Source organism: Parus major, chromosome 4 (assembly GCF_001522545.3).
Source record: "Parus major isolate Abel chromosome 4, Parus_major1.1, whole genome shotgun sequence".
NCBI lineage: Eukaryota > Metazoa > Chordata > Aves > Passeriformes > Paridae > Parus > Parus major.
In genome coordinates, this window is record NC_031771.1 from 46,141,719 (window position 1) to 46,192,595 (window position 50,877).

The 50,877-nt window shown below is 42.3% G+C and overlaps 3 protein-coding genes and 1 long non-coding RNA gene across 5 annotated transcripts; 2 read left to right on the top strand and 2 right to left on the bottom strand.

Moving 5' to 3' along the window:
- Positions 1-5,584: 5,584 nt before the first annotated feature.
- Positions 5,585-7,949, bottom strand: LOC107202702. The gene is made up of 2 exons (XM_033513910.1): positions 7,364-7,949; positions 5,585-6,879 (listed from the first exon to the last, which is right to left on the bottom strand). Exons 1-2 carry the CDS (start codon positions 7,710-7,712, stop codon positions 5,963-5,965), a joined length of 1,266 nt encoding a protein of 421 aa, XP_033369801.1. The 5' UTR covers positions 7,713-7,949; the 3' UTR covers positions 5,585-5,962.
- Positions 7,950-8,481: 532 nt separating this feature from the next.
- Positions 8,482-11,032, top strand: LOC117244316. Its single transcript, XM_033513911.1, has 2 exons — positions 8,482-8,700; positions 9,146-11,032. Exons 1-2 carry the CDS (start codon positions 8,547-8,549, stop codon positions 9,994-9,996), a joined length of 1,005 nt encoding a protein of 334 aa, XP_033369802.1. The 5' UTR covers positions 8,482-8,546; the 3' UTR covers positions 9,997-11,032.
- Positions 11,033-26,881: 15,849 nt separating this feature from the next.
- RHOH (ras homolog family member H) lies at positions 26,882-44,563 on the bottom strand. Of its 2 annotated transcripts, none has more exons than XM_015625853.2 (2): positions 43,243-44,563; positions 26,882-29,336 (listed from the first exon to the last, which is right to left on the bottom strand). In XM_015625853.2, exon 2 carries the CDS (start codon positions 29,115-29,117, stop codon positions 28,542-28,544), a length of 576 nt encoding a protein of 191 aa, XP_015481339.1. In that variant the 5' UTR covers positions 29,118-29,336; positions 43,243-44,563; the 3' UTR covers positions 26,882-28,541. The 2 variants fall into 2 exon arrangements, with proteins under 2 accessions (XP_015481339.1, XP_015481341.1); XM_015625855.2 differs by lacking the exon at positions 43,243-44,563 and adding an exon at positions 30,635-32,125.
- On the top strand, positions 32,137-44,646 carry LOC107203588. Its single transcript, XR_001521252.2, has 3 exons — positions 32,137-32,243; positions 32,362-32,475; positions 44,562-44,646. It is a non-coding gene; the product is annotated as an uncharacterized LOC107203588 (long non-coding RNA).
- Positions 44,647-50,877: the final 6,231 nt, after the last annotated feature.

A 50,877-nucleotide genomic window follows, 5' to 3' on the forward strand; every position in this document is an offset into this window, starting at 1 on the left:
ACATAAAAAACATTAAGAGTTTTCAAGCCTTCAACTGGAAAAGCTGCAGATACTGTACTGTCACAGGCCTTAGGGCCGTCTGTACCATTTATAATCCATCCCTTCATCAAAGAACAATAAAGAAGAACAGATTGGTTTCTAAGCACAGTTTGTAAGAAATGTCTCACAGTCTGCTTCTACTTGCCTTCCTGCCAATTTTTCCCCACAGAAGCTGTTGCATTCACTTTCTTCACAGCATTTGCTACTGAATATTGTCTTGTGATAGGGTCAAGCAGCACACTAACTGTTCAGAGTCAGACTTCTCTCCTTAGACTAACTGGTCGTAACAGCACGGGTAAGGACAGCTCTTGCTGCCAGCAGAACAGCCTCACTGAGCCTGCTCTAGAGAACACAGCACTTGATTTAGATGCAACATGTTTCTCTCCACCTCATTTTTTCTCACCCACCTACTGCCTCCTCCTTCCTTCTCTCTAAAAATCCCCTACCACCCAAAACCAACATACTCATTCATATTTTCTTCCACCCTGCTGTGCACACGGAAGATAGGAAATACATTAGGAAGCGTTCACAATTCTAGGTCATGAGATAATGTAGATAACGTCGTATTAGCCACGTTTTCCAGAGGTGAGAAATCCTCATTTGCATGTTACAGTTGTGAGGTTTTCTCAGTATAAATTATTTGGGTACACTTACACAGGCAGCTCTGCCAACCATCTCCTAGCCCCAAAGAGAAACTTTCTGAACCTAGAAGTCTGCTAGTACTTAATGTGGTCTAACATTAGACCACAGCAGGTTACTCCTTTTCCACCACAATGCTTACAAGCTCACTAGTATTTTGTCCATCAGTATCTGGCAGGGTTAAGGACAAAGCTAGTTTATAACTGTAGGTATCAGAAAGCTATTTTACATACAGCTCTTTCTCACTGGGATAATTTCCAGCTTTGTAGCATGCCTTTGAATGGCCAATTGCAGAAGCTGTGCTCTAGGCAAAGACAGAGGCAACCTCTTGGCCTAGACACAAATCACAAATTTGCTCTGATCAGGCAGCCTGATGCTCCAAACCAAGCTGAATTAGAGAAAAATTCCTACACTGTTACAAATGTGCTGACAGACTCAAACATCTTCCTCTTGATGATCACTCTTGAGCCATGGAAGGCAGCATACCACCTCAGCTTTTGGAGTAGAGGGAAGTCTTCCAGCTACCATTGCAGGCTGAAGACAGCTCTAGGTGTCCCAACCTGTACACATATCACAGAAAACCCCAGACATTAAACCAGTGTCTGAAGAGGCAAGATTGAAAGGCAACAGTTTAGACACTAACTCAAAACTAAATTTCACTCTCTCCAAAATGTAGAGGTAAATAGGAACATCCCTTTAAAACACTACCAAAACTCATCACAACCACAGGAGTACCAGCATAGAGGGCTTAGCATTTCCCAAAAACCTATGTTTCCTGGTAAGCTCACATCCACCCTGCAACACAAAGTACGGCACAGCTACGTGGGGGGAAGAACACAACTCTAAATTACCACAATGCATTTAGGCCCAAACAAACCTCCCTGTGGGATAAAGCAAGCAGCAACTACTCATCCCTGAAGGAAAAGAACTTTTGATAAATCATGAGTTTAGCTACTGAAACATCTTATGGTACATGAGTACTGACATTCTTTAAAATGTCTTAGCAGTGGACATTATGCTATTGTTTAAGAAAAAATATTTCCTCTTCAGCAAAACATTTTAGTAAACCTGCTGATTTATTCAAAGTCTGCAGCTACACTCATTCTGGCACAAGAGAGTTATCTTATCTTGGGAACATATCTTGGGAACAAAGCGCCACCATTTCAGCTGAATACAGCATCCCTTTTCTTAAGTATCTCTAAGCACAATGGCTCAGTTAAGATAGGCTATATTCACACTGTCAGTTTTCATCAGCAAAATTCCAAGCAATTGTCTCAAGACTTGATATTGTTTTCTTCTTTTCAACCCATAACAAATGTGTTGAAATGAAGTACTTCCAAGGGGAAAAAATAAGTTAATACAGGGAGTCAGCACCAAGGAACATCTTTTCTTTGGCTGAGTGGGCTGAAAAAGTTGTTTTTTTGCCAATAAAGACATAGGATTTGCCATCTAAAAGTGTTAGCCTATAACACTGACCTGAATCTTACACGCTTAAGTAGCTGCTATTTTTCAAGTACTGTGGAAGGTGATATGAGGTATAAAAGCTGTTAAGGGGAAAAAAAAAATTTAAAAAATAGTGCTTTAACATTAAATTATTACTATAACCACATATCATATCTGATTGGTTTGTGTGCTTTGGAAAACATTTGCTCCTTGCTTGCCAATAATTGGCAGGGGGCTGTGAAGTATCTTCGCCAATTGCTCAGCTGCCTTTAGCTTAAGGAAGTGTATTTTTATTCTGAAACAGAACAAATGCTGGATAAAATGCAAGAGGGATTAGTGTGGTTTATAGCTATAGCAGAGGTATGAGAAGTCAGACTATCCTACAATCATCCTGCAGTTATTGTAGCTTTTGAGAAATGTGTATAAAAGTACAAGAACCAGTTCCTTTAACTAGTAGCAAAGACTTAATATAAGAATATTCCTAGAACAAGGAACAATTTTAACAATCAATTCCATATTTGCTTTAATCCTGGGCTCTAATAAAAGGAGCATATTACATTGCCATATGAGACAGCTACTTCTTATCCAATGCTTTTAATAATTGAGGTACAGTCTCTGCTGGACTCTGATAGATAATTGATTTGTTCTTGGTGGAAAGATATACATAAGGAAAAAAACCATAGGATTTGTGATACACATTGTTCTGTCATTCTCTTCTGCCAGTATTTCAAGGCAGTATAGGTATCTGGTGTGGTTAAGCAAGACATGACACTGAATACACAGCCAGCCTCAGAGAGCAAGACAGCAACACATTATGAGATCTCACTGGAAGAGATGGTTCAGTGAGCAATTGGTGCATTTGGCACAATGCTAATACTTCTAGCCAAGCTTGCATCACAGCACACAAAACATCCTTTTTCACCTACTTTGACTGAAAAACACTGGCTTTCCTTTTGATATCTTAAAATACACGTAGTTTCAAATTCTATACAGTTTCTAAGTCTGCAACATTAGTAATTACAAACCTCCTGAGGAGGAATGACTTGAGAATATGAAATGAAGCATCTCCAACAGCAAGAGCACGAGCAGGGTAAGCAGAGCACTGGTATGTGGTGCCCAGCACGCTGCTACTACAGCTGCTGCAGCATGGCAGTGTTCTCCTTGCTAGAGGAATACAGGGAGGAATGACCAAGTCTCCTCAATGTGCAGCTAACCTCACAACTGATGAAATATCACATGTCTGAAAGCAAGTAGAAGGAAGAAGTCAAGGCAACAAGATTTGTAGGTAGGTATGTAAAAGGCACTTAGTCCACAACATCCTTCTCTCTAAATTGGAGAGAGATGGATTTGATGGTGGACTGTTAGATGGATAAGAAATTGATAGAAAGGCCACATCCAGAGGGTAGTGGTCAATGGCTCAGAGTCCTGATGGACATCAGTGTGCCCTTCAGGGGTGCCCCTCAGGGATCCTTATTGGGGTCAGTGTTATCTAATATCTTCATTAATGACATAGATGAAGGGATTGAGTGCACCCTCAGCAAATTTACAGACGACACCAAGCTGACTGGTGCTGTTGAGACTCCCAAGGGACCCAAGCTCATCCAGAGAGGCCTGGACAAGCACAAGAAGTGGACCTCATGGTTTAACGAGTACTGGATGCAGCACCTCAGTCAGGACAAACCCTGGTCTCAACACAGGCTGGGGGATGAATAGACCCAGAGCAGCCCTGCTGAGGAAGACTTGGTGATGTTGCTGGCTGAGAGGTTGGACATGACCCAGCCATGGGCACTCCCAGCCCAGAGAGCCAAACGTGTCCTGGGCTGCATCCAGAGCACCATGGGCAGCAGGGCCAGGGAGGGGATTCTGTCCCTCTGCTCTGCTCTGCTGAGACCCCACCTGCAGGGCTGCATCAGCTCTGGGGTCCCAGCACAGGAAGGACACAGACCTGTTAGAGGAGAGCCACCAAGTTGGTTAGAGGGATGGAGCACCTCTCCTATGAGGAAAGGCTAAAGAATTGGGTTGTTCAGCCTGAAAAAGAGAAGGCTTAGGTGTGACCTAATTGTGTCCTTCCAGTACCTGGATGGAGCCTAAAATAAAGATTGAGAGGGATTTTTTACAGGAACGTGTAGTGGCAGAACAATCAGAAATGTATCCAACTAAAAGACAGTCGGTTTAGATCAGATATTAGGATTTTTTTTTTACTTTGAGAGTGGTAAGATACTCCCAGAGTTTCCCCAGAGAAGTTGTGGATGCCCCATTCTAGGAGGTATTCAAGGCTGGATGGAGCTCTGAGTAACCTGGTCAAGTTACCAAAGGTGTCCCTGCCTATGGCAGGGAGGTTGGAACTGGGTGGTCTTTAAGGTCTAAACACAAGCAAGTCTGTGATTCTATTATTTTATTACTTCCCCTATGTTCTTGGAGTGTCTAACAGCTTAAATTAACAATTATAAATTCTAGAAATTTTAGGAGTTTGAGTTCCACATGAATGATTTACCAGTATCTGCACATAATACAGTGAATTCCCACAGTAGTGTGTAGAAGTAGTAGAGTAGTAGAGTCATCAGTAGTGCAAGAGTTTTCCAGCTTTTTCTAGAGACAGTATGCTTAGCCTTTCACCATTAACATGATAAAAATGCTTGAAACCGTTAATTAACATGGTAGGGAAAAATGGGGGTTGAAATAGTTCCCCATTTTACACCTTGAAGTAAATACCCTTCTTATTACCTATTCCTTTTTTATTCTTTAGAACAGCAAAATGAAAAGAACTAGTGTATTGGGTGTGCATGGCCAGATTTTATGGCAAGGGGCTACAGGGGTGGCTTCTGTGAGAAGCTGCCAGAAGCTTCCCCCATGTCCAGGAGAGCCAGTGCCAAATGGCTCCAGGACAGCCGTGCTGCTGGCCAAGCCTGGGCCAATTAGAAATGGTGGTAACAACTCTGTGATAACATATTTAAGAGGGAAAAAAAATTATTGTGCAGGTGTAATTGCAGCCAGAAAAAAGTGGGGTGAAAATATGTGAGAGGAACAACTCTGCAGACACCCAGGTTAGTGGAGGAGGAGCAGGAGGTACTACTTCTGAGGTTTTACTTCCACTTAGGAGGGGTACAAGATCAAAACTCTGGCTATAGATATAGAGTGTAGGCAGAAATTAGAAATAATTAGAAATTATTCTAAAAATAGAATTAAATTAGAAATAATTATCTTTTCTGCGTCATGTGTCAGAGACATAGAAATTACAGATAAGACAGGCATCCATTTTCCAAGTATTCTTGAGCAATCATCATGGCTACTTCCTCTTTACAACTATTACTTTAAAAGCTATGGGTTTTTTTGAGAGCAAAAAATGACAAACTAACTTTTCTCAGTTCGTCATTCTTTGCTCTCAAAGCCAAGATTATGATTTCTGAGTAAAGAGCAACAATAGTACTAGTAGGCAGAAATTGTTTTTTAAAAGGCAGTATTTATTACCTCAAGATAATAAAGATAAAAATATAAATATACAAGATAAAAATACTAATATTAAAAGATAAAATGTGTCTGTGCACAAAGGTTAAACATTCCCCCTCCCTTCAAATACAGACAGAACAAACAAGTTCTGAGTGAACTTAGGATCACCCCACTGTGAGGTAGAAAATTAATTTCAAGTGTTAATACTAAATTCTTGTCAAAGGCTAAAGTTGACTCTACATAAAGAGGATGATTGATTAGCTTCTAAACTATACAGCTGAAGTTGACTCTACATAAAGAGAATGATTGATTAGCTTCTAAACTATACAGCTAAAGTTGACTCTACATAAAGAAGATGATTCGCTAGCTTCTATTTTCCTGCTGGTGCCCGTGGTTAGAATCTTCCTGGGATCATACAGGGCCATCTTGCCAGGCGAGTGACATCTTCCCCAGGATACCCGCAGCGCGCAGCGGTGACGGCAGTCCCCATCCAGAAGGAATGCACGCCGAACTGCTCCGGACACAGCCCCAGCAGGCTCAGGGCACATCGGAGAACGGCCAGGAACTCCCTCTTCGTTACAGACCTCAAGTCCGAGTGCACGAACAATGGCCCTTCCTGCTGTGAGCGAGCTGTCAAATAGCTCCGGAGGGCCAGGACGGGGCACACCCACGGCTCTCCGGACAGCGCCAGGCTGATGACATGCCTCTCCTGATCCACAGGAGAGTAAGGCAGAAAAAGCAGCACTTTCCTCGCCATCAGCTGGATATCACTCAGATACAGCAGCTCCGGCTGCAGTACATTACGGTGCTTTGCCACCATCTCTCCTATTCGAAGTGCCCCAAAAAAAGCTACAGTAAATAATGCACGAAACAGTAAGCATTCATAATGAGTTATGCACACAGACTCCAGAGCTCCTAAGAGAGATCGCAATATCTCAATTGTTACAGGCAAGTATATATCCCTCGGGATACCCACTCGACGTTTCAACCCCGTCACCATGCAACAGGTTATAGGATCTTGCAGAGGATCAGAGCTACAAGTCAATTTTGATAAATAAGAAAGTGCTGCCATGTATATGAGTGTCTTCGAGGCAGAAAAATTAGATTCCACAGCCAAAAATCCTCTAATTTGCTCCACTGGAATTGGCCAGGCTGCAGGCATTCCCATGATTTCCCTAAAGACAAGGAATTTCCTCAATCCTTCGAGGTAGGCTTGCCAAAGCCTACTGTCTCCTGAGCGCTCCAGCAACGACAAAGTCTTCAGAGGCCAAGGTCCCAAGGAATGCTGCTGATGATAAGTCATCTCTCTTCCTGCAAGAGAAGATCCGCATTAGCACACGGTGACGAGAGGCATAAGCATACTACTTAAGCAGCAATAAAAACAGTACTCCCGAGTGCATTACTCCTCCAGATAATGCTATGAGTTTATCTGACAGACAGCTCACACACAGATGCATATTTTTTCAAATGAAAAGCAAGCAACATATCAAGCCCATTTCAGGCGCTGGATGTGGCAACACTCCGTGAATTTACAAGGTTGCAGAGTAGTACTGGAGAAGACAAAAATAAAGCAATATTTAAACCAAGGGGTAGTTTACAGAAGTTGCAACAACATAGGTTACACAGCGCACTCTCTCCAGGCGGTAACGTTATTTCCCAGCCCAGGAGGGAGAGCTCTCTCGACACATCCCTCCATCCTCACACAAGAAGCCGAGCAAAACCAAGGAGCCTCCCGGGAGGAGGCACGGCCGCGGGCGATGCGGTGCCCCGCGGCAGCTCCCGGCCCGGAACTTACCGCTCCTCGGTGCTTCCCGGCTGCGAGGAGGGGAGGTGACAGCCTGCCCAGCAAGGCTCAGCTCCAGCCACTCCATACCCGGCTCCCGGGCCAGCAGCGACAGCATCTCCCAGAAGTGAGAGTGGGCAGGCGCGGCCGGGGCGCTGGCAGTGCAGGCCATGGCAGGAGGACGAGCAGCCGCAGCACCGAGCTGAGACTCCCCGAGATGAGCTCTGGGGACCCTTTTTATGGCCGGAGGGCCACTCGCAGAGCCCGCCTCGGAACAGCCCCAGAGGTCCGGAGGAGGATGAGGAGGCGGGCGCGGCCCGAGAGCTGGAATGTGTGAAACATCCAGGCGTTTATTACGCATTCTGCCAGAGTTTGGAATGTAATTGGATTTACTGATAAGGTTCAAAAGGAGATAAAAGTACTTATGTTACCTCCCAATATTCTCCTGGGCTCCGCAAGACGTGGTTTCCAGGTTTGGTAAAGAATAGCTTGGGGTAGCTGGCTCGGTTCTGAATTACTGATCAGCCCTCCTTCGCTATTAAGTACAGGCAACGCACTGAGATGCTTTTGCACAGTTTAACGACACAGCTGCCTTTCCCCAGTAGCTATCCCAGAAAAAATCCTAAGAAAAAAAAGCAAAGCTAGCAGGTTCCTCAGCCGACAACTTGAGCTTTTGGTCTCCCTTTGAAGAAAGCCGTACAGGGACCCGGGCGGGCTCCTTCCCTGGGAGCTTCCTCTCGCCCAAGGTTTGGCCATTACTCCTGGCCGTCGTAGAGACCCGTAGCGCGTTTGTTCCTCCCCCTGCTGCCAGCTCTCTCCTTTTAGCAACAAAATAGCACAGGTTTGTGGCAGGGGAGAGGAACAGGACCAGGGACGAACAGGTTAAGTCACCGGGAAACGCCATCTCCTTCTCTCGCCCTGTGATGCAGCACAATGGAGGCGATAATGGGCCATTTAGGCAGTTTACAGGCCCTGGAAGTGCCGGTGCAGGTAACTCCCCCGCAGAGCCGTGAGGAGCGGAGGAGGCAGGGTGGGAGCACCCCCCGCACGGACCCTCAGGCTCCGATAGGGTCGCAGAAGGGCACGTAAAGGGGGCGTTCCAATTCGGAAAAGAGGGGCCAGGGTATAAAAGGGCAGCACGGTCGAGGAGTTGGCTGTTCGTGGTTCTCACTGCGTGGCTGCTGTTTTGTTGGTGATGCAGAGAAGGGTTGAGCAGCCCTCTGCCCCTTCACCCTTCTGGGCTCTGCTGGCACGGCTGCGGGGGGAGCCCGGCATGGGGTGGCTGCCGTGCGGTCCGGATGGTCCATGTGGGACCAGTGGACGGGAGGCTGGCAGCGGGGAAGGAGCTGGTGAGTGTGCCCTTGGGGGGGCGGCTGACTGGCGGGGGGGAGGTGAGTAGAGTCCTGCCAGGTTCTTCCATGTGGTCTGACCACACTGTTGGAAGGCTTCTGAGACCTCTGTGCACTCCTGGATATACTGTTACTTTGCGGTGCCTTTGTCACTCCCAGCCCCTCCTGCCCACCGATGGAGGCCTGAGGTCACAGAAACCTTGCAATAGGGAGTCAGATCTGTCACCAGGCTTGAGATGTTGCTTTAAAAACACTAAAAGATGGGGATTTATGGGTTTTGAGAATGTAATCCTTCTCCAGTGTTCTAGCTGCTGGAAACTCTGCAGTCATAAGAATGCATAGGACAGGCTTTTATTCAGAGAAGTTCAAGTAAAGGCTGTGTTGAAAGGGAGGGAACTTCTATCTGCTTTTGCTTGCCATTACTAACACGGTTTTCTTTCAGCAGATAAGCCCAGCCAGGTTCCTGAAAAGCATTCCTTGGGCCCTTGTCCCCTGAAGGCTCTGCTGTTACTGGAGGACTCGAGAGAGAGGCACTTATGGCAAGTCTACCATGAAGGCCTGGAAAACTTCCTTTCCTTTAGAGAAGGCAAGGCTCTGTCTGCAGTCTGGCCAATTCCAATTGAACAAATTAGAGAGTTTCTGGTCACCATGGAGTCCCAGGATCTGCCTCCCGCAAAAATAATAATGTATATGGAAGGACTGTCTTTCATCTCCAGAATGGTAGATCATCCTGATCCTCTTCCAGATCCTCTTATCTGTTTCAGGATGTCAAGGCTGAAACACAGGACTCGGACTCGCCACTCAAATGATGAATTCTCTCCTGTAACAATTGAAGTGTTAAGATCTCTCCTGGGAACTCTGGAGTCTGTGTGTAGCTGTCCTTATGAGTGTATGCTGTTCCGTGCCATTTTTACTGTGGCTTATTTTGGTGTACTCCATTTAGAAGAGATAGTGGTAAATCACCAAAATATAGTACAGCCAGAGCTCCTGTACTTGAGTGACCTCCGGCTGACAGAAGGAAGCGCAACCCTTTTTCTGCATCCGTCTCATGTGGGCCAACAGAGGTGTTTGATCCAACTGAGACTTTGTCAAGAGACGTGGGTATGCCCTGTTGAAGCTCTTCGTATCTACATGGCAGTGCGGCCACGAGGAGAGGGCCCTCTCTTTGTGCATTTAAATGGTATGGCTGTGACAAAGAGGGAGTTCCTCACTGTTTTCTGCTCTGGTCTAAGATTTTCTGGACTTCCTCCAAACCAGTATGGGGTGCATTCCTTCTGGCTGGGGAACACTAATTAGGAGTATTAATAGAATGGCAAGGTGGTGGTGAAAATTCTGAAAAAGACATACTTCTGTCTATCTGTTGCACTTTCATAGTAGAGGGTATCTTCTGCAATGCACACATTTTATACTTTATAAAAACTAAATTTTCAGGACTCTGTAAAGTTAGAGAGAATGGGTGGAACAAGTAAAGGGTGACTTCACATCTGTGGTGGTTTTGAGAATGAAGTGGGGCTTGTGGGGCAGTGCACATGGTGTTAAGCATGTTTGTTCTAATTGCATTTTGACCTTGTATAATCTTATATTAAATGGTGATTTATTTCAAAAACTTCTCTAGGTTGGTTTTTTTTTACTCCCTGGTCAAAGATCATTCGTTGCAGTGGTGGCACTGTAACTTGATTCAAGCTTACATTTTTTTTTGCTGTCTAGTGTGATGAGAGGTAAAGCTGACAGCTGGTGATAATGTGACACCAGCAGTGTAGTTACTCTGTTGTCCAAATTGCAGTTCCATTGCAGCTGCATGCAACCTCACCTATTGCTGCTGCAGTCTCACTCTCATTACAAACCTTCCCCTTGATTCATAGTTCATAGTATCCTTCACTGATTCCTCTTGAAAGGATGTATCAAACCTAGATACTGACCAAAAGTAGTCTTTAATTGAAGCCTGAACACACCAAAGTTGACCCTACTCAGTTCAAAAGTGGCAGAGGACATAAAGAGATAGCTAACATAAATAACACTCACTCTGTAATTGATGCACTTGTTAGACTTTTAACACAGGTTAAATGACTAGTGCCTGAGAAGCATCATTATAACAGGGTTGAGTGTCACCTTTCATACATAAGGATGCTTGAAGAAATAGCATCCTCTGTAGTGCTTTGCAGCTGTGTGTTGAGGACACTACTGGACAAGCTGACTAGATGTTCAGAAAACAGCCAGCATCATACTGCATTGTTCAGTCCTCTAGCTAGTTTCCAAGAGGATCTTTAGTTAGAAGAAGCTCCCTCTGCAGAAACAGCTGTGATAGTAGACAACAATCTGTTGATTCCCTGGCATTCCCTGGTAGCTCCCTTTCTACAGCTTTACTACAAGCTGTTGCAGCATTAGCACGCTGTGATGCTGAGGCCTAGTCCCAGTCATCTTGCTCATATTCATGAATATGAATCTGGATCCACTGGCATGGTCATCAGGGAGCCTTGGTCAGTGATGCATTGATGCATTACTTGGGGACCAGCAGCTTTTTGGACACTTTCAGTCAGCCGATCCACAGAAGTTAGTACAGCAACTGGATTGCCTGTCTCCAGGGGAACTCAACCCCACAGCCCAATAGGTGGCTCTTTGGGTGAAGGACCAGGCAGATCTTACTTCCTGAGGTTAAGAAAGCCCCAGGTCCTCAGTTGCCCTCAGCTTCTGTTTCTGTTTTCATAAATCACTCTCCCCATGTAAGAGAGACTCTCCACAAGTATTTAGTTTCAGACTCTGAGTGCAATCATATTCTTCTTGTAATTTAGCCAATTTAGTAAGAGTGAAAGGTATTTCTTTGGTAATTATGCATCATTAGTTCCTTTATATTGATATTCTCTTTTAATTAAGAGCCATAATTTTTTTCATATCCAGTTGGCACAGTGAGATGCTTTGAATTCAAACCAGTGTATTGAGTATCACCTCACTTGGTATGCTATAAGGCTGGAAGTTCCATTTGGGGCTTTTCTTTATACAGCCCAAGTGAACACAGCCTTTTTGGCAGGTGCTTCCGGCAGAGAAAGAAAACAGGTCCCTGTGGTTAAGCCACATAGTATATTTGAGTTTATTCACCAATCAGCACCGATCACAAGAAACTCCCCCACCTTATCTGAGCCCCTGTAAAAAAGCTCCAGAACCAGGAGAGTATTTTAACACCCACTACTAACCCCTGTACTTAATGTCACCCAAAGAAGGTAGCTTAAAAAAAACCCCAAACCCACAATTAATTTTCTTAGTTTTCTGTGACAGTGGCTGCAAAAGCTGGACTAGGCCAGTGGTGCATCAGGTGCTGCCAGCGGCTCTCATGAACCAGGAAAATCTTCCCAGCCTTTCCTGGCCCCTTGAACACATCCCCATTGCTGGATTTGCTCATCCTAACCTGAGTGGAAGTGTCACTAGCTATCTCCTTTCCATCAGGGAGACAGGAAAAATAAAGACCTCTGAAGACTCCTGGAGGAAAACTAAGCAGCAAAATTAACCTGAAAAACCTAGTGATGCAACACATGGTAATACTCTCACAGGCAGAGTGCAGTCAAGCCCAGTGTGAGTGTAGAAAAGAAAGGAAGGCTTCCTGGGCCAAAGCTTCAGTAACATGCCTGCCACTACACCTCTAACCATACAGTAAGCACTGATGCAAGATCAGATTTTTTCTTTTTTCACAAAATTTCCCCACCTTGTCCTGCAGAAGACAGTAATAATATTTTTTTATTATTATTCTTTTTGTGACTACAAACCCTGAAGAAGGGATCTGGGTTTCCATCAATTTTAACTGGGGTGTTGGCACCTGAATTGAAGGTACCATCTTTAAGACTGTATCTCCCATTTCTGCCAGCAAGATTCTCTTCCCTTTGCAGTTCTCCAGGGTTGACTCTGTCCTGAAGGGAATGGAAATCATTAAACTCAGTGCAGGTTTAGTGAGCTGCAGCATGGAAAGAGAGAGGCTCTGACTCATCTGCTCTGCAAACAACCGCATGAGACTGCAGTTCCACTTTTTGATGTGGTCTCATTACAGAAGAGTATGCCAATTGAATTATCAAAATGAAATACTATTTCTTTTACCTGGCTAAGCACTTGGTAACTTTACTTGAGGGAAGGAGAACTGAAACTGCTGCAGTGGGCATCGTACACACAGCTCAAGCAATAATTTAGTCCACAGTACCTTCATGGAGGAGCTGAGGTCTCACACCCGGTATCCTCAACCCCTTCATGGAGGAGAAAAGGGGGACAAGACCTAGATCTAGAAAGCACTAGGTCTTGTCCTCTGAGGCCCACACACATAAGAATCTGCAGTGAAATAGAGAGGCCTCTGCTGTCTGTGTGCCAGATAATGTTATATAAAATAAAATATAAATATAATATAAAATAATGTTATATAATGTTATATAAAATCTTTGGTGAGATTAGCGTGTGCTCCTGTGCTTTTATCAGAAGGCTGTAATGAGAGAAGGAGGGGCAGCTCTCAGATGCAGAGTGCCTCCTTGGATAGCAAATGAACTTCCCTCTCCCTTACTGCATGCATCTGTAGATCACTGTGCTGAGCTGCTGCTAGGATGGGGGAATGATTTTTATTATAAGTATGCCTAGTATGCACTTATATTAATTTTGGTAATTTTCTTATCTATACCAGAAGTTACCAACAGCAGTCACAGGGCTCTGGCTACTGAACACCTTCCCTGTTCTGTGGTCTCCAGCATATTCTCCTACTGCAAATAGTATTCTCCCACTTTAACACTCACTAGTCCTTACTTTAAACTTCTCCTGGATGATGATTTCAAAACAAAAAGTATTTCACTGAAAAGTTTGTCACTGGAATTCTCAGCATTTGCCACCCCTCCTTCAGAGATAAATGCCATTGGGAAGGTGGTGAGATGCCTCTGGGTTCAAAGTGATGAAAAATCGTCTGTTTGACATGAATTAAATTGACGTGGAAATTTCTGACTTAGCCTGATCAATTGCAAGTGTACATCTCCAAGTCTGAAGATAAGACTCTTGGCTCAAGATAAGAGCTCTTGACTGTGTAATCTTACTCCGCTTTTGAATTTTAAGTGCTGGTTCTTACCTAGGTTGAGAAGACAGTGACCATATAAATGAAACCACTGGACAGCTCTGTGAAAGTCTGAGTTCTGCACTAACAAATACTTGGCTACTGGGCCCTTTTATCTCCCATGTAACAGGAGATAATAGATCCTATTCAGTGGGAGCTTGACCATTTAAAAAGGAGTTAAGGTCTTTTTTTATCCTATACCACAGAACAGAAATATGGCATCCCAAAATAGAGACAGATAATTCTATTAGAGGATGTGTGAAAGCTTTAGCTTTGCCAGGGAGCTAATTGCTTCAAAGGACACAATCTGGACTGGATTAAAGGCAAAGCTTACTGTGGAGTAAACTGCTTGGTTACAAACCTCTGGGTGAATGCTCTTGCTCTTTGATGAAGTGTGAAGTCATTTACACCTTTTTGCCATATGTTTTGCTGAGTAGGAGTGTGTATGCATGGGTAGTTACCATGGAATAAATTACATGCTGTAAAATAACACTGTCAATTAAATTTATTTATGTGCCCATGCTTTTAGCCAGAGGAACACCCTGTTTCTGGATGGTGGGTGAGTAGCGGTGTGAGGAAGATGCAATGTCAAAACAAAGCTGCCTCTGTGCACATGTAGTTGGAAAATCAAGTGGTTTTGAAACATTATGGTCACAAATGGTGTGCCTACAGCCTTCCCCGTAGTCTTGGCTCAGTCTGACTCAAAGGTAGCACACGGTGCCCAAACACTCTGCACCATGTCGTGAAAGTTTTTAAGATCTTAACCTTAATGAGTAATTAATGAACAGTTCTTCATTTAAATGGTTAGACTTACAACACATCTGCTTTGGCAGAAAAATATCACAACTAAACATCCAAGGGCCAATAAATTTCACTGTTAATTCAATGTTAAAATGAACTCTGGATTTCTCTCTGGATGTAATTCCAGCTGTAAAGTTAACAGAGACTCTTTTATGAGGGAAGATAGCTAAAGAGGGAGGGCTCTACACATTTATCAGCATCAGGCTGTGCCTTCACACTGCACATCCCTCACCCCCTATCCACATCCAGCCCTGCCTCAACAAATCCTAAATCTGACATCAAGTCATCACAACTGACTTTATGTCCCGTGCAACGGGAAAGCTCTGAAGTGGCTGCTGTGAGATTAAATTCTTGAAATCTACAGGGCAGAATATCCCTGTCTTGATCTTGATGCAGAAGTTGAACTCCAAAGATTTAGGCCCATATACTTATGTTTGTCTCTAATTCCTCTGAATTTCATTTAATCCTACATCAAATGATGTATGATCATACTTTTATGCTGCTTTCTTGCACAGTCATTCCTGGCAGTTTATGGGTCTTCTTCTAGTGGGGAAAAAAAGAACGTTTAAAGTGCAATTAACTTCAAAAAGACAAACAATAGCTGTGACAAGTGCCTCCATCCCTTTTGATGTCATTATAATATAAAATAAGGTGTAAATGCAAGTAGAAATCTGTTATATGTGTGCCCACAGTTTCAATAGCAGTGTCTCAATTGTGTATTGTGTTGTGGAATATGGTTTGGAAAGATTTTTCCCTAGGGATCACACTAAGGACAAAAATAAGGTGATCACTCTACTCCTCTCAATTCTTAAGACAACAAGGCTGATAAGGTTGATTTCTGCTTGTTTTCTCTGCAATAACCTGTTCATGTGTTGACAAATTTCAATTAAATTCAATGGAGGAGCAAAAACCTCATACTCAGGTATTAAAAATGTCATGAAACTGTGAACATCTGAGCTGGACTCATCCACCTTTGAGACACAGATCCCTGGGAAACACAGCTTTGCCCATTCTGCTGTGACATAGAGGCACTACAGGAGCAGCAGCTGTGTCAGGATTCACCAGACCCATGTCAGAAAAGGCAGGAAGGTCCCTGCCCAGAAGCTGTGCTCTGGTCTGTGACAGTGCCTGAGGACAAGAGTGGAATGAATCTCATCTTCAGATGTCACAGTATGGACACCTGTGGCTGAGCAAGTTGTTTAGACTTCTTTTACAGCTGAGACTGAGCAACACATTTTTCTCAGGCATGGTTCACCTTACCAATGTCTGGAGCAGGCCAAAGTAATCAGGTGTCAGAAGTACTCTGCTACACTTCTGGGTTTGTTTTTTGGGAGCGTGGGAAGGAGGCAGAAGCAGACTCCTGCCCATACTGCTGCACATCTGCAAACAGCTGGCACTGATGGAGCCCATGAGAACACTTCTGTGAGCAGAGGATAGAGCACAGCCTGTGACCACATTGCCAACAGCTGTTGATTGCTAACCTTATCTTTCTTCAATTCTGCAAATGCTTCTTTCCTGAAAATACTTCTGCAGTGTTACACAGATGGATATGTGGATCTGAAGCACATTGCAATATCACCTGTTGGACCAGCAGCTCAGCTCTACGCTGTGCTCAGCCTGATGTTGTGCCAAAAGCAAACCCTGCAAAACCCATTGGTATGTAGAGCTCATATTCCAAGGGGACCCTGTGCCACCAGAAGCCACTCAGTCGCTGTAAGATCTGCAGTACTCCATAGGAAAATTCCAGGCCCTCAGCACATGCTCTGAAGGCTTGCTTTCTGTGTTTCTTTATCTTGGGCACAAGATGATTTTTACTCCAATCACTCACCTGAAAAATGAGACCACTGCATGCTTGTCAGGCTGCTCCTCAGCAAACCTAGGCAACAAACCCTTAGCTCCAGTCCCAGCAGAGTGAAAAGCTTCTAAGACGCAAAACTTGCTTTGGGAGAGGTTGTATGTTGGAACCCTTTTCTTCAGCAACACAAGGCCACTAAGCCTTGTGTTTTCCTACCAGTTCTATAATGTTTGTAATAAATATGCAGGCTCCAAAGCACCAAGGGAAATATCAGCAATTTCACTGCCACAAGCACAACTGCACCCTGGCTGCTACCACTGGGTGCCACTGGCTGTTATAGTTCTGGTGCAGCCCCACGCCTCAGGGCATTCACAGATGCTCTTCTGTCCTCCCTCCACAGCCCTCCTGACCCAACACCACTGAAACAGCCACCCCACATGATCCTGAGCTCAGACTTCTTCTTGTGAGCACAGGTCCAAACTCCTGGCCCTGAGCTGCACAGGCTAAGGAGCAGCTTCCCCATCCTCCGTGCCACAGTCCCTGGAGCCAAGGACACGTGCCCTGAGCCCTATCAAGGTCTGGGGGAAGAGCAGGTAGGGAGGTGAGCACAGGGCCACACATGAGTGTCTCAGCCCACTACAGTGCAGGTACAAAGCAAATTTGCTTTTTTAAGGGTGCCTGAAAGTGCTGGGCTGGGGGTGGCCTTTGATGTCCTTCTGCACTCTCCTGCATGGCACACAGACCTCACTGGAGAGTCCTTCAAATTGACCAGCAAATGCAGCTCATTCCTCATGTTACCTTTTTTTTTTCCCCAAGGAATTCCTAATTGGGATATCACATTGGTCTTCTCATAGCAGGAACATCAGAATAAATTATTCAAATATATTCTTGTGCTGCAAACCACACCATGAACAGCTTTTGAAAACAAGAGTGCAGAGCTGACAAAAAGATCCCTTCAGCCACATGGTCTCTTCTCTGTTTTCTTCAGTTCTCAGCAACTTTTTTCACTTCTTACAGCCTCAGCTATTTCCTTTTGCTATGCTTTAGCTCCTACTGCTCTGCTTACAGCAGCCTACCTCTCTCCTCTCCTTCCCCCTCCTACCTTCTTTGAAAACCTTCTTGAGAGCAAACCACATCCTTACATTCCTCTCATTGTTAGAGCCTCCACCACTGCCACTGTTATGGTTTTTCACTGCTTTTTGACAAAGTGGTCTTGGCACAGCTATGAACCTAAGTGCTCTTCAGGTGTTCCCATCTGCAGGTGTGCAGCTTATTTTACATGTTTGAACTAAATTCCCCTTAACTACACCATATACATCTCAAAACTGCAAATTATTCATTGCAATAGGTGCAAGCTGTCCACGAATTTGAAACTCAGTGCAGGTTTGTGGCCCAGTAAAAACAGTTTCTTAAAGAAACTGCTGGACACTTCAGCAAAAGAAAAAAAATGTTATTCATGTTTGTGCCATTTACTCTGGGCTTAATTTTGTGGCCATTGATGCTAAATCTGTGCATTGTTGGATCATCCAGGGACTACTCAGATTTGAGCTCCCTAAAGCACAGGTACGTGACTGAATTCTCATTACACCACCCGCAGCATTTGCTCTTTTCCTGCAAAGGGCATGGACAAGTGATCACAAAATCCAGCTTGTGTCAGCTTTTGCAGACTGCATCATCTCTATCCTTCAGCTTGATGATATTTTTCATTCTGTGACCCTGACACTCTTTGCACTGTAGAAATGTGTGAGTTTTTATTTGTCTTAAGGGAGTTGCCTTGCTGTGTCCAAGCAGCACTTCTGACAGAATTAACTGGTTTTGCAATTTGATCAATATTTTCTACATCAAGAGGGAGATTTCTCATTGACCTGGAGCACACTGGAGGCACAAGATGCAGGCCTGCCTCTTAGTGATGTGTTTCACACATGCATTCAGCCTGTGAAGGGAAAACGTTTTTGCAAGGGCTGTACTGCACATGTTTGAAGATCAACAGTGGAGGCCTCTGGACTGAAATAGATGGGAATCTGCTGTATTAAACTGGCCAGACAGGGAGCAAGAAGAAAGGCATATTGCCCTTTCAACATCATGTTGCTAATGAGTTCAAGCCCAAGAATGTGGTCACCATATCAGCAGAATGTGGTTCAATCCTGTACATCTTGCCCCAGACAACCTTCAGTAGTTGAATGCAGACCAATTCACAAGAGAGGTTTGCTCTCCAAGCATTTAGTGTGGTCAATGTAATGTGAAGCATGGTACTACAAGCTGGCTCCCTAGGCCAAGTTCTGTTCCTCATAGAGAAGCAGAAAATATGACTGACTGCATTGTCCAGCACAATGGATGCTTTACAACTCCAGCTGGTGAGATGGGGCATATGACAGCTGTACTTTACACATCTCCTGCCTCTTAGTTGAGTACAAATACGTCTGGGACCAGCCTTGTGCCCTGATCCTCAATCCACTGAGAAAAATTGAGTCCCTATACTACCTTCCATAAGTGACAACCCAACCATCTAGCTGATATTCTGAAGCTGTTACCAGATCCTCTCAGTTACATGGCCAGTGAATAAGATGTAGTGACAGAAAACCTACTTTTGCAGACTTGAGTCTGACGCTGTTGGTCTCTGATTCTGCCTCCTGTTTTCTCTCTGTCCTGCACAATATCTGTGAGGTCAAGGATGAGAAGATTTCAGCCCACTGTGGTCAGTGTCTAATTCAGCTATGGCTTCTTCACTCACATCCCAATGGGAGCACCAAGTCATAAGATGTTTGCAGGGATGCAAAGTTCCTCACAGCTGCTTGCTGTCATGTAAAGCTCTGCACATACTGGAGGCACACAATGAACTTGTCATTATTTTACTCCAACTCTTTTTTTTTGCACCTCTTATTGTAACTGTTGTATCATCTTAGCAAGCTTCTCTTGAAAATTTTGGTGCTCCAGCCACACTCAGTGTCTTGCAGCCCAGTTGCAAAGCCCATTGCACCCTGTGAAAAACAGGTCAACGTGGGACCTGTTGCTGAGGTGAACCCGTCTCTTAGTGCCATAGCAATAGAGGCACAAGTTTCCTGCTTCAGGGGACTAGTGGCTTTAGCTCAGGCACCTCAGCCCACATGGGCTACAGATGTCCCTTGAAGGTCTGTATTCTATACCCCTCATCCTGAGCTAAGCCAAGCCAGGGAATGGTAAATGTTGGACTCTATCTTGGTGTCAGCCATGGTCCTACCACAGCCCCTGGGATATCCACAGGGCTTTTTGGACCCATAGCTGCCACCCTGGATATTGACATAGTTCCTCTATTTTGTTTTGGTTGTAGCTTGGCTTTCTCAGGCTGCTGCACCTGGGAGATCTTTCCAGCAAAATGGCTGATTCATCACCTCCTTCCCTTTGGGATTCAGAGAAAGTGCGGCTCATTTTCCTGTAAACTGTGTCTGCCAGGGCAACACCAGCACAAGCTCATGCTTCAGAATTTCACTGTCCATATTTCCCACCAGAAAATCACAGCAGCACCTTCACAGAGCAGTAACAGCTCTGGAACCCCCTGGTCCATTCAAAGACTTTTATTTCCCTATTTTCTTATGCACCTGCAAGCCCTCAGAGGCCCTGTTATAACTTTTTTTCCACAGCACTGGGATTTTTTCAGGGGTTACTTCAGCACTACAGTTGCTTACGTACCTCTGCACTGTACACAAATGAATGTAATTTCCATTCACATTCACGCTGACTTGGCCCATGTCCTGCTGCAGCTTTGTTCACTGCTCTTGTGAAGAGCATCTCTAAGTTCCCAGGCTTTTGCCTTCTCCTCTTCCTATGCCAGGTGTCTTCTCTTGGCGCTTGCAGACTCCAATTACATGATGTGATTCACTGCTACTTCTATATTTCACTCATCATGCCTGGCACTCCCACAGTTTCTCATGCTTGTCATGGTGCATGCAGGTCAGCAGACTGATTTTGTGAAGCTAAAGGCAGGATTTTTTCATGCCACCCTGCCTTAGCTTTCAGTTTTCTCATTGTTTTGATTCTTCTGTCACAGGCACCATACCAGAGCACTACCCCACACACATCTAAGATCCTGTGCTTGGTGAATGCCCTGTTAATTCTGGATTATTCAATAACATACCTGAGTGATTTTTCCCAGATCCCAATCAGGACTTTGGCTTTTAACCCAGTTAACCAATTCATTCTGGCTTGGATCTTTCCTAAATTCATTTGTGTGTTTCCTATTTGTATATTTGCTATTTGTATAGCAAATACTATGCATATATATGCTATTTATCTCAAAGCTCAAAATCTCAGCTCAAAGCCATATCATTCATGTACTCATGTATTTAATAAGCAATGCAGTGATACTCCTCCAGTCTCTTCTGTGCAGTTTCACAAAGACTTAACTCCGCCAGCATTGGCAGTCACCTATTGCAAAGATCAACTGCACCAGAACTAGCTATTCTTCATGGGGTATGGTTGGGAAGTCACAATTTTTTGCCAGGCAAGACTTGTGGGATTTATTTCTTCTGTAAACTAAAAGTTAAATTGTGACATGTCTGTAGTGGGAGCCAGAAGCACATATCAGCTGTGAAAGAGGGAAATATCTCCAGTAAGAATGCCTCATTTTCTTTAAATGTCTCTGGATATTCAGGGGAAAATAACAAAGATATATCCCTGCACAATAGAGAGACAAAAACTTGAGAATGTTCCAAATCAAGGGCACTGCATTGGTTTTCTTGGCAGCCAGGTGGAAAGCTGTGGAAGACATAGAGCAGAGTCAGATGTTCCTTCCCTTGAATTAATCTCCTTAAATTGTGTCTGCAATCTTGTACTGCATTGTGAGCCTGAGACTCTACATAAGTACCCTTGACTGCTCCTCCTGCAGAAAAAAAAATCTTTACCATCACAAAGGGCTCTAAAGAATGTTCCTGTTGCACACACTGAGATCAATCCAGCCCAGAGTCCAGTCACTACAGGGAATGTAAGAGCATGCTCCAAAAAGAGGGATAGGAATAACCATGGAGGGACATTCTCTCTACTTTACCTTCCCAGCATTCAGTACAACTCTCTCAGGAAGAATTTGATTTCTAAACATATGACTGATGAATGAGATGTTAGCTCATCATATACTGATGTTCTGTAAAATTAAAAGGGGCATTATGTTCATTACAAACTGTTAAAGTAGTAAAGCAATTAATTTTTTGTTACATCTTTCCCCTTCTCTTTCTGTCCCTTATGCTTACGTGCTCCCTGTGGCTTCAGTGAAATGAAATTCTGAAAAGCCCTAGTCTCATTCCATGTGTTACAGACCCATTCAGAGCAAACTCTGCAGGTCAAACCTGTCAGAAGGAACATCTGACAGGTCTGACAAATGCAGAAGTACCCACCAACACCTTTCATGACCAACCAAAAGGACTTCAAAAAAAGTCGCTGCCATGTGTCCATTACCTGTGGGGGGCCAGTAGAGCCATGGCTTGCCCGCTGTCACCCAGCTGCAGAAGTGGGGCCAGGGACACCCAGAGTGTCTGTGTAGTAGCATTTCATGCTTGCAGTTGGTTCTCCTGCCATTCACCAGACAGCCACGGGGAGCAGGCTCCAGGCAAACTCATTCAGGTCAAGCTGACCCTAAACTGGTTGGTCACACCACCAGTCAATTTGGAGTTGTGTATCTAAAAGTGTTCAGGCTTACACAGGCCTGGCATAGAGCCTGGTTAAACTTAAAAGCTCCCCACCTGACCTGACTGAGCTTTAGCCAAGCTCTGCACGATGGGGGAGGGACTGAACAGCAAAGTTCAATGCCTAAGCCATTGCCCTTAGTATGAGCCCAGGCTGAAGCTCTGGTTTAGTTGATCAATAATTCTATGATGGATCAGATACCAGCACTAATGCCATATACAAGAGAATAATTTAAAATATCTGTATACATTTCAATGCCCAAGATTCATAAGAAGCTCTAAATTGGTCTCATGGAACCTTGTGACCTTTAATGCTTCCTCAGGTACATGCTGTGTTGAACACTGCATCACTGGCCTTTAAGCATCAGATATGGTATCACAGTGACAGATAAATGGAAGTGGTAAGGCAATAGCCAGAAAGACACTTAGCATCTTATATATTAAAAAAACCTGACTTTTCTAAGAAAGAGAAAATTCAGCAGTGCTTATGTGTTACAAGAGGTTTGACATACAAGACATCTTCATCTGCTTCTACTTAATGCATCTACCAAGTTGAGAAGCATCAGCCTTGAGTCTCTCCCCTCACACCCTGAGACTGGCTGTGCAGCTTCAGCCACCACTGCCCTGACTATGGCTAGCAGACAGCTAGCAGACACAACCACATCCCGAGCAGCTGACATTTGCAAGGGATCTTGCTTTTTGAAGCAAAGCCATCTCTTTTGAAAGTCTCACCTTTGGTATCTGAACAGCAATAGAGCATTTTGGGAAGGTGGCCAAGGGAGTGACGGGAGACACCTAGGTCTTGGCGTGAGAGTTGTCCCAGATCAGCTTGTATCCTCTGAAGCACAGTCCAGAGCTGCTGGGATGCCAGTGGGAGCTGGCACCCACTGGAGACTTCTCAGAAACACTGCGGACGCGGGAGCGTGAGCACCCCACAGCAAGCGAAGACACCAATCGTCGTTTCCTTCCTCTTTTCCAGAGACAGAAACCACCACCACCACACAGAGGCCCATGCCTTGCTGCTCCGCCCCTGTATGAATCATAGCCAGGGTGAGAGGAGAAATGACAGAAATGCGCCTGTCAGCCTTGTGTAGGGTGGCTGTGAAAGACCTGAGACAGACATGTCACTCATTCACTTCATAACCAGAAAGGCAGCAATAGCTATTATTGTGTTTGCTAATAACTCACAGCTCCTGCAAGGCTGGAGGCCAGCTCCCCATGCTCAGGAAGGGATGTGCAGCAGGGTTTAGCTCACTGCTTTGAGACATTCCCCCTCCTCCCCCCTCCAAAGCGGAGCACCTGGAGCTCAGCTGCCAGTACAACAGTGGTTGCAAAAACCAGGCCTTTGCAATGACTTGGACACTGACACTGATTTTAGAAATGGCACACAAAATAAATGTGTTACCACAAAGCCTCTGCAAGTGATGGAAGTCTGACTGAGGCAGGGCCAGCTCTGTTTGCAGAGTAGGGAAATTGCCTATGGTGCAGGTAAGAGGACTCCCAAGGAGCATCTCCTCTGTCCTGCTGAAAACACAGGGCAGCTTCACGGTGATGCTCTTCTGCCTCACAAGTGACATGGACCCTGCTGACACTCAGCAGCTGCAGTGTCACATCGCAATGCAGCGAGAGGTTAAACAGCTGCAGTTAAACAGCTATATAATATAAACTCCTACATGCACACAAAAGTTGTTTTCTCCCTGAGTTTTGTTTTCAGTAACTGGCTACTCAGAGCCCAGGGTGAAGGGCACACAGGTTAGCTACGACAGGTACACAGGGAAAAATAGTCAGGACGTTTTGCTCCTACCATTGTGAAGGAGATCTCTGAGACATAAAATGTGTTTCTTCATATCCAGAGACAAAAATTCATTACTGTCGTTTCAGAGCAAGAGAGTTTGGCTAACCTGGTTATGGTCATACTTAACTTGTTCAAGAAGATGAACTGACTTTTAATTAAGGTAGTTAACTTGCTCACAAAGGCAAGAGCAGACCAAGCATTCTGATGTTCTGAAATTAAGTGTTTTATTCCTCTTTTATTAACCTGAGCTGTGTGCAACCAAAGCACTAGGAGAAAGTGCTAAAAAGGCATGGATTTCCCTATTTATTAGAAATTATTCCAATGGCTGTATTCATTCAAATACCATAGTAATATAGGAAAGGCTGAGATGTCAAGAATGCTGACATTTCTTTTTCCCTCATGTCTGATCCCTCAGGTGACTTCTTTCATAATGGTGCCATATATAGAGTCCCTTATACACATTTTCTTTATTAACATAAGCACCAGCTAGTTTGTGTTCACAGACTTTAGCAAATGCAGAATACCCACAAAAATTGCACAGAAATTTGCAAACTGTTAATTGCAAAACAGTATCAATTATATCTAGCAAGTCTGAAAAATTTTCCCTATGAAAAATCAGGGGGGCAACAGTGATGATCTGAAACATATTTTTACTATTTACTTGTAAAAAATATTTATGCTGCATATCAATAAGTTTAAGAGCTTGGAAATCTGTATCTAAAACAATCATCTTAAAAAAAGCAAACTTTGAACCTATTTTAATAGCAAGAAAAAAATAAGATTAGCAACAGAATAACAAACTGAAAGGGATCTGTTTGAGAAGATAAAAGGAGAATATTTGGTCAAGGTCTCTTCCCTCAGCTGAATCCTTGACCCAGCTGAGGCAGGGCTGCATATTTTGTCTGTTTTGCTGTTTTTCAGAGCAAAAGAAGTTGAAATTTCACGTCATTTTAATGAATTTTAAATACCAGAGCCAGATTTTAACCTCCAAACAGTACCCAGGGACCCTGTTACCCAAGTAAACACACGCAAAATCACCCTGGAAGGGTTTCACAGGAGACCTCAGCAGTCCCTTTTTCCCACCACAGACAACAGGGTTGCAGTTGTGCAAGCCACAAACCCCAATATACCACTTGGGTAAAGTATTCTTTCTGAGTTCTAGATTTCAACCTCTGTTTTGGAGTTGCCACACTTTTTGAGCACATCAGTTCTATTCCTCAGGGGAAACAGCATAATTACAGGCACTAAAATATATGTTCTTCACAGTTTGTTCCCAGTGGAAACTGCCTTTTAGCTTTGAGAGTCTAAAAATAACCAGGCTGTAAAAATTTGAACCTTTTTTTTTTTTTTCACAGAGCATGAAACCAAGTCCCCATTACTTTATACTCTTTCCAAATTGACTTTAAAAATCAGCTGGCTTTCAGTGGCCTCACGTCTTGCACTGGCTATAGAATGCAAAATCAAGTGTATATCAAGTAATCCCTAAATTTCACGTGTATCCTGTATTGTCATTTTATGCGTCTCAAAGAAACCACTTGGCTTCACTGAATTGCAACAGACATCAATTTCTAAATTTTGTAACACACCTTAACAAGTTTTGTGAACCAAATACAGATGAGATTTTCAGTTACAGTGTGATTCTGGAGGACATCTTTATCTGGTTTTGTCTGTGATAACAATTCTGTGGAGCCTTTTGGTGCCTGAACGTGGCACTTTGTGGCAGATACCACAACACAGCATTCTCACCTGGTGATTACTGCTCTTCAGCACATAAAAATGCCAGCATGAACTGTTGTAAACAAACTTTAACCCACTGAGGGGAAAAAAAAAGACAATTGAATAGAGCATTCTGGAAAAAATATGTCTTGAAAATAGTTGAAACCAGGTATTAAATCCATTAGTGGAGTAAGGAACATAACAAAAATGTCCTCAATTGTAATACATTAAAAAATTCATAACCAGACATTTTGCATGTAATCTTTAATGTTCAAACAGTAACAATGGCTACTTTTAGAGTTACAAAACTTAAGACTTCCAGTGGAGAGACATTGCAAGAGTTGACATGTAGAAGCATATTTCTCCCAAAAGCCAAAAAATTTTTAAGCAAGGACCACAAATACCTGGCCACTTGCATATCTCTACAGAAGTACAACGCCATTCAGATTCTTTCACAAATATATAAGTTTTAGTGTTTCAGGAACAAATCAATACTTAAAGAGAAGTAGGAAAGAGAAGAATTCAAGAAAGATGGGTGGTGACAGAAGTCCTTGTCTTGTGTGTACAGGTGCAGAAGTTTGTAAAGATTTAAGGCTGATATAAAAACCTCATATGAAACCATGATATTTTTATGATCAGAAGTCTGCTTTACAATCAGGTTGATGAACAGTAAATATTCAACAGTTGTCTTGGGTTGCAATGCAAGATATAACCAAAAGTATGTCTTCTATTACCATCTGTTAAAACCAGATGTGGCAGTGTTCTTTATTTCTTCCATGACTCAACCCTCATAACTGGGGGATATCTTCCATTAATAGGCCAGCTGTTAAAACTGGGTGCTGCAGTGCTCTTTATCTCTTCCACAACCCATCCTCCCTCCAGGGGGATATCTTCTCTTAATGGGCCACTGAGACTGATAAAATTACATCATCCCATTGGGAGATGCTCCACCCAGGGGGAGGAGACAAGCATTCCCACTCGGATAGAAACAAAGATGTGGATGGAACACCACAGGCAACCTTTCTCCACTGGATTCCCAGAGGAAGACTGGACCCATCTACACCACTGCACCTCCAGAGGAAAACTACACCTTTCTACAGGATCATTGCTTCAACAGAACCACATCTGTCACTCCAGAAGAACTGCACCCACCATTTAATCAGACTGCCACCAACACACTGACCAACAGGGTGTCAGGTTGTATTCTGACTCTGTCAGTGGGTTGGTTTTTTTGTTAATTTCTTTTATACTACTTCATTTTTATTTTAATTTCTTTAGTAAAGAACTGCTATTCCTATTCCCATATCTTTGCCTGAGAGCACCTTGATTTCAAGATTATAATAATTTGGAGAGGGGTGTGGTTTACAATTTTTTTTTTCCATTTCAAGGGAGGTTTCTGCCTTCCTTAGCAGATACCTGTCTTTTCAAACCAAAACAGTCCAGAAGCTGGCAGGGCAATCACAACACCAGGTGTTCCCTGCCCTACTGGTAATCAAGGTGCCCAGAGTGTAAATACTTGCTACCTTCACCACAGGTGTGATAATCCTACAGTGCTATGTGCCATCTTTTATGGCACCATGCTATATAAGCCTCTCAAAGGTTAATTCTTAGCTAGCTGAAAGATAGGGAAAGGAACAAAGAAAATCTCACTGCACTAAGAAATTCTCTTGGGATAAGATCTGCAAGACCTGAGAGAGGCTGCAGGACAGAGGGGACAGATATGAGGAGGAGGGAACCACCACAATTCACAAGGAATGTACAGCATTATGTCTTGAGCCCACTTCATCTTCAAGCAGAATTATCTTACACACCTGAAGTTTCCATTTCCTTAGCCTGCCTTTCTGTGCAGGAGGGTAACTTGGCCCCAGTACATACATCAGGATTTAGCTCCTAGACTTGACAGGCTCCCCAGAATGTAAAGCCTGTTTCAGTCTTACTTGGATACAACCTAGGCAGTTATACTTAGCATGCAAACTCAAAAAAAAAGTCATTTAGCCATTCTAAAGACACACATTCGACCTTGCTATGTGCTCAGTCTTTTACTAATGTAGGTGACTGGTTTCACTAAAACCACTGCTTTAAAAAAAAGTGTACTAAAAATATGTGAGAATTTAAGTGCTCATGAAAAAATATCTTCCATATCTGGAGCGTGAACTCTTTTGCCTCCAGAATTACAGCAGGGACAACAGAAGTGATGGTAGCACAGATTCATCCCTACCAGCCCAACCTTATGTGTAAACCAGCCCTATCTGCAAGCCCTGCTGAGGCTGTAACCCAGTGAAGTCTAGGAAGAATCAGGTTAGTTTCCCACCTTTGACCACATTGCTGAGAAACAATATTAAGGTAACAAATCTCACAAAACTGCAGGACAGCTGTCAAATGTCACTAAGTTTTGGTTACTCTTATGCTGGACATACTGATGACTGTTATGCAATGACTCAGGCATGTCTAAGAGGTGCTAGGCTTGCCTGCAGGCCATTTATTACATGGATAGGACAATTAGTTCCTGTGGTTAGCTAAAGGGAGAACCTCCAAAATATTAAAACAAACTTTTGGGATTTTACAACAATATATACAAGAGTCCTCTACATAAAATACACATTGGTCAGATTTTATTTACTACCTTCTTAAGTAAAAAAAAATCCACAAGGACAGAGGTGGGGGCTGATCCAGGCAGAAGTTTGTCATTAAATAAATGCAGATAAACCAACAACTGAAGAAGACTGACAGAAACAAAACCAAAACCAGTACTGTTGTTCTCTGCAGATCTGCAGGCTAAGACTGCTCCAGTTCAGGCTAGCAAAGTCTAAACACAAGTTTGTGAATAAGGGTATGCACCTTTCACTTTTCAAGATAGCACCCATGTGTTTTGGAGGGGAAAGGATCAGATAAAGAGCACATCTGTCTCAGAAGAGGCACCTGCACTGTGGTCCTGCCAGGAGGATTTCACCTCCCATGCTCTCTGCTGCAGTATCTTTGTGAGAAAACATAAAGAACAAACGTGAGCAAAACCAGTCCTCAGAAGATCTTACACTCATTAATGGAGAAGAGCTTCCGCCTGTTCTGCCTTTTGGCTTGGTTGACCGCTGTCCGCACGGCATATTCAAACACCTGCTGCACCCCCCTGTTGCTGAGGGCAGAGCACTCCAAGTAGCCTTTGGCTCGCACGTCCTGGGCAAGCCGCTTTCCATCCATGGGGCTGATACAGGAGGAACCGTAGGGACCTGCGTCACGCTGGTCAGTCTGAGTGGCCACCACCAAAACGGGGATGCGGGGCAGATGGCTGCGGATCTCACTGATCCACTTGTTCCTCAGGTTCAGAAAGGAATTGTGGTTTGCTACTGAGTAGCACATTAATACCACATCTGCCTGTTGGTAGGAAAGGGGACGAATGCCTTTAAAGGCATCACTGCCAGATGTGTCCCAAAGGCCCAAGCTAATCTGTACACCATCCATGAAGACATCCACTCCCGTGTTTTCATATACGGTGGGTCTGTAGTCATCTGGAAAAGTCTCAGAGGTGAAACGTACCAAGAGAGATGTTTTCCCAACTGCAGAATCTCCCACCAGAACACACTTGATTGAATCCAGCATTTTATTAACGTCCAAGGCCAAGAGTGCAGTCTCTGTGCAGCAGGAGTCGGATGGAGAGATGCAGTGGTCTTAGAGGTCTTCTATATACCTTCCATTTAGTGAGAAACCATCCAAACTTCTTTACTTCTTAAGACTTGATTCTGTCACTTGAGACTAAAATTTCGTCTTCTCCCACATGACTCTATCGGTTTTAAATCTTCAGTGAATCAAATGACATTTCTGGAAGAGTAAAAATAAAATGTAATGTTTATAATCCACAGAGAACAAACCATTCCTCATCAAGATAAAGATGCCTGGACATGTCTTTGTACAGGCACGGCAAGTATCCCTTGCAGAGGATGATGAACTTTTCCATTTCCTCCCAGCCAGCTGTGTGCGCAACAGCCATTCTCATAAATAACTTTCTTGCTGCTCCACAGGGGCTAACAGTCTTATTACTATTGCCATTTTCCACTGACATGAGCTATTTTTTCCCTCCAATTGTCTAAAGACTAATAAAATTAATTTAACTTTGGTATAACTGCTACTAATATGCTGTGAGACATTCTTTGCTTCCGATTTTCACCAAGTCTGACAGAATCCTGAATCCTTAAATGAGCAGTTCAGATTCCCCTGAAAATGTACCTACACTCTCTAGAGGTAGTCAGGAGGAAAAAAAGCTCTTTGCTAGCCAGTTTGACTATTTAAACAATCCCATATGGAATGTCAGCACAGAACAACTTGTGACAATGAGGAAGCAAAGACTTCAGGTGTGAATCTCAAGTCACATCCTGAACAATTTTCAAAAGCAATGAAGGATTCACAGCAAAAATACCCAAAAATAGGGTAATTTTATTTTTACAAATTGCTTTCAACAATCAAGAAGCACAAGACAAAGAAAGCCCCACTACTGATGCCTGACCCAGTCAAAATTTCATTTGAAGGGGCTATAACTGTCCTGGCATTTACTCTTATAAAACTGAACTAAGAGTACTCTTCAGAGTATGTAATTGCTTTTGAGCTTCTGCCAGCATTCAGTCAAATTTTCCTATTTTGAAAGCATTTGTTTCTTCCTCACTAGCTGTGTGAAAGATTCACTGCTCACACAGGGTGACACACAAGATGCTCCAAAAATCACTAACGGCAAAACTGAAGACAAATTAGTTCTGATGAACAAGAGTAATTAAAAAGAAAGTATCACTGCATAATTTCAAAATGTCATGTGTTTTTTACATAAATAATATATTTCTGTTTCCCTCATATATGTAGACAGCCATCACAGCTGAAGGCTATTTGCACAGAAATGAATGATGGCCACAAAGGGCATATACCGTATTTTACTGTAATGCTCTCCACTTTCAGTACCCTAACACACTACCCCTCTCCCCCTTTATTTCTAGGACACTCAAAGCTTTGGCTTACTCCATAGACAGTGAAAAACAAGGGAAAAGTGCTAGATGAGCTTCGAGAGAACATTTTACAGGCACCAACAACTGCTATTGGCCCTGCTTTCATTTTTTATTGAGGCCATGCCCTACCTCCTCTTGTGCTGCTGGCACACCTGCATCTCTCCCAGCAGATGCCTCGGCTGAAGGAAGATGTGTGGCCGGAGCAGGTTGCTTTATAGAGGTGGCACCAGGTCTGGGGGCTGTCCCTGCGTGTACTGGAGTTACGGTATCTACAGGAGTCATTGCAACAGACGGTGCTTCCTGGCCTACCAGCGACACCGTGCTCTCACCGCCGCCGCTCGCTTCTAGGAAGTGGGACAGAGGCTGAGGCTGCTTCACGGCATTCCCGGCTGCCGGGAAACAGGCTGCTTTGTGAATTTAAGTTCTAGTGGCAGCAGATGAAAATTTGCTTTTATTGATTCATTAGGTCTAAGTCCACTCTCTCACCTCCTCTGTTCTCCAAACAAGCTCTCAAGGGAATTAAACAAGACCTTTACAAAACACATCTATGAAAAATTCAAAAACCATTATGTAGGATAAACATTCAAATTGCTTATACGAATCATAATCTCTCTTTCAGAGTATTCTACTTCAAAATTGGGTCAGCAATATAGTTTTAAACACCTCAATTTCACCACAAGACAGTAGTGTCCTATTAAGACAAAGCTGTATATACACAGGAGAGAGTTTCCAAGTACCAAGCATTCTTTTCAGAACAAACAATTCTTTGGTATGAGTAGCCCTCAGTGCCTTCAGGTTTATTATTTTGTGCACATTGGAATGTGGGGGAAAATAAGGATGCCCAAAGCACGACTTTTGCAATTTCTTAAATGCCAAAACAGAGAAAGACAGACAGAAGGATTGTTCTGGCACTCAACTTGTTGATTACCAGGTCAAATTATATTGGTTATTCTGAAAGAAAGTATAAAAATTATCAAACCCCGAAAGAGATTGAGGACTAGTGAATATGAGTAGTTGACAGACAATAACAGAAGCTGAAATATTCCACTCTGACAGTGCAGAATTGTTTTCAAAGAAAATGATATTGTTCTGCATTCCATCAATGAATAATAAAAAAACCCCTGGTATATAACAAGGTCCATATTGTGATTCTGTGGACAAATTGCCCTCAGTGGCTCTGATCTTGCATTTGTTCACAACAATTCATGTTCCTCCACATATAATCGGGACTACATACGTGCATACCAAAGTATTAGGCACATGGCTGGTCCTTGTTGCAGCCTCAGGGTAAGAGCAGCATTAGTGTACTAAAATAATTACACAAGTTCACCTGACTGGACAGAAATGCTTGATTAAACATCAACAAAAAGCATCAACTCTCCTTTAAAGAACAGTACTTTAAAGTGTCCTTTAAAGCAGGACTGGGCACCTCTGTGCCTCAGTATACAACCACTTTTATAAATACTTGCAAAAGTTTTTATCCCTTTCTCTCATATTCTGCTTTGGTCTGACAGCACAGTGTGCTACAACCATTACAGAAAACTTTCTGATCACAGATCAGAGATGGACTCTAAGCTGCTGAGGCTTTTTTTTTTCTCCAACACTTTGATTTTCAAAAATTTACCAACTTTATTAAGATCATTTTTTATATGGAATTCAATATATAAATCTGTATCTTCTCTTATGGTTTTTTTGGTTTATGCTTTCATCACTCGATAGAAGATATTATTTGAATAAGGTAAGACCTTTTATAAAACCATTAGGTATAAGATTGCATGTCTTATTCTTGTCTGGTCATGCTGAGTAGTGATCTTTAGTAAATTTCAGGTTTTGTTCCCTCTGTCTTTGGAATACAGGCACAAGTGTGTGGTTACAGAGACCTTGAACTTCACTGATGATGTGAGCACAAGATGATCTACACCAGTCGCTCTTTGGCAGTGTCTGACCTGCACCTCAGCAATCTCATGCAGGTAAAATGTCTACATTTGATCATGGCTGAATAAGATAAGGAGAAGGCGAGTGCAGCTGCCAACCCGCAATGGGACGGGATGAAATGTAGAGCACAGCAGCACCGAGCTCTTTGCATGTAGAGGATTCAAGTGAATGTATGTCCCTTGAATAATCAATCTGGTATCTGTTCAAAGAGTTCTACCAACAAAGGAAAGCAGGACTACTGTATCAAAAGGGTTAAGTCTATCAACTGAACAAAATGGGATTTTCCTTTATGCCAAAAAAATCTCTGGCATCTACTATAAGATCATTGTGAGCATGACTCACTATGGCTAAACATCTGCAGGGGATGGACAGCATCTTATGATAGGGAAAAATAAAAACAGTCAGGAACTTCTAATTTCAAAACTTATCTTAGATACTGATAGTGCACACTCAGGTAGGTTGGAATTTCAATGGAATTACCTCATACATAAACAAACCATGCAGGCAAACAACCAGCTTTTTAGATCAGACAGGCACAAAATGCTTCAGAGAGTTAAAGCAGTTAACATGCTAACTATTATTGCTATTATCCACTCCCTACCTCAATTACATCTCAGCAGAGTTCCTGTTCGTGTCAGGATAACAGCAGATTAAATTTTCAGTTTAAGCACTGTGTATGCTAGCTCTTGAAAAGACTTGACATGGCAAGGAAATTAAAATATTTATACTAATAGAGAAGGTTGAAAACCACAGGAGAGGCTTCCACTAGCTGTGCAATTCTTAAATGTACACTCTTTGCCTACCTACTCGACTCTTGTAAGTCCCACCTCACACAGAGGTGGGATCTGCAAAACAGTGCCTACAGTTCTTTTCCAGTGTGCTGATTGTAGCCACTGCTCCTTCCAATTGCACCGCAGATATGTAAGAACTGTTCCCACATCCCTTAGTTAGATGCCCTCGAGGAGAGGAAGGAGGCACAAAGACTACCCTCACTGACCAGAACAGTGTGCAGCTTTACTCCTTCACCTCCATGGGCACAGTGGGCACTGCACAGCATGGACATGGCCTGAGAACAATTCCTGCAAGCAGAAGGAGAGGGAGGAGGAAGGCTGGGAGGAATCCAGACAGGGCAGAGACACTGTTGCTTGATAAATGACAGCACCCAGAAGATGCAGCCCATGTGATACAGAAACCATGGCTGCTGTGACTCCAGTCTGGACACTCTGCTAGGTCACCAGGTTGTCAAGGTCACACTACCTGGTTTTCAGCTCTGGGGATGAGATGTGCTTGCTGCATTCAGATACAAACTTCCAGACTGGTTCCACAGCACAGGTCTCCTGAAAACAAATCCATCAGCTGCAGTCCATCTGGAGACTGCTTCTGGTCTGCAGGCAAATGGCCCCTTGCTGCACATGTCATGCATTCATTAACCTGATTCTCTGACATCTGCATTACCTGCCTCCTGGTTTTTTAACTCCTTTTAAAACAACTTTAATCTATAGCCCTGTCTTGCCAACCAGCCTCCTTACACCTCAGAGGGTGTCAGGGTTTCAGTCCATAGTGGCATTCAGTGTTGGTACCACTGCCATGAAGGAGAACTAGCTCACAGCCTGTACCTTTGCAAGGTGCTGCATCTTTTCCCTAAACTCCACCAAAACATTGCCATTCAACTCATTCACTTCCTAAGCTGGCTACCACAGAGGCCATCGCTATTCTTCAGTTTAAGAGTGAGATGGCAGGTTACTCACTGGCAGAATAATTCAGCAGTCTGATATAATACACCAGATTAATTGCCAGATTTTTTTTCAAGGTGCTTTTATATTTCAAAGAATTGAAACGATGCTTGGAAACCGGGTTGAGAGCTTTTATACATATATTTTATCCTTAAATACAACCATTTATCAATGCCTTTCTAAAGTTAGAAAAGCAAGCAACATGCAATGAACCCGTATTTTCAAAGCCAGAATGTCTTGTCGTCTCAAAAACAATCTCCTTCCAGAATTTAAAAAAAATAAATTTTCAGACATAAAATCTTGAAAATTTTTATTTTACTCCCTTAATCACAAAACTGAAATCCTGTTCCTGTTTTCAAATTTCAGTGTTTTGTTTTGAAAAAAATAGAAAAGTAAATTTTTGGTTTAATTTCTAATTTATGAAATTTCTAGAAAATAGAAAATCACTTTCTTAGGAGCCTTTGAAAAAAATCACTTCTGGATCAAGACAACATCTGAAAACACCTCCATTTCTTTCTCTGGCAGTTTTAACTACTTCAAATGAAGAGAAAGATATGTGATCAAATATTTGGAAATATTGTCCACTTTATTATTAGCAAGGGAACTCACGCTACCAGATTTAAAGGAAATTCCCTCATATTGAGAATGTGAAATCTTGATATAAAATTTGCAAGATTAAATGAGATGTGAAGTCCTAGCAAAGAGATGAAAACCTTTTGTGTAACAAAATATACTTATTTACCCACATGCTAACACATTGCACATACACATAAGCTTAATAAGCTATCCTAAATTAAAAAAGTCAACTTCTTTAGTAATAGTATCTATAATAATATATATAAGCAATGGATAATGATATGTCTAAAGATCTATTCAATTTACTACAGTTGCTGAGAAAAACTATATAACTCTCATTCTAATTATAGAATTAGAAAAAAGAAATATTTATTTTATCTTCAAGAACCTTCTTCCTGTGGCTAATCTCACCTTGATTCATTAATTTACAAATGAGCACAGATTATTAGAACCACTCCAAAAATTAACAAAAAGCCTGTAAGACTCTGATGTACTGATCCAAGATACTAAATCTCTAAATAGAACTCAATGAAATCCAGCAATACCAAGTACCCACTTAAAGATCCAAGCCATTATGAAGTAATTTTTCTCCATGTTTATGGAACGACACAGTAAATTTCAAACTATGTGGCATTCATGGTATTATGGGTCACTTTCAAAAGGGATCCATTTTCAGTGTAGATGTTCTCCCCAAATTAAAATTGAGGTAAATTAAGTGAGGACCAGCTCATAAACCATTCTCAGCCTGGTCCAGTACCCTCAAAGTCACCAGAACTGGAGCAGCATGTCATGCCTGAAGTTAGGAAAGCCTAGTGTTCTCCTTCTGCAGGATACCGGGTATGTCACCTCTTTTTCCCACCCTTCTCTGTACTAAATCTTCTCCTCTGTGCTTGAACAGAAGGAATTTTTGAGTTTCACTACAGACACAACTGCACATGGAGCAGCTGGTGTGCAAATGTCACGTGTGTGTACGATCAAGCACAGAAGTTCATTAACCATCTGTCCGTCTGCCTTCCCTCATAGCTGCTGTTTCTGTACACACACACATACATACATATAATATATATGTACACACATATTCACCACTGACACAGAACTGCTGCTGGGAATATTCCCCAGACGGGAACACAGATACACTTGCAGATAAACATGGATAAAGTTCTGTGTGCTGACTCCAGTGCTATCACACAAAACTATGAATACTTTTTTGCACCTGAATGACTTAATGGTCAAAAGCAAATTTTTGGCAAGTCTAACTGCACTGTAGCCAAACTGAAATATAAAAAACATTAATTGTTAATTAAATACATTGATAATATATTGATAATATTAAATTGATAAACATAAATAATATTAAATAAATATTGATACTATTAAATAAATTAATATTATATTTAAGTTATTTACTTTAATCAGACTACTGTGTGTGTAGAATTATTGACATGTAGAAATGTTTGCATGTTTGGGCCTCAAACCACTTCAAATTTTTCATGCCACATCCTCTTTCAACACAGTTCAATTTCATGAAATTTGAGACAAATCAAAAAGCCATTTACAACACATTTTTGTAGGATTTTTTTTTTTTACAGTTTTATCTCTTAAAAATCTCCCCAGATTTTTTTGGCTGTTGAAATATTCTTTGGCTGTTGGAAGTACTCTTCTGTTTACAACCTTCAACAGTTATCGTGTTTTCTTTCCAGTGAGCCTAACCCTACCCCTATTTCTGCTTATTTTTTTTTACCATCCACAGACACGGGCATAATCATCACAAAGTACCCGTTTCTCTTTCATACACAACTAACATTTCATAGTTTTAAATAATCATTTGTAATTTCTCAGAGAATGATGCTTTATTTGCTAAACTGGATGCACAGAAGTGTATATGCACATATATAGGGATAAAAATACTGTAAATAAATCAGTGCATATTTAAAATCAGTAATGAATCAATACATCCATTTACAAAAAAAATCACATCCGTATGTACATGCATGTGTATATGTCCATACACACACACACACATATATATATGTACATGTGATAATAATTCATTGCAAAAGACGTTGATGCCAAGTGCTATAGAAAACAACATATTGTGGGCAACATATCTTACCATTTTTTGAAAGCCTACCTATTTTGCATCAAATTGATGCATTATTGAAATGACCACTCTCTACATACAGGTACATATGTATTCATATACACATGAGCAGAGATTACTGCTTTGCTAAATGGAGATTTGAAACAACCTAGGTATCTAATTGATAGAATTTTACATATAAAATTACATAGTCACCCATAGGAAACTATTCTATTTCTGCTGCGTATGCAGTCATTACATTTATTAGACATATCTTTACAATATGTTACAATGACTTATTGTTAAGGAGATGCATGGATTTATATTAAATTCTGCAGATGTGTAACATGATAAATTGTTAAAACAAACTGGCATCTCCATACACACACTTGCATTTGCAGGGTGACTTCTGTGTGTTTTGTCTCTAACCTGTGGTAGGACTGTACTTGATCATCCTGACTGGCTCCCTTAAATGCTGTGAAGTAATAAACAGTAACAGTATAGCTAAAAGCTAACACATGAATGATACAGGCGATAGAACATGCTTCTCAGTGTCAAAAAGTCTTTAAAAATTGCCCTACCATTTCTCCATTTTCCTCAATGGATCCCTTGCAAGATCTCCAAGTTTGCTTTCGGAAGTCTCTTCAGGTTTAACTTTGCCCTGATTTTATAAAACATAGTACAAAATAAGGAGATTCTCAAGTCTAGATTGTCTCCCCCTAATACCAGCGGAAGAAGAAGGAGGTTCTCCATGTTCGTTATGTATTTGCACAGGTTTGATTTCAGTGGGAGGTAAAGGCGGAGGAGGAAAATGTTAGAACAGAATTAGCCAGTGTTCCATGGAAGATTATTTTGGTATATTTTGTGATAAGAATAAAGTGTCAGATGTACAGGTGTTTTGAGTAGTAATAATGTTATTGCAGTTGATTGAACAATTCAAAATAATGAACTCTTGATAAAACATAATTATTTGTTTTTAATTTAGGAAGAACTCATATTTACTGCATGTCACTGTTCATTTTGCTGTGATGAATATTAAAATTCTGACATTAATGAGCAAAGCTAGCAAAGGAAGCAACAATAATTTGGTTGGATATTTATTTTATAACACAGAAACTCCCTGATAATTTTAGTTTTTTCCCCTTAGATTTGCCAGCAACAAAAACCTTTTTCTTGTCTCTGTATATATCAGTGTTTAAAATCATAGTCTAGACTTCACATAAAAAAATATAAATCATCATCACATAAAATCATATTTCTAGATTTTCACAGCAGGAAACCGCCATCTTTAATATCATTCTTAAATTTTGTGTGCACATATGTACATAAAAAAGTTAAAAATTTGTAGAGCTTGCATAGAAATAATTTCAATTACTTTTCAAGTAGCAGGTGTGATATAAAACATACAATTATCATAACTTGTCCTGTATTTCTTGATTTATAATTTTTATCTTTTTGATTTGTTCTATAAATTTTTAAAAAGGAGTTGCCTTCAACAATCTATGCCATGACTTAGTATTCATGCACTGAATCCAGCACACAGATAAAATAAGAGATAATATGTATTTACAGTACAAGCAGGATTTTTTTTCCCTACCATGCAGCTTTTCTAGAATTCCTTAATTGAAGCAGATAAAACTAGATAAAATAAATGGGCATGCATACTTGTCTTCATCAAACTGCCTACGTTCCATGCATAGTTATGATTAAGGTTTGGTGTTTTGTTTTTTTTTTTCTGGAATTAGCACAAGTTACACCTGGTAGCTCAGATTTTATATTGATTTATATCTTACACCAACAATATGCCAGAACAGAATATATATTTTAGTGCCTGTTTTCCTTTACTTTTCTCTGATTCCATTACAACTCTCATCTCTTGCTGTCTTCATATAAAACATATAGTACTGCAGACAGCAGCAGGTCATATGGAATTGGTTAAGAGGAGAAAAGACTCTACAACCAAAAGTAATACATAAATCCTTCTCACTCATTCTTCAGCTGAGTATTTTGAGAATTTCATATATTTATAGCTGACATCTACTTGGCTTTTAGTCAGTTTAAAGATCATGTAAATCCCCATGCTATGGCAAATCTTAATGAAGAGTTCTTCAGTGGGAAGCATAGAAAATTTTCCTTGATTTTCTTGATTTTTACATATTTTGAATGAAAATGATCACACATATGAAAAGAGAGATATTTTAGGAGAGAGATGTTTGAACATTATGAGAACATTTCCCATGCTTTATTTTTGAATCCTGATGGACTTGATTCAAACTCAGAGGTATTTTACCCAACAGCTTTTCAACCAGAATTAAAACTCCACTGAAGAGATGGGAATTTAAAAACTTGCATTTAAATTGATGGAAACTACAGAAATTACATGAAGGGTTTTTATGGCAGCTGTTTCATAATATATTTTTATAGTGAGAAAATCAAAAGCTCACAGACGATTAAATAATTAATAGATTAAGTAATAGATATTTGAGTATATCAGTAGCTCAGTAACTTCAAACTCCAAAGTCTTCACCAGTTTTTAAGCACAGTCATTTGATGGAAAAAAAAGGCAAGCTGAAGGCTGTGTGTCCACTGGCATGCTTATCAATGAAAGGAAAGAACAGTTTTCTTACACGTTTGAGAGTTTTCATATTCTTTTAATGACCATGGCACAGGAAAAAACCAAAAGAGACCCCTAGCTACACAGGGGTCTTGCTCTCATGCTTTTATATTGGGAGAGCCAGTTACATCTACATTTTGACATAAATCAGTCTAACCTTCAAAAGCTGTCACACTGTCACTCATGAGGAAAAGTGGTATCACCAGATGGTACAACAACCTCAAGCTGGCAAGTGTCAGTTACTGGTACTCCTCGCTCACGCTTGTGCGTGCGAAGCAGCATCATGCACAGCGTGTAACCACAGCCCACTGTGCCAGCTTCTGCCAGGAGAGGTGTTTGCTCCTTTTCCAGAACATGCTGTGTCTTTCCTACGTGACAGGTCAGCATGGCTCCCTGTAGGGAAATCCCCAAGCAATAGCAGAATCTTTGTGTGTTTTCCAGCAGGCTCATACGTTTTGCCAGGTAAAGAGTAGCATGCCAAGTTCAGCCCCACCCTCATCCCTTAGCAATTTACACTTCTCCTTGGCTTCTGGAACCAAAGACCAAACGCAATTTCTCATCCAAAAGCAACACAACGCACATGCAGCAGCAGGCAACTGGGCAGGGGGGGAGCGATAAAGGGTCCGAGATAAACACAGGGCACAGGCACAAGGCTGGGCACAAACCACTGCCGTACCTGCTCCGCGAGGAATGCACGCACGCACGCTCTAAGTGCTCACACCATGTTCCCCCATTCTCCAGACACCCTGTCAGCAGTGACAGACTGTGACTGCTGGGACTATTGCTCCCTGCCACTTTGCCAGCTGCTCGTATTAGACCTGATACATTTAATTTTGTGGCCATCACTTCCAGTACTCACACTCACTGCTGCATTACAGAGGTTTTGCAAATGCCAAAGGTGTCCCCTTCCACTGTACACTGATTCTTCTGGTGGATTGGAAAGGTTTTCCAGCTCTTCACTGATACAAAAATTGAAAGAAAACTAAATCCTGCTAAGTAAATATGAGACTACATTTGGTTTTGTGGAGAAAAGCTAATGGTAGACTACAGCCCACAAATTTTGTTGTTACATTGATTTGTTTTGCTTGTGTGGTCCTGTCCAGTATTTTAAGGCCATAGTGCTTTAATAGTGGGCTTGAGACAGCTGCAGCCAACTTCCTTTCTTAACTGCTATGCTGCAGTTATCTCAAAATACTTTGCAGCTGTAAATTGTGTCATAGCATGGAAACATTCGAAAAGAGTGGATTTAATAAAACCACACAGCACTAGCCAAAAACATGAGAAACATTCCCTAATTTGGGAACGATGCTAAGCTGTGTGGTGTGATATCTGAAACGTTACACCAAGATTTTGAAAATGGCAAGTTTTACAGTTTTATTTACAAGTTTTATTTTATCACTTTTCAAAGAATAATCAAAAGCACTATAGAAAAAGCCACAATTTTTCATTTTATGGTCAATGTCAAACAAATTAATCACTTGAATGGTGCATTCAATAACATTCTACTGTTTCTTAGGGAAAACTATAGAATCACTGCACCAAAATTTCACCAAGAAAATGGGGGGTTAAGAGGTAATTTTCACAGAAAATCTCTTACATTGAAGTGCCTAATCCACCTGCTACTATACATCTAGAACTGCACAGCAAAAGCAAGAGGAGAAACAGCAGAATTTAATTTCCCTGCCTGGTTGTCCTCCTGGCTGGTTATCAGAAAGCATCATTGAGAAAATCTCCTAGGGAGCTTCTGCTGATACAGACCCATTGCTCCACAAGACAGGCACAGCCTGTGAGACCGCCACCACACTGGCTCATTTCCTGTGTGCTCTGGGTATGCTGCAGATCACCCACTTACATCTTTGAGGATTTGTATGGCTTGCCTCTCACTGTACAAGAGATTACTTCCCTAACATCACTGGCACTAGCAGCTGTTACCAGCAATGTGACTTTAGCATCAGTCTCTCCATTTTGAAGCTTGATGCTCTTCTGCTAGGAGATGATTTCACACTTATTTGGCACAGTAAATTTATTTTAAAATGGGATTAAATGACAGTAATTTACAGCCATGTTGCCCTGCTGATGGCCTATGAATTTGTGTCTTGCTATACATGAAAATCAAATCCATTTTTAAATTTGATTCTTTGCTCTGGAATTTAGTAAGTACAGATTACTTGTAAAAACACTGATCTTCTATAACTACAAACCTACCATTTTTCCTCATTTTTAGCACCTAATCTAGGGAATATAAGACTTGGTATTATGCCTCACTAAAGCCTACCCTCTAAACTTAGCAGGAAGCTAGTGCACATGTGGCTTTTTGACCCTGCAGTTACTGCCCAAACCTCATACATAGTATTCACATAATGTCTGTGCCCACTTTCTCTGGTAAATTTGACTTCATTTGTATAAATAGATCTTCAGACCAGTCTCAGAAAAACGACATCAAATGCCATTCTAAAGTCAAGTAAGTATACATGTATGGTCCTTCCTGCTGGTAAATCACAAACACACCACACACTGATCTAAAAGGTGGGGTTGAAAATGTGAAATATGAAGCAGCACAATATAAAGCACAATCCCACCTTATTCTGACAGCAACAGACACCAAAATTTGCTGACAGATGTGCCTCTTAACAACTAACTTATCTCATTTGCCCTGCCTTTTTCTTCTGCAAGTATTTTTTTTAGGATAAGTCCCATGTTAAAGCTGGCCTCTGCCAGACGCCACAGTTCATCTCCTGCCCCATCCAAAGGTGGAAACACAGCTGCAAGAAGTTAGAAAACCTTAAATCCACATTCAGATTTTTTGCAGGGACTTGTGTCAGATAGATGGTTCCAGCCTCAGTGTGCTCTATCCTCATTCACCTTTCAGATTAACTGCATCTCATTGTCAATGTGACAAGACCATTCCACCACTAGAGCATCATAATATGTAGGTTTTGTGAGGAGAATCTGGAAATGGGTGTGCACGGATGTACACACATGCACATACCCACATACTGCTCTGTAAGGGGACTCCACACCATAAGCACATCACAGCTGGCCCAGAAAGCAGAGAAGAAGCCATGGGAATGACCTGAATGCAGAGTTACAGATGTGGCCATTTAGATGGGAATCTTCCATCTCAGAAGTTGGCACAGGCATTTGTTAAACCCAGCAGGGCCAGGCAGCTGCTGGAGCCAGAGCCAGCCACGGATATGTTGCCAAATTAAAAATACTTTGAATCTTGCTCCAGTCCAAATAATGTTTTTCTCAAATAAAATCTTCACCTAAATTTGTTTAGGAATATTTAAGATGAAACAGAACAGTTTTCTCATAAATAGGGAAGAAGACCATAAATTGAAATGTTGTAGATTTATACGTCTGTCACTCCTGCGTTCATAGTTCATACAACAGAAAAGAGCATCAGAATCAGATCCACCATCTTGAGAGTAACTCCCATTTTTTTCTTTTTTGTTATATCAGTTAACATGGAAGAAACTGCCATGCCACAGCCCATCATACCCCTTTTTCTACTTTATATATGGCCTTTTTATGCTGAGGTGAAAAAAAAATGGAACAAACGAAAATCCAGAAAATGCAAGATCTAGGCCAGTGTGCAATTATGTATCTCAACACCAAGCATTTAACAGATGGTACTTAACAGAAAAGTAAAACTGATTATGTTTCACAACCAATTTCACAAACTTATTAATGAAAGTAATTAACAAAATTAAAACAAAATATATCAAATTTGATTCAGGATATAAATTCACATTAAGACTCCTAGGAAAAATAAAAAAATAAAATGTAATGAACTCACCAGAGGCAGGAAGCGTAAAGAGGCTGTGGAAAATAAATGTTATGGAAGACAACTATCCTAGATGAGACAAGGGAAGAAAAAAGAAGAGTGGTGTTCTGTGTTCCTGGATTTTTTCAGATTGACTTCTTTTTTAGCATATTAGAACAATTCTATCATTAAGAGGATAAAAAATCCAAAAGAAAGCTCTAGAGGTAAGCAGAGACATCTACACACGCAGGCCAAAGCAGTGCTGGCAGCTGGGTCTAGTTCATCTGGAGGCAGCAGTCACAGCAGACCCAGATGCAGTGTGACAAGAAAGAGTGGAGAGGTTCAGTTGTAAGTCAGCTTCCTGGTGAGAGCTTCACAGCTCTGTATCTGTGGGTTTGTTGTGGGTTGGTATATCTTTCTCTCTTTGGTGACTATGGGAGCAGCTGTAAAACCTTGAAAATGGGGGAGGGAGGCAAACCTTTCAGGCTGCAGAAAGCTTTCTCTTTGCACTCTGCTGCTCCTAGAGCTGCCTCCTCCCTGCTAGAGGGGCACAGCCCAGCAGCTCAATACGTGCGAGGAGAAAAGGAGCAGATCCACAGCTGCCTGGCATGGCTACGTGCAATTCGCTCTCCGGTAGCAGAATGACACTTGGGATTTTTCTGCAACCTGGAATATGGCCCTGCCTGGAATATGAGAGATGTTTAACTGGCTTGATGCAAAAGGAAGGCACTTTGGGCTGATTCAACATTGGTGTACACTGGGGTTTTTTTTGTAATTCAGTGAGGATCCCTCTGAAGAACTGGTCAGGATTGATCAGTAGTATCATTCAGCATATATGTTCTCTCTTCTGCCAGCAAAAGGAGGCTGAACAGGTAGAGGCACCAGAAGACATTGAGACTCCCACGTTTCCCAGCATAGACAAATTGAGCTGGCCAGATCCACATCATTTCCAGCTACCACAACTACTACTACAACACTGAAAGCAAAGCTGTGATGGTAGTTTCAGGATTTGTCCACTCTGTAAGGTCAGGCAATCAGACTGCAGGGAGGGCACTCCTGTCCCATTCTCCTGAAGCTGCCCAAGTGCTCTGGCACAGCAGGAGAGCTGCCCCTGAGCTGAAGGAGAGGGGCCTGGATGACTGGTGCAGTGGAATGTCTGCTCCTCAGGCAGAGGCACAAGCACTGGCTTCCCAAGCAGCCTTGAAACCCAGAGGCACAGAGGTGGAAACCAAGTCCTTTTCAGCAAGTATTTTGGGCTCAGTGAAGTTACCTCAGATCACCTCTAGCCATGAAACAGTAGCAATGGACTGCCTGATCCAGATCTAATGTCATGCATTTTATGTTCCTTGCAGGATGGACACTTTCTGAAGACAGCTAATGAATTGGTGGTCTACATTAACATTATGACAATACAACTCATTCCAAGATAAAATCATACTGCTTCCAAGAAAGATTAAAGACCGACAGAATAATTTAGAAGATAAAGCAAAAAGGAAACAAAAAGATAATTTATGTGTAGATGAAAGGCAGTTTGTGCCAAAAATATAAAAAGAATATAGCCTATGTAAACATGCTGTAAACCTGCTGATGAAAAACTTGCAGAGCAGCGCTGCACAGTTAGGCTGGGGAATCAATTTGATTCTTTTCTCTACAAAATGAAATTAATTCAGTTGATTATCAACAGTGATGAAGGTAAGGAAGACTCACAGAAGGCATTTTGGGAATCCTATCTTCTTAAAATCTTCACTTGTCATTTTAGTTTGAGACAAGATTTCGAACAAGGGGCTTCAGCACATCACCAGTTTATGTGAGAACTTGCGTTTCCTCATTTTCACATTAAACATCTATTCATCTGTTTTTAACTGGGTTTGGGTTTCCCAATACCACCCTAAGCAATCAGGCAGTAAGTTTCCATTGCAATTGTGATAAAGCAAATCAGACACCCAAACATTTTGAAATGTTTCCATCAGAAACATTCAGAACTGTCAGAAGTAGAGAAAAAAATACTATTTTCAAATTATACTTTAGTGATCATCACCAATTTTAGGTATGCTACAGAAAGTAGATACTTAAAAATGCAACTACTCTTCTCTGTTTCATGCTGAGATTAATCCAGATGTGAAGCCATCTGGCTAAGTAGTTTGCATTTCGGAAACAGTGCATCCATCTGTAAAATACTTCAAAAACAACTTTTTAACTGAGTGAACTCAGCAAAGAAACAAAACTGTAGAGCAAGAAACATGTTCTAACATGTCTTGATTTCCACCCATTTCCGTCCACTATGCTTCCTGAATGATCTTGACCAAATAACTTCCCAAAAAAAGTTGAATTTGATTTATTTGAGACCTTTCTCAGTAATACTACTTGCTTCACACATTTTATTCATTATTTCACTTCCAAATGACCTGGAACTCCAATAAAAGACCCTCAGCTCCATGCACTCTGCACATGTAGGTAATTCCAAAATTTGATGTAAAATTGACACCTGACCTGTTTCTCTTGATCCTTGGTTGTTTGTTGAGTTGGCTTTTGGGAGATTTTTTGTCTTTCTTACTGAAGTTTTTCTGCTCCTTTTCACCTCTTCATGCTGTGCAATGGAGGGAAATATCTGGCTGTGAGAGAATAGTCAATACATTAAAAAATACATTGCTTCTCCTTTTTAAAAAACTCATTATGAGTCATTATCTGTGACTTTCAGAAACAAACACCTTGTTGTGAAAAATATTTATGGGGGCAGAGCTAAGGCTTGCAATTTATTTTTGCATTGAGAAGTAGGCTGACAGCAATAGTCTTAAACCACAGGTAACTAAGGGTTTATAAGAAATTCTGTAAAATAACATTACCCAGGGTCTTGATATGGGTCAGTCTACAATGAAAAGTCACATTTCTTCTTAATCCACTGCTTTCTGTCCCTCTTGGGGAAAAAAGAAAGCTGCTGGTGTTAGGAAGAGGATTAAGGAAGGACACTGTTCCTGTCCCCGCTGCCTGATTTCCTTTTTGTTCTTAGATTCACTCAATTCTGATTTTGGTCTGTCTTGGATAGTGTGGCATGTGCAATGCTCAGGAGTGAACCATGACACTCTTGAAACCCACTGTATTTAACTCTACAAGCCTTTCTCTTGTCCTAGATGATCACTGAATTACACAAAATAGAGCCAATTGTTTCTTATGTCTAGCCACTGCACCTGAATATATCACAAGAAATAATAATAACAATAAAACACAAGAAATATGCTTATTTTGTGAAAAAGAGATCCTAATTCTTTTTTTGGTATCATTTTCAAAGGGAGGCAGGAAAAATGTATGTGGTCAAGATGCCAGCTGTGTTTTGGGAAAACTGGGACGTGTCTATTTGCTTTCCCCTGACTTCCTGGGCAGTATAGGGGAAATCAGGTAGGTTGCCCAGACACATTTCAGCCCTGGGGTGAAGTCATTCCCTTCCCAGGAACAGATACCTGAGCAAAAGGGAGGCTTCCTCACAGCATGGCAGAGAGCATTGCTAAAGGAGTTTCTAAAGCTGATCAAGCGCAGTAACTTCTGCATTACTCATTGCGAGAGCACTCAGTCTGAAAGAGGAAATGAAAACACAGTCTCACAAGCACTTCCTATATGGATTTTGGTAAAACTCTCACACATTATTTACTACGCCTTAATGAGTTTAGGCTTTGGTTCCTCAGCAACCTAGCATTGTGGGTTATATACCCCTCAGGTTTGGTAGTGAAGTGGCACAAACTGAAGCCCGTGCTGATAAAACAGAACCCCAAAATCCAGCATGAGGCAGGATCCTGACACACTGTGTGCAGGACCAGAGGCCTTCAGAGGGTGAGTCAAAGCCCTCCAGAATACTCCAACTGGAACATGCCTGACAGAGAAGCCTAAATGAAGGAACATGCTTGAAGTGCCACCCTCTCCCTGCAGACTCTCTTGCCTCCCTCCTGAGTTACAAAAGTTCAGCTTTCAACTCAGCTCAGCTGTCAAGCCCCCTCCCATGCCATTGCCTCTTCCCCTTCAGTGACAGGCTTGTCCTATGCTTCAGGTGGGCACAGAGCAGCCCTCCAGCTGCTCCTGCTCTGCAGGATTTGGTCTTGAGCTGCCCAGTTTCTGGGTACAGTGCTAAGATGGGTGCAAGACACAAAGCAGCTCAGACTTTGGCATGCCTGAGCAGCACAGACCTCTCAGGCCCAAAACAGAAAACCCTGTGTTGTGCAAACAATGATCAAACTTGTTTTGGCACCATGGTTTGGGTGCAGTCCTCTCCATCCATCCAGCCTCTTTGCAAGACTGATGCAGCTCCATACATTAAACCCATACACTTATGGGCAGAGATTTCCCCACTTTCTGAGACCACAGCTTTCTGCTATCTCATCTACACTATTCTTTATTAACTTTCATGTTTCCCCACTGTGTAGAGGTAACTAATTAGGAATTTCTCTGGGACAGTTCTCTTGACATCAGATTGTCAGCAACATGAGCTATGTGACAAAACTAACATTTACATACTTAATGTTTCCTTGGAATCTGACAGACAGAATCTGGTGTCCTAACTTCCTAGCACAATTCCTCCCGTGACGTCAGTGCAGAACTGGTGGACAATGTATGGGAAGTGATTTCCTCCAGAGTGACATGAAAACCTACATCCCCTTTCTTGAAAGTCAAGCATATTTAGGAACTGCACTGAGGGTTACTTAACTCCCCTGCCTCTCATTCTGAGACAGCCTAGCATAAAAGCAGTCACATCATATAATCATAGAATATTTAAAGGTTGGAATAAACCTTAAAGATCATCCATTCCCAACCTTCAGGGCCATGGGCAGGGACACCTCCCAGTAGACCAGCTTGCTCCAGGCCTTATCCAACCTGGCTTTGAACAATGCCAGTATTGGGGTGTCCAACAGCTTCCCTGGCAAACTGTTCCATTGTCTAAGAACTAATTCAATCTTCTTCCCCCAGATCAGGTACTATTATCAAAAAACCCATCTTTCTATTGAAGGAACGACATTCTTTCTCTGTTTGTCTGGTTGTGGCTTCTTTGCTGGCACTCTAGGAAGACATTTGCCACTCATGGGGCAGACCTGGGGCTAAGGGCAGACCTCTCCAAGGTCTGTATCTCTAGCACCAGAGATATAAACAACACATAAGAAGTATGCTTATTCTGTTTTAAATGAGTCTTTTATTTTCTTTTTTTTCTTTTCTTTTTTTTTTTTAATTTTCAAAGGGAGAAAGTGAAGAATGTGCAAACCCACATCTGTTTCTCTAAACTCACTGACTTTTGCAATTTTCTCTCTCCCGGGGGCCATTCACACTTCCTGTTCCCACCTGGATCTAACGCAAACCTAACGCCAGGGGTTTTGCTGTAAGCGAGGAGGAGGCTCCAGTTGTTTGTTCTGTTCGCACTGCCCATCTGAGGTTGCCCGGCTGCGGGGCGAGCCCGCGGCCCGGCCCCGGGCTCAGGGCCTAGCGCGGCTACCCGGGAGGGAACCAGCGCCGGGGGAAACGCTGCCTCCGCCTTCGGCTCGGCCCGGGAGACGCCGCCTGCGCTGTGTCACAGCAGGGAGATGGCGGAGGGAGCCCCTTCCCCCAGCCGCTCCGGGGCTCCCCCTTCCCTGCTTCCGCGGCCCCCGGGCAGCTCCCGGCCCCGAGGGGATCGCCAGGCACACACCGCCCCGGCCCTCACGGAGGGAGCGGACACCCTGCTCCCTTCGCCCCAGTGCCTGCCCCGGCCCCGCGGCCTTGTCCTGCCCCGTTGGTGCTGCTGATGTACATTCGTCTTGGCAGGAAAGAAAACAAACCAGCCTCCTGCCCCAGATACGCGAGAGGCTATTGGGATTCCCGTTGGGAAAGAAATCCGAAGGCAGCAGCTGGTTTTGCTTTGAATGTGCTTTTCCCACTTGGTCCCGCTTCAAAGGATAGGGACAGTTACACTGCTCAGTCCCAGGCTCTCTGCTTCACCAGCCAGTTTCTCCTTTCTACTACATAAACATGTACATAAACAAAAAACATGTTACCACAAAAGAAGACTCAGAACAGGAGCCTGACATAGATACCTGCTCCCAAAGGGAAACCTCCCTGGCTTCATCCCTCCAAGGAGGACGTTCTGCTGCCTACAGCGTATCAAAGTAGCTACTTTACATGGCTATCTTGATAAACACCCAAACATTTATATATGGCACTGCAAGACAGTAAAAGAAGATAATCAGGAAAGACAAGAGGGGCACACAGGTGAAGAAGCCTACTTTTACTCTGATTTAGAGGCAGGAACCCAAGGCAATGCTCTGAGTCAGCTGACATGAAGCAGACACTATTACAGAGAGCTCTCACAGAAATATTTCACAAGGCTACCATTTCGTCATTTACAGACCAAGATGATTAAATCTGTGGCAGTGGTAGAGGATTTCCAATGCTTGCTCTCCTGGCCAGTGTGTATGACTAGCCACAGATGTCTATGAAGGAGAGAGCTGTTTCTCAAGACAATACAAAAATAACACTGATCCATGCAGTTGCTTACCAATTAGTGGCAACTGAGAGGTCACAGTAAGCCCAGCCAGGCCCCATGATGCAGAAAGTTAAGCAACATCAAGGGGGTCCTTCCCTTCAGGGTTTTCAAGAAGACTGTGCCACCAGCAACATCCACAGTGGCACAAAACTTCATCAAACGGCACAATGCCTTTAAATAACTCTCCAAACAGACTGATCTGTCCAGGCATCCAACCTACAAAAACTAACCCAGGGTAACTGATGGAGAAACTTCAACATTACTATCTTCAAACCTGCGTGCAAAAATCAATTTGTCTTGCCCATCTCTAGCACAGAGAAGCAAGTATATTTTGATAACCATCTCCACCCACCTGTAAAGAAGAAAAACATTCACCAAACTAATACTCCAAATACAGTATTCTGCCTCAGAGGAAGAAATGAACAGCATGTGACGTGTAATAACATCCTTTAGTATCTGTCATACAGAGAAACAACTCTGCACTGGTAGGGGCACAGTAAGAGCTGCTGCCACCATCCCTCTGCCGTTGGCAACGGCACCACCTATTGTCAAGCTACCTGAAACGTTCCACCAGCAGACACATTTAATTATGCTTTAATAATGTGAACTGAAAAACTGTTTGTCTCAAGCAGTATTTTTATCACACTACAGTTGTGATATTTTATCACTTTCAGTTGTGAAGTTCAAATAATTTTCCTAAGTACAGACAGACTACAATATCCTATTACTCTTACTTAAATAAGGAGACAGACTCTCAGAAATCCCCAGGGTGCTTTTGAAGAGCAAACTCCCAGCTGGAAGCATAAAGGTGCTCAAGACAATCCCAGCACTCAGGAAAGAAGGACATGAACTGAAATAGAAGCTAGTGAGTCAGGACCAACTGTTTTAGCAAGGGTAGGAGTTAAGCTGCCTCAAGACAGAAGGCAAGTCCAGCAGCAGCACCTCCACTTTAAAGCATCTCAATTTGAGAGACTAATGCCCAAGCTGGGCATTGAGCCACACTGCCAGAGTAGGAAGACCTGTAAGTAAAGAGCATACAACCAACAAGACATTTACCAACGCTGTGGTCTAATAACCATGGCTCAGGGTCAGCCACGTCACATTTAAAGTAGCATCTACCAAGCTTTCATGAGTTCCCAAAACCTGTTTTCCCTGCTCTCTTGAACAGCTTATGA

Bases quoted from the DNA above. Each gene is read 5' to 3' on its own strand.
- LOC107202702 (XM_033513910.1), bottom strand. From the start codon at position 7,712: ATGCGTAATAAACGCCTGGATGTTTCACACATTCCAGCTCTCGGGCCG. The intron at 6,880-7,363 runs GTAAGTTCCGGG...CTTCTCTTGCAG, and splicing joins CCGGGAAGCACCGAGGAGCG to GAAGAGAGATGACTTATCAT.
- LOC117244316 (XM_033513911.1), top strand. From the start codon at position 8,547: ATGCAGAGAAGGGTTGAGCAGCCCTCTGCCCCTTCACCCTTCTGGGCT. The intron at 8,701-9,145 runs GTGAGTGTGCCC...TTCTTTCAGCAG, and splicing joins TGGCAGCGGGGAAGGAGCTG to ATAAGCCCAGCCAGGTTCCT.
- RHOH (XM_015625853.2), bottom strand. From the start codon at position 29,117: ATGCTGGATTCAATCAAGTGTGTTCTGGTGGGAGATTCTGCAGTTGGG.